This window comes from Citrus clementina, unplaced genomic scaffold (assembly GCF_000493195.1).
Source record: "Citrus clementina cultivar Clemenules unplaced genomic scaffold, Citrus_clementina_v1.0 scaffold_5, whole genome shotgun sequence".
Taxonomy (NCBI): Eukaryota; Viridiplantae; Streptophyta; class Magnoliopsida; order Sapindales; family Rutaceae; genus Citrus; species Citrus x clementina.
Genome location: NW_006262201.1, coordinates 21,551,680 through 21,623,768, shown reverse-complemented (window position 1 = coordinate 21,623,768; position 72,089 = coordinate 21,551,680). Strand labels below are relative to the sequence as shown.

General features: G+C 31.8%; 2 protein-coding genes across 2 annotated transcripts; one reads left to right on the top strand and one right to left on the bottom strand.

Annotated features, from left to right (window-relative positions):
- Positions 1-40,286: 40,286 nt before the first annotated feature.
- Positions 40,287-42,995, bottom strand: LOC18042013 (NADPH:quinone oxidoreductase). The gene is made up of 3 exons (XM_006432380.2): positions 42,744-42,995; positions 42,468-42,659; positions 40,287-40,830 (listed from the first exon to the last, which is right to left on the bottom strand). The coding sequence occupies exons 1-3, from the start codon at positions 42,838-42,840 to the stop codon at positions 40,526-40,528; spliced, it is 594 nt and encodes a 197-aa protein (XP_006432443.1). The 5' UTR covers positions 42,841-42,995; the 3' UTR covers positions 40,287-40,525.
- Positions 42,996-63,207: 20,212 nt separating this feature from the next.
- On the top strand, positions 63,208-69,846 carry LOC18042814. Its single transcript, XM_006432379.2, has 2 exons — positions 63,208-63,430; positions 69,218-69,846. Exons 1-2 carry the CDS (start codon positions 63,208-63,210, stop codon positions 69,844-69,846), a joined length of 852 nt encoding a protein of 283 aa, XP_006432442.2.
- Positions 69,847-72,089: the final 2,243 nt, after the last annotated feature.

Sequence of the window (72,089 nt, the reverse complement as noted above, 5' to 3'; positions counted from 1 at the left end):
ACCCGATCCGAATACCCGATCGGGTTTCCAAAAAAAAAAAAAAAACCCTAAGCTAACACTGCAAACAGCACACAGCCACACACACATACGCTACTGCACACACAGTCACACAAACACAACACAAATCACAGATTCATTCACAGCACAAACACACAAACACAAGGCTGCTGTTGCGCACAAAACACATCCACGGACCGCACCCAATGGCCAACAGCAAGTCGTCAACGGAGTCCACACCTCAAGAAGCGTCCGCCTGTGTGCTCACTGCTGCTCGGTGTTGCTGCGAGTTTGCTGGTCCGCGATTGCTGCTGCCTGCTGCGCACCCAATCGATTCCCGATCTGCTGCTGCGCGAGTGTGCGTCATCCCGTCTGCTGCTGCACGTCCGTGGCCACTGTCCACTGATTTGCATCCAAGTGCCAAGTGCCACCGCCCGAATCTGAATTTTATTGCTCCAAGACCCGAATCCGATCTGCATTTTGCTGCTCCAAGACCCGATCTGCATTTTACTGCTGCTCCAAGACCCGATCTGCATTTTGCTGCTCCAAGACCCGATCTGCATTTTGCTGCTGCTCCAAAACCCGATCTGTATTTTGCTACTCCAAAATTCGACCCAAGCTGCATTCTACTGTTCTAAGACCCGAACTCAACCCGATTTTTTGAACCGATCCGAACATATATCGGATCGAGTCGGGTCGGGTTGGGTTGTAAGTTAGGGTTGTATTCGGATCAATATTTGCCCAACCCGAACAACCCGAAACCCGATCGGGTTGACCCGAACCCGATTTTGCCCACCCCTATTACTTTTAACCGCTTAAATTGATTTTACCTTATTTAAAGAAAAATCAACATGTCTCCTATTTTAAATTCTTTTATGAATTATGAACATTGCTAAATGATTGCCAATATATATATATATATATATTTATTGTTCTTTAAATTAAAAAAATTAATCTCATGAGGTATAAAATTATTTTCGAATTGAATTAGGCAGCATATATTTACTTTGTTGTCTAATCTCAATATTGACTATACACAATAGATTCTGAAGCAAATATCACATAGAGTATTATCAATACAATTAAGCAAGAGTGGATTGCACACTTATTCACAATGCCCACTCTTGTATAGCCAAGCACTATTTTCCTGATCTGCAATTACATTCTTAAGTAACTTATATAAGTTGTTACGTATTAAAATTTGTGGCAATATTAAACCTTAGTTTTGTTTTAATTACATTGTATTCAATATTTACAACTAAAAGTCTACCAAAACTTCTTCTACTTTTAAAAAATAAAAAATGAAAATTGATCTTTAAAAAAAGGATTTAAACTTTTAACTTCACTAGATATGAACTCAAACTTGCATAACTGACAGGTCGTTACAAGATTAAGAGTTCGTATGACGTGTCATTAGCAGAAGCTTTAAAACTAGACCGACATGTTCAAGGGTGTTGACTAAAGCTTTTAGTGAGTCACATGCCAAACACATGATGACAAATTCATTATTATTGCCAAAATGATATGCTCTACATGCCCCTTTGGACTCACTTATAAAGGCATGTGATTTGCATATTGTGACACTGTTCAATTAGTTATTTTTGGCAGGAAGACAACTGTTGATAACAAACCAATAAACTAATTATATGAGGTTGTTTCTGTGCATACTACTTGAATCTAATTGAGACAAAAGAGAGCTTCACTAAGTAAGAAAGTTGAGAGCTTTTATTCTTTGTAAACACCTTAAGATCTTTGTAATAGTTTGTACTTATAATAGTGAAGTCTTGAAGCTTGTTTCCTGAGTGGATATAGGCATTATAATCAGGTGTTTTTTTTTCTTCAGAGTTTTTTTTTTCAATATTTATTATTAACATATTAATAAGAATTTATTAAATTGTATTTATTAATAAGAGTGGATCTATAATCTTAACTAATTTAATTTCATAATTTTTCTCAGATTAAATTGCATATATTTAAATGTACTTTCATTTTTCAGACAAACTTAAATAAATAAATTAACTCATTTCTTTATGGATCGACCTCAGACTTAAAGAGATAAATTAAACACTTTTAAGTCGTGTCAAGTTTTTAGCGCCATTACTGGGAAAATATATTTATTTTGTTTTATTTTTTCATTTTCATTTTTTACTTTTGTGTAAATTTTCATTTACCCTTTTTTTCTTTTCTTAAATTCTGTTATATACACAAAATCTTTCTGAATCTCACTTTCAGCCCAAAGATTCTCGTTTCTGGCCATTCTTCTCATAATTGCAGTATGACCACAAAATAATAAAAAAATTTCGAATAGGTCCCTTGCCAAAATTTCCCATAATACTCAATTTTGGACCTACAACTTGAACTTCTTTGGACCATATATGCACTTCTTTGGACTTTATTTAGACTCTATAAACTGAATATTTACTTTAAGAGTTGCAACAAAGGCTCAAAATTTGAATTAATCACTTAATTGGCTGGTAATTTTTAAAATTTTAAAAAAAAGAAAAAGATTTTACAATTGAGATAATTATTTCTTTTCTTTCTTTCTTTTTTTAATTTATGCAATTTAATTATCGCATTTATTTATTTTTATTTTTATTTCAGTTAGTTAATTTTCAGTTTATTTATTTTTATTTTGTATTTTTTTGTACATTTATCTTGTTTATTTAATTTTCATTTTATTTTTAATTTGTGTAATTTTCATGTTATTCATTTGTTTGTGTATCATCTTTACAATATAATTTCACACACACACATCATCATCATCATTCTCGAACTTCAAATGGCAGGTTAATTCGTAGATCTCAATTACTAGCACCAATCATAGATGAGATCCAAAACGAAAACATTTTTGGCCAACTTATTCCTCTAATTGATCAAGGAGACAACCAATCTCAACATGATCAAAATCAACCAAGAACTTTGAGAGACTACATGAATCTAATTAGAACTGGAGCACCGTCGTGTATAATATTTCCTCCAGAAGTGTCTCGATTCAACCTCAAACCAGGTACCTTCATATGCCAAATTTTTAAAGGACTTATGCACTATCAAGAGGAAATTGAAGGTAAGAAAGAGTGCTTTCATGGCTGAACAGGTAAGTACTATTCTGTCTACTAATAATAAGTTGAAATATAAAGATCCTGGTTGTCCTACTATTTCTTGTATCATTGGACTACAAAATTGAGCATGCTTTGCTAGACCTTGGTGCTAGTGTTAATTTACTTCCATATTCAATTTATCTTCAACTTAATCTAGGTGAGTTAAAATCAACTTTAACTACACTTTTGCTTACCGATAGATTAGTTGAAGTACCAAAAGGAACAATGAAATATATTTTAGTACAAGTTGATAAATTCATATGCCTTGTGGATTTTATTATCTTAGAAACTGAACGTATTGTGAATAATTATAAACCAATTTATGTAATTTTGGGTGGACCATTTTTACCAACTGTTAATGCTTTGATAAATTTTGGAATGATTTAATGAATTTGTCGTTCGAAAATATGACTTTGGAATTGAATGTTTTTAACATGTGTAGGCAACCTAATGAAGAAAATGAGAATGAAGATGAGATTGATAAACAAAAGGAATTGCTTGAATCTTGTATAGAAGAGAATACTCAAAAAGGGAATTTTTCTGAACTTAGTAATATTTGTTTGGTTAATTCAATTTAATCAAATAAGCAACTTGAACATGATATTTCTAATATAAATTTGTTGCTTGATTCTGCTCAGACTTTACAAAATGATAATGAGAAACCAAAATTTGACGAGCTTGGAATCATTGAAAAGATCGAACAATAAGAAGCAGCTAAATTGGAATTGAAATCTTTGCCGGAGGGATTGAAGTATACTTATCATGGAGAAGAACAAACTTATCCTGTTGTGGTTTCTTTCACTCTAACAAGCGACCAAGAAAGTAAGTTACTATATGTTCTTAAAAAGCATAAAAATACAGTTGGATGGACTTTAAATGATATTAAAGGTATTAGTCCTTTAATTTGCACACAAAGAATCAATTTGGAAGAAAATGCTAAAACATGTCAACAACCTTAAAGATGATTAAACACACATGAAAGAAGTAGTAAAAACAAAAGTTCTTAAATTACTTGATGCAGGAATTATCTACCCTATCTCTGATAGTAAGCGGGTAAGATTACACAAGTAGTGCTTAAAAAATCTGGAATCACTGTTGTTAAAAATGAAAAAGGTGAATTAATTACAACACAAATTACATCTAGTCAGCACATGTGCATTGATTATAGAAAGTTAAATGAAGCCACAAGAAAATATCATTTTCTATTACCATTTCTTGATCAAATCTTAGAAAGAGTAACTGGACATCTCTACCATTGCTTTTTAGATGGACATTTAAGTTATTATCAAATTCGTATAGCACTTGAAGACTAAGAAAAGACCACATTTACATATCCCTTTGGAACATTTGCATTTAAAAAAAATGCCATTTGATTTTGTAATGTTCCTGCAACATTTCAAAGATGCATACTAAGTATTTTTAGTGATATGGTTAAATATTGTTTAGAGGTCTTTATGGATGATTTGACTGTGTTTGGGAATTCTTTTAACGATTGCCTAGATAATTTGGAAAATATTTTAAAAGGATGTGTTGAAAAAGAACTCATGTTGAATTGGGAAAAAATGCCATTACATGGTTACTTCTAAAATTGTTTTGGGTCATGTTGTATCTGTTGAAGGAATTGAAGTTGACAAAGTAAAAATTGAAGTCATATCTAAATTGCCACAATAAAAAAACTTTAGTTCTATATCTAAACCATTTTGTAACCTCTTATTAAAAGATGTATCATTTGAATGGACTGATGATTGTTAAAAATCTTTTGAGAAAATAATTTTTCTTTTGACATCTGCACCCATTATGCAATCTCTTGATTGGTCTTTGCCTTTTGTATTAATGTGTGATGCAAGTGATTTTGTTGTTGGTGCTGTTTTAGGATAAAGAAGAAACGATAAATCGTTTTTAATTTATTATGAGAGTAAGACTTTGGATAGTACTCAAATGAATTATTTGACAACTGAAAAAAAAATTACTTGTTGTGGTGTTTGTATTAAACAAATTTTGTTCATATTTGCTTGGTTCTAAAATTGTTGTTTTTACTGACCATTTTGCTGTGAGATATTTGATGACTAATCAGGATGTCAAACCAAGACTAATTCATTGGATTTTTTACTTTAAGAATTTGACCTCACCATCAAAGATAAAAAAGGGTCTCGGAAATGTTGTTGGTGATCATTTATCAAAACTCACATCTGAATTCTGCACGGACATAACACTCATCAATGACTCCTTCCCAGATGAATTTTTATTTTCTGTTACTTCAATGCCATGGTATGCTAACATTGTTAATTTCCTTATTATAAGTAAAATGCCTTTGAAATTGAATACTCAAGAGAGGAAGAATTTCTTGGTTGAAGTAAAGAAATTTTACTGAGATTATCTTTACTTGTTCAAATATTGCGCGGATCAAATTGTTCGATGCATTCCTGATAATGAGATAAGTAGTGTCATTAATTTTTGTTATTTTAAAGCATGCAATGGAATCTTTTCTTCAAGAAATGTTGCAGCTAAAATTTTACAATGTGGATTTTATTGGCCTACCATATTTAAAGCCACATATTAATTTTGCAAAACTTGTAGAAACTGTCAAAAATTAAGATCAATTACTAAAAGAAACATGATGCCCTTAAATCCCATGCTTGAAATTGAAATATTTGATTGTTGGGGAATTAATTTCATGGGTCTGTTTCCACCATCTTTTGGATTTGTGTACATATTAATTGCAGTTGATTATGTTTTAAAATGGATTGAAGCAATTTCTTGTCGAAATAATGATAGCAAAACTGTGGTTAAATTTTTAAGAGAAAACATTTTAACTCGATTTGGAATCCCTCGAGCTTTGTAATAAGTCATTTGAGTTTTTAATGAAAAAATATGGAATTACACATAAAATTGTTGCCCCTTATCATCCTCAAACAAATGATTAAGTTGAATTGGCAAATAGAGAGATAAAATTTTTTTTAGAAAAGACAGTTAACCCAAATTGTAAAGATTGATTTCTTTGACTGACTAATGCACTCTGGGCCTACGGTATTGTATTTAAGATGTCTTTAGGAATGTCACCCTATCAGCTAGTTTATGGTAAACCTTGCCACTTACCTATTGAACTCGAGTATAAATCATTTTGGGCTATTAAAGCTTTAATTTAAATTTGGATGATGCTGGTAATATGTGAAAATTACAATTGAATGAACTTGACGAATTAAAGAATGATGCATTATGAAAATTCAAGAATTATTAAGGCAAGAACAAAATCTTTTCATGATAAAAGAATTTTCCGGAAAACATTTAAGATTGGTAAAAAAATGTTGCTTTATAAGTCTCATCTTCATTTGTTTCCAAGAAAGTTAAAGACAAAGTGGAGTGGCGCATTTGTTGTAAAAAATGTATATTCATATGGGGCCGTATAGTGTCACATTTAAAGTTAATGGACAAAGATTAAAACTATATATGGAATACCAATCACGTGAAGAAAGCACAAAAAAAATTTGAGTGACCCACCAAATTTGATTAAGTTTTTAATGAGTGATTTAACTTTTCATTGTTATTTTACTGCTTGAATTGTTTGACTGTCTTGAATAATACGTGTTATGATATTTCTTGTTTAAATGTGTTTGATAATTTGTGTTTTTTTTTCGTCATTATACATCATGAGCACCTTAATAAGAAACACACATTTTAAAAATATTTTGCGAGTGAAATTTCACTTGAGGGGCCTAATACGAAGCTGCAAATCACATCCAATTTAGGATATGCAACCACCAACATTGGTGTCCTACGTTGAGGATCTAGAAAGACAACTCAGAGAAATAGAGGGTGGTATATATGACTTCCAATTGGAGCTTGAGGTTAACTCAATAAGAGGACGAATTTGAGTCCATTTTCCTTTTTACATTGTGTGCTTTCTTTTTTTTGCTCGCTTTCACGTTTGATTTGATTTTGCAGATTTAATTCTCTCTATTTTAGTGTGTTTTGATTTATTTTCTAGTATAAATGGTGGATAATGGTATTCCGTGACTTCTTAAGTCAGTATCCTCAGTTTCCCATAATAACTGAGACCCCAAAATCAATCATGGAAGAAATACAATATAAATTGCATAAGCACTTTCCTTCTTTCCCTCAAAATGCCCTTAAGAAAATTTACAAATCTCATTGTGAATGACTGCGTTTGTTAATGATCAATGAAATTCATGCTGATATTTATTGGTTAATTGAAGCAAAGGTCTAATTAGTTGATAAGTTTCTTGATCCACTTATTTTTACATGCCTAGTTTTGGTAAAAGCACATTTGCTAAAAAATGGAGAGATAAAAGACTTAGTCTTGGGAATCTAACTTAAAAAGATCATATTTGTCAATTTATAAGAAAATTGGATGGGAAGCCTATTCTCAACCCATAGAGGGCATTCAAGTTGTTATTGGACGTAAAACCAGAGGAAGATGTGAACCACAATCACAACTACCAGTAAATATCCTTTTATTTTGTTATTCTTTTATCATTTGTATTATTGCATTTAGTGGTGAGATTTTGTATTTAATCATTTATATTTTCTTTTATTGTTTGCTTTTTCTAATCATTGTTTGCTTTTTCTTTTTACGGTTTGCTTTTGAATTATTGAGTCAAGAGCTTTACGCATTATTTGACAAATACGCGAACCCATTCACAGTCGTTTCTCATTTTGTCTGTCACTAAGATATTTAAATATAAGCTCTTTTTCCAACCACTCACAACTTGTTTTTGAAGATTATTCCAATGACAACATCTTTGAGTGGACAATTTTAAAATATTTGTGTGCTCTCTAGATTTCATTATGGGAAATACAAGGAATTCGTTTAAGTAGCTATAGATCTTGATCATGTCATAGCTAAAAGGAAACTACACCTTGTATATGGAAGAGGTGACCGAGGGTTATTAAACCTTGTCTCAGAAGCTATTTTAATTAGAGGAAACCAGGTGCTAGGTATCATTTCACAAGTCTTAAAACCTCTAGGATGCATGTCCGACTTACCAATTGGAGAAGAGTTAGTTCTGTCAAGTATACAAGAGCGAATATCTGAGATGTTAAATTATATTGATGCTTTCATTTTCTTGTCAGGAGATCTTACAACTTTAGGGGCACTGGTTATATTTGTATCTTGGGTCCATTGAACATCCATAAAAAAACCCATCAGTTTGCTAAATGTTAATAACTTTTATAATGGCTTACTCATTTTATTCCAATCTCCGTGAAAAAACTCTTTATTTGTACTTCTATTGCTAATGAGTTACTTGATTTTTTATAAGTTTACAAACCAAAGCCAGATCCTAGGACCTTGGCATTGGAATGGTTGACTAATAATGGTACCCTAGCCCTAGTAATAAGTACAAGTTAAATTTAACTCTTTGGTTGTAATTATCTTGTTAGAGCAATTAGGTAATGTCTTCTAATCTCTACTTCTTTCCTTTAAGACATTGAGGACAATATCTTGTTTTGGTTGAGGGGAAGGAATAATTGCAGTTGTGCAATATCTCAAATCCTAGTAATGTTTATGTCGAAGATGGCAGAATATAAGATGTAGCGACTCTAGAAACGTATCTTCTACGGCTTATTCAGGTGTGATCTTTCCTATTTCTTCTTTTATCATTTATGTTTTCTTTATCTTTTTCATCTTTTTGCATACATATCTTTAAATCATGAATAATATTTAGACTAGTTTGGGGGAGGGGATAGTTGACGTAAATTGTAAATAGGTGTGCTTATTTATTTATTTTTTTTATAAAAAAACCCAAAAAACCAAAAACAACAAAATTTTTCTTGGCTAGGATTGCTGGGTAAAGAATCACGACTTTTAAGACACATCGTAATAGTCATGTTGTATTATACTTTGATTTTAAAATTCATAGTAGTTGTTTTTGTTCCTTTTTTTTTGAATTAGTCCAATTTATGAACTCTCCATTTGGTTATTAAGTCATTTTGTTGTTTACTCATTTAACATGTATTATTGAATCATTCTTCACACACACACTATGACACATACGAGTGCGTTGTAAGTTAAACTTTTTACGGAATTTAGTTTTTTTTTTATTGGGGATAATATCTAAGGTAGTATAAGTGTGTATTGCAAAAAAAATAAAAAATTGAATGTGTTTAATTTTTTATATCTAGAACTCGAGTAATTAAGTCCATAGGGGTGTTGCCCTAAGGCCAACTAGTTTATGAGTCATTTGCCCAAAACTCGCTACATGAGTTATAGATATATTGTTTGCTTATTTATTGAAGACTCTTAGTAATTAAGTCTGTAAGGGTGTCTCAACACCTAGCGCCCTAAGGCCAACTGGTCTGGGAGTCACTGACCTAAAGCTCGCTACATGGGTTAAAAATATAATATTTAAAAAAAAAGTGTGGATAATCTATTGCCTGAAGATATAATTTATAATGACTTTTAGAACAAACAAGTTGTTTTCTTTTAATGAAGGCCCATAAGTATTGTGTTAATTACTTGAGCACAAAAAAAGGTTTATGATATTATGGATAATGAGTGAACGACAAAGAGATAGAAAAATTTGAAAGAGTTTATTTATTTAGTAGTTTAGAGGATAGATGAACAACTATTAAGTTGCATGTGAATTTTGTAAATTTTAATTTAATATAACTCTTTAATTGTTAGAGGCTAGCAATAAACTGGTTGGGGAGTGTGATTAGTGTTAAAAATTTTATGTTTATTAAGGAGTAAAAATATTATTTTGTGCTTATAATATAATTTGTAATTATGTAACATATTATGATTTTCTAATTATTTTTCTAAATATTTCATTTTGTGTATTTTTGTGTGTTTACTAGGTAAAAATAATAATTTCACTCAATTTGAAGCTCCAAACAAATGTACGAATGTCAAATTTAGATTCTGGAAGTCCGAGAAATTAGATCATTATCGAGGAGGATCCGCGACTTTTGTTGTAAATTTATAAGTTTTTACCACGGTAAATGTGGTAATTATGAAATTATAAGTTTTTACTATGTTAGGTGTGGTAATTGTTAGTGGAATGTGTTGGATGTGCTTGAGTGGATTAAGTTAGATTTATATTTTGTTAGTGGGACACATTTATGCCTAAGATGTAATTAGCTTTATTTATTTGCGTACTGTGGATTAATCATGTATTAGTATAAATAGAGAGGGGGAACACACCTGTCCACACATTTTCTTCTCTTCTTTCCCCTCAAATTCTTCTTCTCATCTCTTTTTGTTATATTTTTTAATAAATAAAATTAGTTTTATTTTCAATTTTCAAATACTTTTTTAATTTTAATAATTCCCTTTATTTCAAATATGTTTAGCTAAATATTAATAGTTAGGGGAAGGTGAAACTCTTAGTAAAAAAATATGATTTAATCAAATTCTATTTTTAATTATATAAACTAAATTATTTTCTATTTAATTTTATCCAAATTTTATATTTTGAAATTTTGATTTATTTTGGACAAGTTAAGTTTTGGCACATTAAGTACTTAATCCATAATAAAATTAATGGGAAAATAATTGTAATTTAAATAATTAATCATTTGGGTAATAGAATAAAAATAAAAAGAATTAGTAAATTATATTTATTAATAAGAGTGGATCCATAACCCTAACTAATTTAATTTTATAGTCTTTCACAAATTAAATTGCATATAGTTAAATTTTATTTTCATTTTTTAGATAAACAGATTGAATCATTTCTTTGTGGATCAACTTCGGACTCACTGAGATATAATATAATTAGGTACTCTTATACTTGAGAATAAATTAAACACTTTTAAGTCGTGTCAGCTTGGAATAAAGAAATTGAAAGATAAAGAAGAGAATTCAGAAAGTGAATCTATTGAGGGCTTAACTAGCAAGAAGCATATCTGAGAAGACAGATAACGAATGAAAGAAAGCAAGAATGTCAAAGTCAAAATACAGGCATTTAAATTGTTTTTAGTGCTTTAAGGGGGGCACTTCAAGAAAGATTGCCTTGAGAAGAAGTCGAAGAGCAAAGATTCAAAGAATGAAATTAGTGATGCAGCCATAGCAGTAGTAGAAGTTAGTTTTGTGACTGTTAAAGTACTCATAGTCTCAAAAGAAGAACTTCAAGGTCAGTGGGTTTATTAACTTAGGTTGTACTTTTCATATGTGTTCACATATAAACTATTTTACTTCAGATTAGTCATGTGATAGTGGTATACTGTTGATGGGAAACAATTCAATATGTAAAATAGTTGGTATTAGATAATAAGCCTTAAAATGTTTGATAGTATGATTAGAGATTTAAATTAGGTTAGGCATGTTCTTGAGTTAAAAAGGAATTTGATCCCTTTTGGGATGCTGGATCAAATAGGTTGTATTGTTAGGCTAAACAGGGGAATTTAAAGGTTAAATGTTCAATGGTGATAATGAAAGGTAGCGAGGTTAATGGCTTGTATGTCTTAAACGGAAAAACAGTTGTTGGAAAGGCAAGTGTAAGTGATAGTAGTTGAGATAGATTTGAGCTGTGACATTTGAGGTTAGGACACATGAGAGGTTTGAAAAAGCTTCAAAAGCAGCGAGTCTTTGGAAATGATAAGTTAAGTTCTTTAGGATTTTGTGAAGATTGTATACTAGAAAAGTCTTCCAAGTTAAAGTTTGAAACTATAGTTCATACTCCCAAAGACAAACTAAGGTACATACATTCTGAATTGTGAGGGCCTGAATAGGTAACATCTTTAGATGGTTGTAGGTACTTTCTATTATTTATTGATGATTTCTCTAAGATAGTTTGAGTTTATGCACTTAAAAGCAAAGACGAGGTATTTGAAAAGTTTAAAAGGTAGAAAACTTTGGTTGAAGCACAAACAAATTTGAAGGTGAAAGTCCTACGAATGAAATACAGGCTATGCAACCTAAGAAGGGTATGAATTGGGTTTTAAAGACTTAAGCAAATAAAATCAAGCAACAATTCAAAAATAATTCCTTAATAAAATTAATAACAATAATTTTAACAATAAAAAAAATTAAAGAGATAAGGGAAGAGAGAGCAAACATGATATTTTTATGTGGTTCGGCAAACTTTGCTTACGTCCACGCCTCTAAACTCACCAAGCTTTCATATTTCACTATCCAAGCCTTTACAATCCAAAGACTTAAAAAATCTTTGCAATTGACTTCCAAGGGTCAATTGACATTCACAATCTTAAGATGAAACTCTCACCTCCTACCCAAGTGTTTTCCATACTTACAATTAGTCAATCTTTGATTTTGAATTGAAGTATACAAAGAAATACACACTCTCAACTAAATATAATCAAATGACAGCCTAAATATGTGTATGTATACAAGATGTAAGCTTTAGAGTAGTTTTGAATAAAAATAAATATTGCCAAGATCGTTCAACATCAGTTGCAATGGTGTCCTCTTCGGCTATTTATAGAAAGAGTCACAAAATTAGCCATTATTGACTTTTTTGTCATAACTGGCTTGTCATTTAGCCTAATTGAACTACCGCTTGAGTTGACCGTTGTAGCCGAAATTAGAATTTTTGAATAACCAATTTTTTGTTTATTGGTAACCGGTTTTCCGTTTGATTCCAGAAGGCTATGCTTATGAATCTGGTTTGCCGCTTATCTTAAGCAAGATGCCGTTTATCAACAAAATATAGTTGTCTAGAAAAACGTTTTACAAAAACTTGCTTTTACTAAGAATATGAAATCTTATCCTCATGTTAGAATTTTCCTTTAAAAATATAAAGAAAATGTTTTAAGAACTTTGAGAAAAACATCATTCTTTTTCTTGTGTTAAAAACATAATATGTAAATCTAGTATTATCCATTAGGCCATGGTTCGTTATCATCAAAATCAAAATGGTATATGACCATATAGGCTAACAATCTCCCTTTTTTTTATGATGACAAAACACGCTATGTTTTTTAACTAGTTATAAAATACTCCCCTTAATGTACGCATATGTAAAAAAAAATAGAAAATTTAAAAGAAATTTAAAAGAAAATGTAAAGCAATTTTAAAAGCTCCCTCTACACATATGAATATTTCTAGAAAAAATTTCAATACAAACGCAAATACTTCAAAATACATATCTTATACTCCCCCTTCATCATAAAAAAGACTCTACATATGCTCCCCTTATCAACCATCAAAAGCTTAAGACATGCATGAATAAACATAATATCCAATTAAGCATACATAACAAAATACAAAATATCCATAAAATGAAATAGATAACTAACATCCAACATTCAAAACATAAGCATAAGGTAAATGACATAAAATGACATGAAAATAAAATGTTGGTGTGTCAATTAAAAAGCTATTGAGGTGCTGGTGATAATGGTAGAAACGGATAGGGAATGCTGAAATGCTCAAAGAAACGTCGTTGCCCATCAAGGAACTGCTACTGTTGTTGGAAAAGACATCGATGCTCCTCGAGAATGTGTTGTTGAACACCTGTCTACTGCACAGAGAGCAGCCTAATCTAATCCATCAGCTACTGAAAAGTAACCCCATCAAAAGTAGCAGGCTCAGGAGGAGGAATATAAGAAGAAAAAAAAACCAGGCACAAATGTCTGTGTCCTTGGAGGTTTACACTGACCCAGCAAAGTAAAGAGAAGTTAGACAACTGATCGGCGGGTATCACGTCATTAAATGGACGATCATCACTAGGGGCAAGCAGAGCAATCTTAGCCTTCTTAACCCATTCCCCTATTTCGTCATTCAAAACCTAAGCCATATATGAGTTCATCTCCTATAGGCTTGGTAGGATCAAAAGTGGGTTCATCTATAGGCACTTGAAAGAACTTAAATATCTTAATAATAAAGTAACCGAAAGGAAAAGAACGGTTAACCATACCCGGATTACTAAGCATGTGGTGAATAATGTTATACCCAAAATTTACATAACGGCCTTTAAGAATACAATTTAAAAAGCTACAACCATATAAGATATTTCATCTACATGCCTTGACCTATAACAACAGCTTGAAAAATGCAAAGTTAAACTTGAGATTGTAGACATAAGCATTGAATATAGAGATGAATAGTGCATACCTGATCAGATAAATCCATACGTCTGCAAATATTTCTAAGTGTTTCAAAATGAGAATAATCATGAAAACAAAGGGCTTTCCTAGCAGAAAAACTCTTTACACTGTTATCAGGATTTCCTAAGATTTTATTTAGGATTCCTACACCAAATTCTATAATTATTCCACCAATATGGGTAATGACACGATTTCGTTTCTCCTTAAAAGTATCCATGTTAGAATAAAACACTTTAACTAAATTTAGATACACATTCTCCTCAATCACAACACTATTCACCCAACCAACTCTTTGTAATAATTTTACCAAATTTCTATTACTATTTAGAACAATATGAATGCAATCTAATTCAACAAAGAAAGAAGAAACTATCAAACGAGGCATGAACTTGAGGAAGAACTGTTTGGTTAGCTGCTTGTTTGGAAAATGCTTTAAGTTAAAATCAGGCTGGTCTACATTTCCTTTACCAGTTCATGGTTGTTTAGGTTGAAAAACCAGTACCTTCTTCTTGCCCTTGAACTTGACATAACAATAATATTTACAAGAAAAGTAAAATTTGAAGGAAAATGAAATAATTAAATCAAAAGGAATAAGGCTTGATAAAAGAATTACTAAAACATGACCAAATCGAAGTGAGAACTTTTGAGAGAAAAACTAGGTTTAGATCTGGGATTTTTGAAGTTTGATGAGAAAAGTGAATTTGAATGATGATTTTGTGATCTAGGAGTGAAGAAAAATGATTTTCTAAGCTTGATTTGTTCTCGAAATTAAAGAGAATAAAGGAATTGAGAGAGAGTGACGGTTTTTATATAGAGAAAGAGAAAGCGACTTACCAAATGAGGAAGAAGAAAGGCAACAATGGTTTAAATTGATAAACCCGATAAATTGTTTGTCTTAAAGGGTATATTGTTTAGGCCCAGAATGTGAAGTATAAGAAATGAATTGCCGGTTATTCATAAAGGGTATACCTTTTTTTTTTGTAGAATGTTTGTATCTAACCGGTAAATTGGTTACCTTATGAGGTTATCCGGTTGCTTTGTATTTTAAAAAACAATGTTTTTTAGCTTGAAGTTGATTAATTTTGAACTATTTTGTGATTCAAAATTTTTCAATAAGCCATTAAAACATGAAATATAAATGCACATATCATATGAAGCTCACAACCAACAAATTAATCACACATCCATATATGCAAATCACATAATATATAGTTTAATAGGCTCAATATTATTTAAGGATATGCTAATGAGAGAAATTCATCATCCCAAGTTCATGTCGAATTTTAACAAACTAATCTTCACTAAGAGGTTTTGTAAAGATATCGGCAAGTTATTTTTCGGTTGATACATAATCTAATATATTGTCCACTTTTTTAACATGATCTCTCAAGAACTGATGTCCAATCTCTATATGCTTGGTCTTAGAATATTGAATAAGATTCTTTCACAAGTTTATAGCATTAGTATTGTCATACATTAATATCATAGTCTCTAAGGGTTTGTTTTATCCAAAGAGCTTGTGCACAACTATCAGTGGCAATATATTCAGCGTTAGTGGTTGAGAGTGCAACTAAATTTTGCTTCTTACTAAACCAAAAGACAAGTGAGTAACTAAATATGTGACATGTTTCACTAGTACTTTTCTTATCAACCTTGTAACCAGTAAATTCGACATCCAAATAACATGTTAAATCTATATGAGTTCCTCTAGAATACCATAGGCCAAGATCTATGGTTCCACTCAAATAACAAAAAATTCTTTTGACAGCAATCAAATAAGATTCTTTGGGACATGATTGAAATCTCGCATGCAAGCAGACACTAAATATGATATCAGGTCTACTAGTAGTTAAATAGTGTAAGGATCTAATTATACCTCGAAATATTTTGACATCAGCTTCTTTACCTTTTTCATCTTTGTCAAGCTTGATTGTTAAGCTCATTAGACTACTTTTAACTTTCCATCTTCTAGTCCAAATCTTTTGAGTAAATCTCTCAAATATTTGGCTTGATTGATGAAGATTCTTTCTTCATTTGTTTTATTTGTAGTCTAAGAAAGTACTTCAACTCTCTCATCATAATCATTGTAAATTCTTTACTCTTTACACAAGAACTCATTAGTAGAACAAAAAATAACATCATCAACATTAATTTGGACAATGTGTATATCTTCAAATTTATGCTTAATGAAAAGTGTAGTATCTGCTTTTCTCATTGAAAAACCATTTTCCAAAAGAAATATCTTAAGTCTATCATACTATGCTCTAGGTGCTTGCTTTCTATATAATGCTTTAGACAACTTGTAAACATGATTTGGAAACTTTTCATTTTCAAAACCAGGGGGTTATTTTGCATAAACTTTCTCTATAAAGTAACAATTTAAAAATGCACGTTTGACATCCATTTGATATAAGATGAAATTCTTATGACATGCAAATGCTAAGAGCATCCTAATATATTCTAATCTAGCTACAGGTGCAAATGTTTTATCAAAATCAATTCATTCTTCTTGGTTGTATCCTTGAACTACTAACCTAACTTAGTTTCTTATAACCACACCAGAATCATTCATCTTATTCCTAAATACTCATTTAGTTCCTATGACAAATTGATGTTCTGGTTTAGGAACTAGTTCACATACATTGTTTCTCTCAAATTGATTTAACTACTCTTGCATTGTCATAATAAAAAATTCATTATTTTTTGCATCCGAAAAGGATTTTGATTCAATTTGAGATATTAATGCAGCATGCTCACAACTATTGCTAAATGATGATCTAGTGGCTGCACCTCATGAAAGATTACCTAACATTAGTTCTTTGGGGTGAGAACAAACATAATTAACAACAACTTCCTCCATAGAGGAAGGGTTAAACTCTTCAAACTTAATATACATGGATTCTTCAACAACCAAGATTCTTTTATTATATACTCTATAAGCTTTACTTGAGTTTGAATATCCAAGAAAGATACCAACTTCAGATTTTGTATTAAATTTACAAAGATTTTCTTTTGTATTTAATATAAAACATTTGCATCCAAAAACTTTGAAAAAATCAATGTTGGGTTTTCTATATTTCAAAAGCTTATAGGGAGTTTTATTTAGATAAGGTGTAATCAAAACACGATTCAAGACATAACATGCGTTATTAACGGCTTCGACCTAAAAATATTTTTGTAATGCATTTTCATTCAAAATGATCTTAGCCATTTTTTGAATAATCATTTTCTTTCTTTCAACTGCATTATTTTGTTGTGGATGCATAATTCCAAAGTTATTGCAAAAACTTTCAAATGGATGATTTTCAAACTCACTTCCATGATCACTTCTAATATAAGCATAACCTCTTTCATTTTGAACTTTTTACAAAAACATTTAAAAGCATCAGAGGCATCACCCTTATTGACTAAGAACAATACCCATGTATATCTAGAATAATCATCTACAATTACAAACGCATAATATTTACCACTTACACTTGCATATCTGGAAAGTCCAAATAAATCCAAGTGAAGAAGTTGAAGTGGTTTTAAAGTAGAAACATAATTTTAGTTTTTGAAAGAACTTTTGATTTGTTTTCTAAATTGACAAGCTTCACAAATTCTATATTTTTCAAAACTAATTTTTGGAAGACTGATGCAGCAGAAGTTTAAAGTTTAAAATATTTTATTAATTCTAGAGAATACCGGAACAAAAAACAAGTTAAATTCACGTTGATTCAAGAGAATACCACAAATTTAAAGGTTAAGACTCGTTGATTCCGCAGAATACTGAGAATTAACTAAACTCAAATACTCACAAAGAGATTCAAAAATTGAAAATATTATTAAAATAGAATCTGCCTTCAAAGGCTACAAGACGGAGCTATTTATATTAGTAGTAATTATCCTAAATCGTGAAGTAAAAGGAAAACAAAACTCTAAATTGGAAAGGAAACAAAATTCTAAATTGGAAAGGAAATTAAAAGTCCTAAATCTTAGTTACTAAGGAAAAATATCCTAGTATAATATGGATTCCTACTCTACATCAAAGTCCTTTAACTAAATTATTTTTTAAAATATTTTAAATCAAATTCATGCTTGCATGTCCCTAGTCCTCTATACCATAACCAACTATCATCATGCAATGTGGAAAAACACTAATCATAATTACATACACAATCTATATCAATGATGTATACATTAATACATCTATTTCTAACAAACAAAACTTTGTCATCACACGCATTCTCAATAACACATTTTGTTTTATCAAAGACAACTTTATAGCCTGTATCACACAATTGACTAATACTAAGCAAATTATGTTTTAAATTTTCAACTAAGCATACATTTTCAATAAAGGTAGAAGACCAAGAATAATTGCCTGTCATATGTTTCGAGCATCTGCTGTCTAAGTAGATTTTCATGATCAAATGCAATTTTCTCTTGGAAAGACATCATCTCATCATGCAACTTTTTATTTTCCAATTCTAGATAGTTAAGCTTTGCATATAGAGATTTATTCTCGTTTGAAAGCTCTGTATTTTTCTTCCTAAGAAAGACATTTTTCATTCCAGTCTTCTTTAAACATATTTCATTCTCATTCAACATATTCTTAGCCATTTCCTGAATAGACATCTCTCGATAACTCTATTTTTTTTGTCGAGTCTTTAGAAATGAAAATTGATGTTCAATGCCAAAATTATTGCAAAGGCTTTTAGTGGCGTGATTTTTAAATTCCCTATCATGATCATTTCTAATGCAATAAATAACATGGCATTTTTCATTTTCAAACCTTTTACAAAAGATTTTTGGGAAATTCTCTTTCAACCACTTTCATTTTGTCATATGTACATATAACCACTACAAAATTTTGACATATTTTTTGTACCACCTTTATTTTTAAATTTGTATCAATCAAACACTTTGAGGCTAAAAATGCTCATTTTGCCCCTAAATGAATTCAAAGACCATTCTATTCTAAAAATTTTTAAAAATTAAAAAAAAATTGGACATGCATACACACTTTAGCCTTTTGAAAACCAATTTTCAAAAAACCTTTAACTAAATCATGTTTGAAAATCTTTAGAATCAAGTCCATGCTCGCATAACCTAGTATTATGTGCCACAACCAACTATCATCATGCAATGTCGAAACGTATTTATCATGGGATGAAGCACAATCAATGTCAATGGTATACACATTTATGCATCTTTTTCGAACAAAGAGAGTTTTGCCACTAATTCTCAATAACACATTTTGATTTATCAAAGATAACTTTATGACATTTATCACATAATTGACAAATACTAAGCAAGCTATTCTTCAAATTATTAACTGAACATTCTCAATGATGATAAAGGAATCTTTACCAACATTTCCTACTCTGATGATCTTTTCTTTTGAGTTATCTCCAAAAGATACATCTCTACCATTTTCAGCTTTGGTAAAGCTTGAAAGCCAAGAATAGACACCAGTCATATGTCTTGAGCATCTATTGTCTAAATACCATTTGCTCCTTTTCTTCTTTGATCCCCACCAAATAGGACTCAAAACACGGCATAAGGGATTGAGAAAAAAGGTACGAATAGTCATATCAAGCATATAGATATAAATGAGATGACTAGCGTGCCCCTTCACTTCATGCTTATCTATGGTGGACATGTCTCTTCCCCGAATAACATTCCTGCCTTGGGTTGCCCCTTTATAGTGTTTCTACCGTTGGACTATTAAGATACCAGTGAACCAGGCATAGTGTGAAATGTGATAATACAAATAGGGGCGTGCCACATTCTTGGTTTAAGTATACTAGAACATATTCCATTTTGTTGACGGTAAACGCCTGTCGAGCCACTCTTTCTTGCCTTTTCTCATTCAATTATAGTCTCCTGTATGCAAAGCTTGGACATATAGATCCGAGTCAATTGCGGGGTGATTTGCTCTTTGGTTTCAAGATAGAAAGCGAAAGCGCTAGGCTACCTTCCATTTGAAAAGTGTTTCCTTCACATAAAAGATGCATTCCACCCCCTCAACTAAAATGACAGAAGGCGCTTCTCCACATACTCCAACATAGGCTAAAGCTCCAGTCATTTCCCAATAAGGTAGCGTCTCCACGATTTCCTTGTGCTAAAACTGGGGTAATCAATCAAACCTTATTCTTCTTTTCCATGACTGCATCTACAGCTGAATCCTAACACCAATGCTCCAACGATATGGAGAAGGAAATGAACTAAAGAAAGAGACGATGGATTCCATCATAAACCATTTTGCCTCGGTTGTATGTAAACCCCACCCTTCACCACCACTCCCTAATTAAAGAGGTAAAGAAGGGCTCTTTGGGGTCTAATTTCCTTTCTATCTGACAGGACAAACAAATAGGAAGTGAGGGTTTTAGGTCCCGCATGTTAGTGATGGTTCCTTTCGGAACCTAAACCTTTTTAACACCAAGATAAGTATTTTTCCTAAATTAACATGCATAACTCATATGACCATTTCCATTACAATAATTACAAATGTTTTAATGCTCATTAATTGGGGTAGCCCTAACAAAGTAGTTCTCATAATATTTTTATTTCAAGTTAGGCTTATACCCAATACCTCAATTATCAAAAATATTTTTTTAAGAGCCAAGCAATCTTTCTAAATTCTTTTACCCATTTGTGAATATTAAAGTAATGTCATTTAGCTCATTGTTCTTTTACTTAAGAGCTTCATTTCCCTTAGTTAAATCATCAGCTAGCAAACTTTTTTGCTCAAATGAAACATTTGACTTTTCTTTAAAAGAGGTAATTTTATTTTACAAAATATTGTTTTTTTTATTTCTAGGCACTTAACCTTTCGTTTAAAAAATCATTTTCATTTGAAAAATCTAAAACTTTCTTTTTAAGAGATGTATTTTTCAATCGAATTCTCTTTAAATCACTATGGAATTCTTGAAAAGCTTTAAATAATTCATCATAAGAGGAAAGATCATTTGCCTCCTCAACCCCATCGAATGATTCATCTCCTACCCCGTAAGTGCCAAGTTTGACATCTTATGCACTTTTTCTTTATCAGTGGACTCTTCATCTTTATTATCGCATATTGCCACTATAGATTTCTTTTTTTATTTAGGTTTATCAAGAAGAGGACATTCCGATTTTATGTGACTTGACTTCTTGCATTCAAAGTAAATAATTGCCTCCTTCTTTCCTTTTTTATTTTTGGAGTCTTTGAGCCTTCCTCTCGTGCTTGGTTTCTTGAAAAATCTTCTAAATTTTCTACTAATCATTGCAAAATCTTCATCTTCACATTCATTTTCTTTATCACTTTCAAATCTAGAAGCTTTCAAGGCAATGTTCTTATTCTTCTTCATCTTCTTTTTCAATAGCTAAATCTTTTTTATAAGAAATAAGTGAACCAATCAAATCTTCCAGAGATAAAATATTAAGATCCTTACCCTTTTATATGGTCATTCTTTTATTTTCCACTCTTTTGGTAATAATCTAATGATTTTCTTCACCTTTTCACTATTCTTTTGGATCTCTACTTTATGAAATTCCTTTTTATCTAAGGCACAAAATAGAGCATTCATGGCTTTAGAATTAAGAAAAGGTTTTCTCTTTTTTAACTCATCCCATTCACGTGAAGGTTTTGGAATTTCTCCCCTTCTTCTTTTGTAGCCATAGGCATGAACGGACCATCACAAATAATTCTCAATATTTCATAATCTAGAGTTTGTAAGAAAATTCTCAATCTAGTTTTCCAATAAGAGTAGTTATTGCCATCAAAAAATGGAGGTCTAATGGTGGATTGACCTTTCTTAAAGGTTGAGTCATTTTCGATTGCCATAAATCATTTACACTAGATAATTAAGTTTTAATAAGAGAACCTCACTCCGATACCCCATGAAAGTCTAGTTGAACAACCCAAGAAGGGGTGAATTGGGTTTTTAAGAAATATTAAACAACAAAATCACAATCCAATACCAATTCGTAATTCAACTAATTAATAACAATAAATAGAAGTAAATTCAAAGAGGTAAGAAAAAGGAAAGGAAACACAAGATTTTTACGTGATTTAACAAAACCCGCCTACGTCCACGCCTCCAAGCCAGTCATACTTGAGGATTTCACTACCCAAGCTTTACAGCCCAAGACTTCAAGATGTTTAGAATTGACTACTATGGTGTCATTGAACCTTTACAATGAGAAAAATCACACACTTCTTTCTAAAATGTTTCCCTCACTTACAAGCACTCAATTTTTTAAATGAAATTGAATTTTACAAAGATTGCACCTCTCACAAGAGTATATCTTCAAGTTATAGCTTAATGATAAATCAATGTAAATGAATAAGCAAATAAAAGCTCAAGGTGATTTGTTTGAACAATATTAAGCTTCATAAAGATTGAAAAAGGTAATGAATATGACAAGCAAGCTATTTTGAAATGAGTTTGACTTGGCTTTTTAGAGAGTGAGAAAGAAAACTAGTTGTTATTCTAATTTTGGGAGTTATCGGATTGTCATTAATTTGAAATGACTGCCTTTAGTTAAATGGCAAGTTACTATTTTTAAAAAAATTTAAAAATTTTACGAATTTAGATTACCAACTAAAAGTTATCAGTTAGCCATTGTAATCTAGAGACTCTCCTAAAAGTGGTCATTTAGCTGCATGAAGTAAGTAGCTCACTGTTTGTGTCCAGAACTTCTTCCAAAGATATTAGTTAGCCATTTGCCATAAATAGTTTATCGTTTGCATCTAGAACCTCTTCCAAGATTATCGATTAGCCATTTGCCATAAAAGGTTTATCGCTAATTGATCCAAAATCATAATTTTCCCCCAAAAAAGTTATAAAGTTTCAAATAGATCCATTTTCAAGATTTTAAAGTTCACAAAAACGTTCATCGATTTAGTCCATAAACTTTGAAAACTACTCATTTCATAAAGTCATTTTTCCTTTCAAAGAATAGAACCTTTATCTTATGAGAATAATTTTCTTTAAAATGTCATGAAAATAATTTGAGCTTTTAAGTGCTTAGACATGTGTTCAATTAATCATACTAGCTTTACAAGAATTGTAACAAGAGAAATCACCTAAGCTAGTACCATTGATGCTCGTCCTCGATTTGATGAGCTTTGAGCCTTTATCTATTTGAATGCTTTGAACTTGTTCTCACGTAGATGATTTTTGTCTTTTAATCCTTCAAGGAATAGAGAGATTTGAAACATATATTTACTAATAAACCCTTGACACATGGCTTTTTATCATTAAAATCAAAGTCGTATAATTATCTAGGTCAATATAATCATCATGAATAACATGTCTATCAAACTACCATGGTAGCTCCAAAGCAATATGCCTTAGATGCATTAGCATCACGTCCACACTGAAATACTAACTAGGCAAACCCAAGAGGAGGGGTGAATTGGAATATTAAAAATTATTTAATTCTAAAGCAAAACTCAATGCAAATCCAACACAAATTTAAAGCATTAACAGATAAATCAATCACAATATAAAAAGATAAGGGAAGAGAGAGCAAACATAATGATTTTTACGTGGTTCGGCAATCCCCGCCTACGTCCACGCCTCCAAGCTCACCGGGCTTGAGGATTTCACTAAGCTAGCCACCCAAAGCTTCAAACGCTTACAATTGACTTCCAAGGTGTCAATGGACCTTTACAACAAGAGATTATCCCCAATCTCTTAACCCAAGTGTATCCCAACACTTACAATCACTCAAAGTAAAAGATTACAAATTGCTTTTCTCTCACACAATATTTAAGATTACAAATCAATGCCCAATGTGTGAGTAGATGAAGAGAGAATGTGTTTAAAGCTCTATGAAGATTGTATTCTCGGATATAAGCTTAGTGGTAGTGTTGTGATCAACCTTCTTTGGATTTGAATGAGCTTATTTATATCTGGAGCTGAAAATCTAGCCGTTACAAACTATCGAACAGAAAACGGTTCACTGTTAACCCTAAACGGTTAACCGTTTCGGTTGGTCAAATTTACCGTTGGGCCAGATTTCAAATAAACGGTTTTCTGTTTAAGATTAACCTTTCACCGTTAAATTCCAGAGACTTGCAAGATGAACATTAGTTATCCGTTTACACTAAATGGTTAAGGATTTGCATGAAGTGACTTCTCTGGATATTATCAGTTAACCGTTTATAACAAACGGTTCACCGTTTGTCTCCAGTAACCTGCAAAATGAACATCAGTTATCCGTTTACATTAAGCGGTTAAGGACTTGCGTGAAGTGGCTTCTCTGGATATTATCGATTAACCGTTTGTAATAAATAGTTAGCCGTTTGGCTCTAGTAACCTGCAAAATAATTTAGCCTTATCGGGTTTTGTTAAACAGTGCCAAAGGATGACAATCTTCAATTCTGGACGTTATAGGTTAACCGTTTAAATAAACGGTTCACCGTTAAGTTCCAGTAGCCATCCCATCTTTTGTGTTTTTCATTTTTCATAAACGGTTAAAGCTTTAGGCAATATGTTGCTCTCTGGATGTTATCGGTTAACCGTTTAAATAAACGGTTCACCCTTTATAACCAGAATTGCATTTTAAACCAGTTTTTGCAGAGAATCATTTTCTAATTTGAAAGTCCATTTTTTATGAAGAAAGAATGGAATGATTATTAAGGCTTTTGTTTATTAAGAAATAGCTCCAATATTTTTATCAAAAACCATTTAAAATTTGTTATCATCAAAATCAATATTATTAATATATTCATGTTAACAATCTCCCCCTTTTTAATGATGACAAATTTCGATCAATGTTTAGCTCCCCCTTAATATGTGCTCCCCCTAAATGTATGGCCAAATTGAGAAATGTTCAATAACAGGATTTTTGCTCAAGAAAATATTTTTAAATTCATTCTTAATCTCCCCATTTTAAATACCATAATTATCTCCCCCTTCATCATCAAAAAGAAAAGAGAGAATAGGAAAAATGCAAATTCGTTAAAGAAGTTACCCGGTTTTGGCGAGCGAAAATTTTGGCAAAGTTTCCCCTTAAAAATGATCAAAACCACTAATACAAAATGAGATTAAAACCATTCCAAAATAGATTAACACCAACTTCATCTTTCAACAAGACAACAACTCCATGAACAAACAAACAAACCAACGCTTCAATATCCACAAAATAAACCAATACTTCAATAGCCAACAATCAGCAATCACCAATTGTTGTGCAAATTTTAATGTACTCGCAAGCACACGAATCTATTGTAGTATAGATCTATGGTGACGAGTGTCGATCCCACGAGGAGGTGGATTTTAATTGTGTAGAATTAATTTTGTAAATGGGTGATTGGATTTATGGTGGAAATGATTTGGAATATGCTAAAACTTAAATTAAAATGGCGAGAATAAATTCTAAAATTGGTATTGAAATGGCGAGAATAAATTCTAAAATTGGTATTGAAATGGCGAGAATAAATTGACGAGAATTATATTGAAATGACGTACTTGGGTATCTGGATCCGTATCAACATGCATCATGGGCTAAATAATCCGTATTAATGCCAATTAAATCATGAGGGGGGAATCCACACCTCATGAACCACGCTCTAATCAATATGGTGCTAAGGGCTTATCGTGCCAAATAATAATAACCTTATACTAGAGAGCCGGTGTAACCAAGGCGGTATCTAGACAAGACTATTATTATTTGTCGACGAGAAGTCAAAACATCCACAAAAATTAGAGGGGAAGAGAAAATAAATTTACCAAATTAAGCCCATGACACATGTTGAGACTTCACCTTCAACCCAAACTTGAAAGAAAATTAGCCACTCATAGTTGAACTAGGGGCAAAATGGGAATTTATTAAAATATGAAGAAAATACAAGATGGAGAGGGAATTACAGAAAATGGATCCCAAAAATGGATTCAGAGATATCAAATTAGGGGGGAGAGGCCCCCTTTTTATAGATACATAGAGTAAATCATGGCCATCGGATTAAAAATAGTTTGGACGCTCAGGATTGCGCCACGTCATCAGTCAACAGTCCACGGTTTGACCACGCGGATGAACAGTAACACGGTTTGACCTGGATGAACACTAACGCGGTTTGGTTGAAAATAATCCTGTGTGATGCATGCACCGTACGCGAGATTTTTCGTCCACTGATATACTGCCACGTCACCATCAACAGTACATAAGAATTTTAGTCCAACAGGATCGTGACACCTCATCAGTCAATGCCACATCATCGGTCAATGCCACGTCATCATCCGTCTATGTGAACAGTGTCGTGAACAGTAACGTATACAGTACCGTACACGTGAATAGTACCGTACATGTGAATAGTGCCATTTTTCCTTTTATGCTCCTCCTAAGGTTTTTGACCGTCCTGAGTTCAAAAGTGATGTCCGTTTTACCGTCTGATTTCTCCTTTATTGTGAAATGACTATAATGCCCCTAAAATACATAAAATACTTAATTAAAATAAAACACATGTAATTAAATCACAAGAAGGTTAAATACATAAAAGTAAGGGTTGTTAGTAAGACTTGAAATGTAAAATGACGGTTTTCTCCTTTATAAATATGCATTTTCTAACACTCAACATCAATCATCAATCATCCGATCATCAAGAACATCACAAACATGTCATCAAAATCCATAAAAAATATAAATGCAAACAACCAAAATATGAAATGTATGTGCAAAAACAGAACTCAGAAACTACGGAGGCGGAGAAGATGTGCTCCCTGGATCATAGCCAAAATAGCGGAGAAGAGTCCGCTGTCCAGCGATAAGCTCAAGCTGCTGATCAATGCTCTGCTGCTGGAAAGTCTGAAAGTCAGAGCGGAGCTGCTGGTGGTCACGAGAAATAGTGTCCAACCGATCAAGAATCAGTTGCTGGTGCTCAGAAATCCGGTGAACATCAGCAACCAACTGCTGCACAACATCTGAAGCAGGGGGCTGAACTGGAGCAGAAGGCGACATAGAGGTAGATGGCTGCTCAGGAACAACAGATGGCTCAGGAGCAGGAGGCAGCTCGGAAAAGGAGGGAATATCAGCATCCATCGCACGCTCCTCAGAGTCTGAGTCAGCTGGAGGCCGAGGGACAAAATGGCGACGCGGAGGATGAGGATGAGCTCCTAATCTAAGGTCAGAAAGCTGATCGAGAGAATAGACATCATTGTGCATCCGATCGTCCTCTGGAGCAATCAAGGTATCCCGGTTTTTAGAGTTGCTTGTCTTTATCCACTCTCCATTCTTCCTGGAGAAACCGATACTAGTCATGGCCTCGGGACCAATCCGTCTAGTCTCCATTCCAGTATCAAGAAGAGGCACCTCAAAGCGTCGCAATATCTTAGTAATGATACTGCCATAAGGAAGCAAGCGGTGATTAACTGCGGGAGTACTCAACATGTGTCGCACAATAATATACCCGAGGTTAATGGGACGGTCTGTAAGTAAGCTATCTAGTAGGGCAACATCCAACCTCGTAACCTCATCTGAGTGACCCTTTTTAGGTGTCACTATGTGCTGTAAAATAGTGTGAAAAATGCGGATTTGGAGGGGTAAAAGTTCAGACCGAAAAGGAAGCAAACAAATCTCATCGGACAAGTCTTGACGACGACAAATATTGCGGACACCATCAGTATGACGAAAAGTGTCAAATGAAAGGGCTTTCCTAGAGGTGTAAATATCAAGCCCCTCACAAAAGATACCAAGAAAGTCAGCTAAGTCCACATCATCAAATTCTATTGGCACATGGCCGACTTGAGTAACTATTCTACTTGGGCGAGTATCTGAGATTTCCATGTTGGAGTAAAAGACTCACATTAAATTTAGATAAACCCGGTCATCAAGGTCAATGGCAGCCTCCCAAGGCTGAAGCATATCCCGAATGCTTCTACCACAAACAACTAAATTGCAGAAATCATCAATGTCAACAAAGAAAGAGTCAAGTACCTTTCGACCATTGAAGCGTTCTTCGAACCGCTTGGCCAAGGAAGGTGTGGGGAAGTGAATCCTTGCAAATTCAAAGACTTCCCGAGGAGGTATAGGATTCCTTGGAGGCACAGATTTACGCCTGGGATTTCTCCGAGAGGGTTCAGCCATGGAAAATGCAGGAGAGAAGAAAATGAATTGATGATTAGCTTATGGATGAATAGGGGATGTGAGTTGGGTGCTCAATTTGGTTGAAGAAGGGGAAGAATCGGATTAAAAACGAAGAAATCCGACCCACGACAGTTAGGGTTTCGATTTGGGATTTTTGAATTTTGGGCTTGATTTGACGTTTTGAATCGGTGAAATAGTTCTAAAGGTAATAAGAAATGATGTTGAAGGTTTGATTTTGCAAGAAAAGCAAGAAAAATGAGGGTTTGAGGGTAGAGAGACCTTCGGCTGCGCAACAATGGCTGAAACGGTGAAGGGATAACTGGAGAAGGAGAAGAAAACCTTTGAACAGTTTTTATACTCACGAAAATGGTTAACCGTTTATTTAAACAGTTAAAGGGTAACTTCCAGAGGCTAAAGAAAGGGCAACGGTGAAAGCCTAAGCGCTTAACGGCTAAGGAGTAACTGTTAGAGGACTCTCTGTTGTAAAACGGTTTACCGATTGTAGCAAACGGTGAAAGAGTAAATGGACAGACATATAATCTCGTTTCTGGAATTAAACGGTGATCCATTTATTGGAAACGGCTAACCGTTTATTTTATCTGTAATTTCGTACATTTGATATAATTTTTTGCCAGCAAATAATATATTCCAAGATCATTGAATTGATTTGAAAATATTTTATGAACCATTTTGATGCATGATTCATGAACATGTTTTCAACCAATTAATTCATATAATCAAGAATTATCAAGGCAAATTCATCATTTGACTATCAAGCTCAAGCATTTCATAAATATTTGATCACAACTAAGTCAATCAATTCAGTACACTCAATAGCATGAATAGAGACGTTAATGCAAAAATTTCATCATCCCAAGTTCATGCCGAATTTTTGAAAATTGTTCTTCGCAAAGCGGTTTTGTGAAAATATCGACAAGTTATTTTTCCATAGAAATAAACTCTAATGCAATATCTCCCTTTTGAACATGATCTCTCAAGAAATGATGTCTTATTTCTATATGCTTGGTTCGAGAGTGTTGAATGGGATTCTTTGAAAGATTTATAGCACTAGTATTATCACACTTTATAGGAATTTGTTCAAGATTAATGCCATAATCTCTAAGCGTTTGTTTCATCCAGAGTGCTTGTGCACAACAACTTCCGGCAGCTATATATTCAGCCTCAGTAGTTGAAAGTGCGACAGAATTTTGTTTCTTGCTAAACCATGAAACAAGAGAGTGTCCTAAAATATAGCAAGTACCACTAGTGCTCTTCCTATCCACTTTATAACCGGCAAAGTCCGCATCCGAATAACATGTTAAATCTATATGAGTTCCCCTAGGATACCAAAGGCCAATATCTATGGTTCCACTCAAATAACCGAAAATTCTTTTAACAGCAAGCAAATGGGATTCCTTGGGACGTTACTGAAATCTTACAGACAAACATACACTAAACATGATATCAGGTCTACTTGCAGTCAAATAAAGTAGGGATCCGATCATACCTCGATACATTTTGATATCCACTTATTTGCCTTTTTCATCTTTGTCCAGCTTGGTTGTTGTGCTCATTGGTGTATTCTTGGTCTTTGAGTCATCGATGCCGAATCGTTTGAGTAGATCCTTTACGTACTTGGCTTGATTTATGAAAATTCCTTCCTCGTTTTGTTTGATTTGAAGTCCAAGGAAGTATTTCAACTCTCCCATCATACTCATCTCAAATTCTTTGCTCATACACAATGAAAATTCTTTACACAATAACTCATTAGTAGAACCAAAGATAATATCATCAACATAAATTTGAACAATAAGTATGTCTTGGTTCTTATGCTTAACAAATAGAGTAGTATCCGCTTTACCCATAGAAAAATCATTTTCTAGCAAGAAATTTTTAAGTCTATCATACCATGCTCTAGGTGCTTGTTTTAATCCATACAAGGCTTTAATCAACTTATAAACATGATTTGGAAATTTTTCATTTTCAAAACCAGGAGGTTGTTTCACATAAACTTCCTCCAAAATATATCCATTTAAGAAAGCACTCTTGACATCCATTTGATATAAAATAAAATCTTTATGACATGCATATGCTAACAACATCCTAATGGATTCTAACCTTGCTATAGGTGCAAAGGTTTCATCAAAATCAATTCCTTCTTCTTGGTTGTAACCTTGAGCCACTAATCTAGCTTTATTTCTTACAACCACACCGGATTCATCCATCTTATTTCTAAACACCCATTTAGTACCTATTATAGATTCATGTTCTGATTTAGGAACTAATTCTCACACATTGTTTCTTTCAAATTGATTTAACTCCTCTTGCATTGTCATAATCTAAGATTCATCATTTTCCGCATCCGCAAAGGATTTGGGTTCAATTTGAGAGATAAACGCATTATGCTCACAAGTATTCTTAAGAGATGATCTAGTTGTAACACCTCTTGAAGGATCTCCTAAAATTACATATATAGGATGTGAAGAGATATACCTCCACTCCTTGGGGAGTGTTTGAGAAATACCTTCTTGTTGTTCCAACTCCGTATTTGTTTGCTGTTCTTGTCTATCCTCTTGATTTTCTTGTGATGCATTCTCTTAAGTCTCTTTTGATGATTCTTCTCGTAAATCTCCATCTGCATCATCATTAGCAACTCCTTTCTCCGCAGAAGAAGGGTTAGACTCATCAAACGTAACATGCATGGATTCTTCCACAACTAAAGTTCTTTTATTATACACTCTATAAGCTTTGCTTGTGTTTGAATACCCAAGAAAGATGCCAACATCATATTTTGGATCAAATTTACCAAAATTATCTTTTGTGTTTAAAATAAAACATTTGCATCCAAAAACTTTGAAATAACCAATGTTGGGTTTTCTATCTTTCCAAAGCTCATAGGGAGTTTTGTTGAGATGAGATCTAATCAACACCCGATTTAAAACATAGCAAGTGGTGTTGACGGCTTCGGCCCAAAAATATTTAGGTAAAGCATTTTCATTTAACATGGTCCTAGCCATTTCTTGAATAGACCTATTCTTTCTCTCAACAACTCCATTTTGTTGTGGAGTCCTAGGTGATGAAAATTGATGCCCAATGCCAAGGTTATTGCAAAAGTTCTCAAATGCATGATTTTTAAATTCTCCTCCATGATCACTCCTAATGCATATAATATCATACCCTTTTTCATTTTGTAATTTCTTATAAAGCACTTTAAAAGCATCAAGTGCATCATCCTTATTGGCTAAGAATAATACCTATGTATATCTAGAAAAATCATCCACTATCACAAATGCATAATACTTGCCATTTAGACTAGCATATCTAGATGGCCCAAAAAGATTTAAGTGAAGGAGTTCAAGTGGTTTTGAAGAAGAGATATGGTTTTTATTTTTGAAAGAGGTTTTGATTTGTTTTCCAAATTGACAAGCTTCACAAATCTTATCCTTTTGAAAACCAATTTTCGGAAGACCTTTAACTAAATCATTTTTTGAAATTTTTGAAATTAAATCCATACTTTCATGACCTAATCTTTTATGCCATAGCCAACTATCATCATGCAATGCGGAAAAATATTTATCAAGAGTAGATGCACATTCTATGTCAATGATATAAACATTACCACATCTATTACCAACAAACAAGATTTTGCCATCACATGAGTTCTCAATAACACAACTAAATTTGTCAAAGATAACTTTATAACCTTTGTCACATAATTGACTAATGCTAATTAAGTTGTGTTTCAAGTTCTCAACCAAACATACATTCTCAATTAGAGTTAAGGAGACTTTACCAACATTTCCCATTCCAAGAATTTTTCCTTTTGAGTTGTCTCCAAAAGATACATCTCCACCATTTTCAATTTTGGTGAAGCTTGAGAACCATGATAGTTTCCGGTCATATGCCTTGAGCAACCGCTATCCAAGTACCATTTATTTTTCTTCTTCTTCAAGCCCTACAAGGAAAAATCTCAAGTTTTAGGTACCCAAAGCTTTTTGAGTCCTTGAGAGTTAGCAACGGTTCCTTTTGGAACCCAAATACATTTGACACCATAATATGCATTCCTTTTCATGGGACATCTATATTTCATGTGACCATTTTGATTACAATAATGACATACAATCTTATGATCATTTGTGGAGGTAGCTTTAACAAAATAATTCTTATAATACTTTTGCTTCAAGTTAGGCTTATATCCAAGTCCTCCTTTATCAAAAACACATTTTTGTGAGTTAAGCATATTATCCAACATCTTTTGCCCATTTGTAAATTTCAAAACAATTTCATTCAATTCATTACTCTTTTTCTTGAGCATTTCGCTCTCATTTTTCAACTCATCTATATGTGATTCTAGATGCTCATGTAAAATGCTAGGTTTCTTATTTGATAATGCAATTTCATCATACAATGTTTTGTTCTCTATTTCTAGGCATACAATTCTTGCATTTAGAGATTCATTTTCATTTTAAGCTTTGTCATTTCATTTTTAAGACATAAATTCTTTTTACCAATCTTCATCAACTCATTATGCAAATCTTTAAAAGCATCATACAATTCATCATAGGTGGGATCACTTACCTCATTGAGATCATCATCCCCTCTTATTGCGATGAGTGCTAGGTTTGATACTTCTTGCGATCCTTCTTCATCACTTGATTCTTCCTCACTATCATCCCAAGTTGCAACCATTGCTTTCTTCTTGAGTTTGTTGATAAGTGGGCACTCTGATCTTATATGTCCAGGTTTCTACATTTATAGCATGTGATTGCTTCCTTCTTCTCCCTATGGTTCTTAAAGTTTCTGAAATTTTTCCACTCTCCGATTTTCTTGAAGAATTTTTTTAACCTCCTTGCTAGCATGGCTAGCTCTTCATCTTCCGGTTCACTCTCCCCATCACTCTCATGTTTTGAAGCTTTAAGAGCAATGCTTTTCTTCTTCTCTTTATGTCCTTTTTCTGCAGCTAAATCCTCTTCATATGAAATGAGAGAACCAATTAAATTATCAAGAGGTAAAGTATTTAAATCTTTAGCCTCTTCAATGGCAGTTCTTTTAGGTCTCCATTCTTTTGGAAGTGACCTAATGATTTTCTTAACTTTCTCGCTATTTGAGAAGGTCTTCCCCAAGGCACCTAGAGTGTTCACTATGTCCGTGAATCTAGTATACATAGAATACACATTCTCATTTTGTTCCATTTGGAACAGCTCATATTGATGAGTGTATCTACTGATTTTAGACTCTTTAACTTGATTTGTCCCTTCATAGACAACTTCAAGTTTGTTCCATATTTTTTGTGCACTTTCACAACTAGATACTCTATGGAATTCTTTCTTATCAAGGGCACAAAATAAAACATTCATAGCCGTGGAGTTTAGAGACATCTTTCTTTTTTCTAACTCACTCCATTGACTCGACGGTTTAGGAATATCATCTCCTACTTCATCTTTAAATGTAGGCATGAACGGACCATCACAAACAACTTCCCAAATTTCATAATCTAAGGCTTACAAATAGATTCTCATTCTAGTTTTCCAATAAGCATAGTCATTACCATCAAAAAATGGTAGTCTAGTTGTAGATTGCCCTTCTCTAAAGGTTGAATCAGGGTTGCCATGGATCTTTTACTCTTAGACGATTAAGTCTTAATAAGAGAACAAGGCTCTGATACCAATTGAAATACTAACTAGGCAAACCCAAGAGGGGGTGAATTGGGATATTAAAAATTATTTAATTCTAAAGAAAAACTCAATGCAAATCCAACACAAATTTAAAGCATTAACAGATAAATAAATCACAATATAAAAAGATAAGGGAAGAGAGAGCAAACACAATGATACGTGGTTCGGCAATCCCCGCCTACGTCCACGCCTCCAAGCTCACCGGGCTTGAGGATTTCACTAAGCTAGCCACCCAAGCCTTCAAACGCTTACAATTGACTTCCAAGGTGTCAATGGACCTTTACAACAAGAGATTATCCCCAATCTCTTAACTCAAGTGTATCCCAACACTTACAATCACTCAAAGTAAAGATTGCAAATTGTTTTTCTCTCACACAATATTTAAGATTACAAATCAATGCCTAATGTGTGAGTAAATGAAGAGAATGTGTTTAAAGCTCTATGCAGATTGTATTCTCGGATATAAGCTCAGTGGTAGTGTTGTGATCAACCTTCTTTGGATTTGAATGAGCTTATTTATATCTGGAGCTGAAAATCTAGCCGTTATAAATTGTCGGACTGAAAACGGTTCGCCGTTAACCCTAAACGGTTAACCATTTCGGTTGGTCAAAGTTACCGTTGGGCCAGATTTCAAATAAACGGTTTGTCGTTTAGGATTAACCTTTCACCGTTAAATTCCAAAGACCTGCAAGATGAACATTAGTTATTTATTTACACTAAACGGTTAAGGATTTGCATGAAGTGACTTCTCTGGATATTATCGGTTAACCGTTTATAACAAACAGTTTGCCGTTTATCTCCAATAACCTGCAAAATGAACATCAGTTATCCGTTTACATTAAGCGGTTAAGGACTTGCATGAAGTGGCTTCTCTGGATATTATCGGTTAACCGTTTGTAATAAATGGTTAGCCGTTTGGCTCCAGTAACCTGCAAAATAATTTAGCCTTATCAGGTTTTGTTAATCAGTGCCAGAGGATGACAATCTTCAATTCTGGACGTTATCGGTTAACCGTTTAAATAAACGGTTCACTGTTAAGTTCTAGTAGCCATCCCATCTTTTGTGTTTTCCATTTTTCATAAACGGTTAGAGCTTTAGGCAATATGTTGCTCTCTAGATGTTATCGGTTAACCGTTTAAATAAACGGTTCACCGTTTATAACCAGAATTGCATTTTAAATCAGTTTTTGCAGAGAATCTTTTTCTAATTTGAAAGTCCATTTTTTATGAAGAAAGAATGGAATGATTATTAAGGCTTTCGTTTATTAAGAAATAGCTCCAATATTTTTATCAAAAACCATTTAAAATTTGTTATCATCAAAATCAATATTATTAACATATTCATGTTAACACACACAACCTTATCTTTATGCTTCCCAATTGATAATGAAACAAGCACTCACACTCGCTTTTACTTAAATATGGCTTTTACCCTCATATAAGCTTAGACTCTTTGATTTTTCTCTTTCAGTTCTTTATCGAACTTAACTAAACTAAATCAAAATGCACTTACAATAATGCAAATTCAATAAATCAAAACTTAAACAAAGAAAGATAGATAAGAATATGAATCTTGATGCAGTTAGAATTTAGAATGCTCTTCTTCTTTTTTAAGTTGAATTGTAGAAAAAATGAACAAGAAAAACTTGAATAGCAAGGTACACTTTAGATTCAATTGATTTTTAGAATTTTCTTAATTTCATTTTTTTCAATTTTGAATGAGAATGAAGAGAACTTGAAGGATTAGAGAAAAGTTGGGGAAAAGAAGAATTAAGAAAGATAGGTTTGTGGATTTAATAAAAAATTAAGAAACAAAAAATGAAAGTATGCAGAATTAGAGAAACTAAATAAATTCAGAATAGATCAAACATGATTTAGAACCTAAGCTCTAATAACAATTGATGTTAACCTCACAAAGATTAATGAGATTCTACATTCAATGAGGTTCTTTTGCCAAGGATCATTCTAATTTAGATTCAAATAACAATAAAATAAACATCTTAATCCTTTATTTATAGATAAGAACCAATGATAGAAGAGAAAGATTGTGAGTGATAACTAAAAAACAAATGCCAATGAAATCTTGAAAAGTTCTAAAAGTTCTTTAAAGAACTAAAGATAAAATTGATTATCACAAAAAAGTGTAAATTTAATAAAGATTAAGTTATCATTGTTCACTTACAGTGTTGATAACACTAACAATTCATTACATTTATAAATCTCTAACCTATTTGATGAATTATTAATCTTTATTTATTTTTAATTATGATTTTTTGTGTTTTGTAGTAGTTCCATAAAATCACCATGCTTGGATTGGAAAAATGGATAAGAAACTTGGATTCTAGAAACTCATGAGCCATTGGAGATTTTCTATCCCTTTAATATGGCATTATTGCTAAATGGTTGTACTAGATTTTGCACATCAAATTGGGTAGATCAAATACCTTGAAAAACTAACTCAACCACATTGACAAAAGAGCAAAAAAAGGGTCCCACTTTGACTTCAATCATTGCCATTGATTATGTTAAATCCAACGATCCTAATGGTTGCAAATTTTAGACCTTGGATGGTACTACTAAGTCTAATCTAAATGGTTGTGATTGTAAGCTCACCAAAATATTATGTAAAGACCCACACTTGATCACATAAAATTTGCCTATAAAAAGGCAAGAGCTCTATGTGCTAAGTTTTGAAAGAAATAACAAAAGGAGAGAGAATTGTCTGTTGGACTTTTAAGGATGAGCACTCTAAGTGTAAATCTAGAGTGAATTTTACAGGAAAAAATATGTTTCCTTTCCCTTTGTTTTCAATTTTCTTATATTGTACTTCACAAAGTTTACTAAGTAAATTGAGTGTTTTCCTTTTAAACATTAGTGGCTAAATTTTATAAGATAAGGTGAAAAGTCAAGTTTAAGGATTCAAATCAATCATTGCCATTGATTATGTTAAATCCAACGATCCTAATGGTTGCAAATTTTAGACCTTGGATGGTACTACTAAGTCTAATCTAAATGGTTGTGATTGTAAGCTCACCAAAATATTATGTAAAGACCCACACTTGATCACATAAAATTTGCCTATAAAAAGGCAAGAGCTCTATGTGCTAAGTTTTGAAAGAAATAACAAAAGGAGAGAGAATTGTCTGTTGGACTTTTAGGGATGAGCACTCTAAGTGTAAATCTAGAGTGAATTTTACAGGAAAAAATATGTTTCCTTTCCCTTTGTTTTCAATTTTCTTATATTGTACTTCACAAAGTTTACTAAGTAAATTGAGTGTTTTCCTTTTAAACATTAGTGGCTAAATTTTATAAGATAAGGTGAAAAGTCAAGTTTAAGGATTCAAATCATAGAATTAATTACTCTCTCAGTTGAGTTTTAAATTTATTTTAATTGTTATAGTTTATAATTTGTATTTTTTTTCCTTTACTGGTTACTTTTATATTATGTTAATTTATAAATCTAAATCTTCTTGGATCTATATGGAATTTTTTATATAATGTCGACATTCCAACATAGTTGTGGCACATTAAGTACTTGGTCCTATTTATTCATACAAATGGTTTATTAAGAATTACATGGCATAATAATTAATTGGGAGAAGAAATGTAAAATATAAATATAAGAGTATTATGACCATAATTTAAAAACCGAGAGTGGTTCCCGTAACCTTAGCATTTTTCAAGATTGGTCTTTATTAATTTCTTTTTCTACAGTTAATTTTTGTTTAACAATTGATTTCTAGACTTATAGATTTACTGTGGTTCAATCTTGGACTTACCCGTTTATATTATAACTAGACACTCTTATACTTAAGAGTAATTAATAATTTTGAGTCGTCTTAGAAAGCTCTCACTATCATAAACTCATATCTAAAGTTCCTAATAAGGTTACATGAAGTTGAATTTAACTAAAATAAGATTTTCCTCATTGCTAAATATAACCTAAAGTAAAAAGAAAATAAAAGATCTTAAAATACAAAGGAAACAAAAGATCTTGTTTCCATAATAGATTAGAAAACAAAAATTGTGCCTGATTTTTCTTCCTAATTTGACAAATGCCTTGTTTGTTCTTCAAGTAAGTCACTCCAAATCAGATTTAGAAGATTGAATAACATTGAAAAAGTATTGACTATCTTGAATACTCAATTTAGACAGATTAGTTTCTTGAATAAGGCATGATTGCTTAATGAATCTTGCAAAATTTTAGCAACCTAGTTCTCATCGTAAGCTAATCTAAAAACGGGTCAGGCTATGGTGTCCTCATGGCATCATTTTCCCATTTTGTCTTTTGTGAGTTCGCCACTAACAAATTGCAATTAGCTCCTTACTTTTTTTATTTTTATCTACATTCATCACTTCAATATAATAACTAACTTACTTGTTTGAACCCAATGAAATAATTATAAAGAGTGCAGAAGACACATTCTATTTTGTTTATTTTCATAAATTAGGGAAATTTGCTATAAGATGCTGCTGAGATGTTTTTAAGTAGAGATAGGCAATGCCAACTCATGGGCATGGAGCGAAATAGCTCGTGTTCATACTGTGTGATGGCACGGCACAACAAATTGATGGGCAATGACAGGCGAAGCTTTTTAGTTGATGGGCCATGTCGTACTAGGAATGAAATGGACTGTCCCTGGGCATGGCATGGGCATGAACCCATTAAGGGGTCACCGGTGTTGGTCCATGGCAATTTTGAATTTTTTTTATTTCTTATTTTATTCTGTAATAGAAAAATAAAATACAAATTTAAAGTTCAAACTTAAAAATTAAATTTTAAAATTTGTACTATATTTCTAATTTCACATTTATCCTTTAAAACTAGTGACATTCTCATGTAGTCACATTGATAAATGTATTAAGTGAGGTTATTTAAATTTAATTGAATGATTTGGATAATATTAATAATTTAAACTTAAGAACAAATAAAAATATTACTCAATTAAATTGAAAATAGCATTATCTGAGAGATAAATAAAATAAAATTTATTTTTATGTAATGAAAAACTACAAATTACTACAAATTAAAAATAAAATAAAATATGATGTAGTTTACATTACTATAGTTTACATCACGTCCCAACTAGATTGGCACCCACTAAACTATATATTGTTTACATATTATAGCCATTTTAAAACAATAAAACATTCTTGAAAATTTTAATATTCGTTGTCATTGTCATTATCATCGTCGTCATTATTATCAACTTCAACGTGAATATCATCATTGTCAACATCATCAAGATTTGTATCACCATCATCGCTTGTAATAGTTTCTATATTCAAAGTTACCAATTCTAATGTATGGTACAAGACACTTAAATCATCATTTTTTCCATTGTCTATCCGGATTTGAATATATTAACATGTTTTATCAGATGAGAAAAAGTGTGCGCGCACTTTACTAAATGTTTTGGAAAGTAATGCATTTACTTGCTTGTATTTTAAGCTTAAGTTGTTAGATGTAGGCACGTAATCACATCGGTGATGGGTTCAAGTCTCATGTAGTGTGCGTGCATGTTTAATTAATAAGAGTTGAAAAAATATTGTAATTTATAAGCTGTTGCTTGTTGTTTATCATTTATCAAATATCAATTTTTACTATTATTGTTGAATTATTTAAATTCTAATTAAATTTAGTAACTGTAAATCTAATAAGAATCTGTCAAATTACAATTAAAATTGAATTTGTTTTTAATTTGTTATATTAAAAGCACTATAGTTTAGTTAGCCTGTATATATCATCATTATGCTTTCTTGATAATAAAATTTATTTAATATGAACAAATTACTTGGCACGGCACAGCCCACAAAATTAATGGACAGTGCCGTGCCGGGCCGACCCGTTAGCAATTTCTATTTTTGACATAGCATTTTATTATAACATCATCCAGATTCAAATAGATGCATTTTTCGCAAAAGATTCCACCCATCCCAGAGCAATAATCTTACTTTTCAATAGGTTAGTAAATGGGCTGGGCCGGACATTATTGACTCAAGCCCAGGTTCAGCCCTAATGAATTTTTAAATTTTTTGAAAAATTAAATTTGAAAACAAAAAATAAATGAGATGTTTTATAATCTTTTGGATTAGGCTTTAAAACTTTAGTTATAAATTTTTGGTCAAAATTTACAAAAGAATGAGTGTATTTAGAAAATATAAATTAAAATTTAAGATTGATAATCGACTCGGGCTAGGGCTTATATTTGCAAGCCAGAATTCGGGCCTCAAACTCCCACTGCTATGCAGGGCTAAAGCCAGCCCGGGATTTCTCATCATCCGTACTTTCTTTTTCTTTTTTGGTGGCTCATACAAAGCACAAACACGCCGAATCAACAAAAATTTTGAAGGATTGCAGAATATTATTCCGAGTGAAGTTAAATAGCATCAAAAATAATTTTTATGACAAGTTAATAATGCAAATGGAAAATAAACACAGTTTGCGATAAGGAATATCGCTTCCCACATATTTTTATTGACTATGAATGACAAGCATACATAATAAACCCTGTTGTCCTTTGTAAGCAAGCAGGCAGAAGTATTTGGGAGAAATTGGACATCATATTTGTGAGTCCAAAAGAATATGAAGGTCCGTGTGAAGCAATATCATCCCATTAATCAAAGGTCGAACTACAAAATGAATCAAACATTAATATACCTTAATTTAGCAAATACCTTGGAGTCGCAAGGTAAATGCCCTTAAGGCAAGAAGAACTGCTTTTAACTTCTCCTTGGATTCTTCGTCAATCAAATTGCCATCGCTATCAAACTTAGCAGGAGGTTGGAATGCGTTTAAGAAATACTCCGGTTTATTGACGAAATGAAGATCAAGATAAACTCCAATTTGGCGAAGGTGATATTGTGCTCGTGCCCCGCCAGAACCTCCAGCAGCACTTACGATGGCAGCAGCTTTGTCAGCCCAAACATTTGGTGGTCTAGATGCCCAGTCAATTGCATTCTTCAAAGGCCCTTGCACAAAGGAGGAAAAAAGGTCGGTAAGCAGATGGAAGCAGATAAATTCAAGAAACGTGTTATATGTCAATAACCACATATTAATTTAGTTTTCTGCTCAAAAAAAGGGGGAAAAAATTAGTTTTGAGAAAAAAGAGAAAAATATGAAGACATTAGATTATCCAGTTATTTCAGTTTCTAATAATTTCAACCACAATTAAAGTATTGAAAATGCAAAACTTTTAGATACAACCAAGCCTCATATGACAAAGAAAGTCCTGTAGACAAGCTCTACACTTGAGCAAATTGTACTTGAGCATTGTAAGTTAGCAACTAGTGATATCAGTTGGTTTTTGAATGGTCTGCCACTTGATGTGCCTCTTATCAATACTAACTACACCATAAACAGGCAACACAAATTATTTCCTTTGCATGTTGCAGAGGCTTCTAAGCCTAAAGGCAACTCCTCTTCACAGGAAGAGGTGTCAGGGGTCCAATTTGGGTGCAAGCAGCAGAAGAAGATAATTGCATACTCTCTTTCTATAGCGCAACTTAAAGCTCTCTCGCCAAATTACATTTCTCAATACATTTTCCACCTCTCAGCAAAGGACTCAACCCCAATAGAAGAACTTTAACAGAACTGGGCTTTAAATTTTACACACTCGTAACTTGTTGTCCTTGTCATTAATCATCAGTTAACAAACACTGTTAAAATACATTTGCTCCCACTGTCAAAGCATACCATCAACTTCAAATCTTTGACACAAGTTATACAAAAAAAATTCAAGTACACATCTAACGTTGAGATATTTTATACGTCCACCTCGACAAATTATGAATTCTTGACTGTGGCACAAAGATATAAGATTCAGGTAGGCCGATGAATTTATTACTAAAATTAAACTAACAGACCTCCAAAATACAGAGCTAAGTTCTTTTTTTCTTTTGTCGAGATGGCTCTTCTTATTGATATCTAATTACAACAGTCCATCAAACTAACATTTGAGTTTCTTCAAAAGAATACATTAAAGCAATAGTTATGGATTACATTTCATCCCTAAAGACATCAAATAACACAAAAATTTCTGGTAGATAACCAAAAACAAAAGAAGCCTCTTCTACATTTTGGGATACCCCTAATCTGAAGCATTTTTTTTTTAAATAGTTACTATCTACATATACATCACAATCTGAAATCAACTGGGAGTCTAGATTACAACTGCCATGAATTAACTCAGAAATCGACTCCCTCAACCATTCAGGGAGATGATAATGATTTAGTCTTCAAAAATAAATACTAAATAAATCCCAAAAAAATATAAACAAGAAGAAGCCTCCTCTATATTTTGGGATTTGCTCTAACATAAACCATTTTTTTGGCATTCTTAAAACCTGAAATCTATTAGAAATCTAGGTTACAACCCCACCGTCTAATGATCTACTCCCTCAAATATGCGGAGAGATATCTATCCCTACTAAACTTTGGGGAAAAAAGTCCCTTGCGGCCTTGAACCCACGTCCTAAAAATACGTTCTGAAGCACTTACTAAACAGATTAAGGTGAATATAAAGAGCATCGAGTATAATGATGCAAAAACTCTAGCATCTCAATAGAATATAAATAAATGAATAAGGCGAAAATGATTAAGAGGGTACCCGTAACAGAGTAATTATACTCAGGGCAAGCGAAGAGGTAGGAATCAGCTTGAAGAATCTTCTGACGGAAAGCTTCAACGACGGGGGGATAAGTGCCGTCGACCTCGAGATCGGTGTTGAGCATTGGCAATGGCGATATGTCTATGTACTCTATTTCCATGCCCTTAACTGACTCTTTTGTTAATTCAATCGCTGCAATTAAATTACCTTAAATCAGAAACAACCTAGCGGGGAGAAAAAAAAAATACTCAAGAGTAGAGGAGAAGAGAAGAGTACCAGAGCGAATGAGGCCACGATTGAAGGAGGCCTTACGAAGGGAGCCACAAATAGCTGCAATTTTAATCACTGGTTGCGATGCTACCATGGCCTCCATTATGCTCTAGCGCTGCGTTAAATTTGCAACTTGTCTCGTCTTCGGTGCTTAGGATTTAGACTATAGAGGAGATGCTAATACTACGGTCACTAAAAAGTTTTGGGAAAAATTAAGGGAAAAAATTGCATAGTTTAGTTGGAGCAAAAATATACTTCCTCACATTTTCGAGATGGCCAACTGATTACCAGAACCCTTTATTCAGATTGCGCGGCACGGCCAGGCTATCATTTGATTAGAACATATTAATTTAACTACCCCTACTCTTAATTAGACTGCACGCTTAGAAATATACTACAGAACAGTATTTAAAAATGCATTTCATTTTTTTTGAAAATAAACTTTAAATTTTATAATTTTATAAATAACTTAAAATTTAATCTTCTAATATATTTTATTATTTCAAACTTTTAAATTCATTTAATTTTTAATTTCAAAAAAATATTCTAATTATTTTATATTTATAATTTATTAAATGAATAGATGATATTATGATTTTAATAAATAAAATTATAAATATTATGATTTTATAAAATATATGAATTAATGTTATTATAAATTATGATATATGACTTTATGTAAGTTTAAAGAAACAATTAAATTGATCCTTATAAAAAATATTTTTTTGTTATTGTTAAGTATAAAAAAGAATTCTAATACTGTAAGATCTAACTTAATAGTTGGTATTGCATTTTTTTACTATTATTAGTTTATTCTCTCACTATTATTAGTTTATTATTATTGAATATGTTCTTAACTTTTCAACTTTTAATTCTATTGAATTTGACTAAAGGCACAAGGATCTAAAAGAAAATATACAGACTTGATATTTCTCTCTTAAAAATAAAAAAAATTTATTAGGCTTTTTTCTTAAGCACCTTATAGCACAGCCGACGGCATGGCATACGTGGGCACAATATGTGTGTGTCAAGTCGGGCCTAAGCAAAAAGAAAAGACAGCACCGTACCACATAGCATGAAGCACATGATGAGCACAGCATGACATAAGTTCGAGCCTGCATGAGCATTCCTTTAATGCCGACAAAGGTTGTTGGCCATCTCTATCCAAGAGATTAAGACTGGTGTGATAACGGAGTTACCGTTCCAATTGAATTGGTCATAAACCATGGCCAATATAATCATTCAACTTACTTTTAAAAAAGTTTTTATGTTGATGATGCTTAATTGTGCGCCTCATGAAGTTAATGTTCTGGGTTACAAAATGCTTCACTATTTGGACCATGACCTTAGGACTATAATTTCCTTTTCGGAAGACTTGCAGAAAATATCTTTCAGTTTGCCATAACAAAAGAATTTAAAGGAAAGATAGTTTAATCAAGTTGATATAGATAGATTAACTTAATCAGTACTCTCATACACACTGATTCTATTTATTAATATTAATTTTTGGGAAGAGAAAGTATAAATAAATGAAGGAAATCTTCAGATCTCATGAGATCTTGGTAACTAAACTAAGTCAAATCAGTAGTTACATGATAGACATAATCAACATTCTTATGTACAGTGATTTTATTTATTAATTTTATTCTTTAGGAAGACAAAGTACAAATAAATAAATAAATAATCTTTAGATCTCAAGAGATCTTGGTATTTGAAGTGAAACAATACTTATATGATAGACATGTAATAATAATTTTTATCCTTTTATTTAAGGGTTTAACTATATTAGAGCATCTCTAATGTAAAACAGTCACTAAAATCGTTGAATGCATATTATTACAATTGTTTTTGGATTCTTTTCACATATATCCAACGGCCCATTTTAATTACTTTAGATTGGAGATGCTCCAACATATATGATGCCTTTATTTAATTGTGAGCATGACTTTTTCTATATTAAGAGACTGTAAAAAAATTAAAATTATCATTGGTAGTATTATTATCAGGAATAAGAAAACTCTCTAACCAATCTTTTTTACTTGAAAAGTTCATAATAGAAAATTATTCACATTTGTCCATATTAAAAATTTAAAAAAAAATTCTGATGCAGTAGGCCTAATAAAAAACCTGCGCAATGAATTTCCATACTCTTCAAGTATCCAATTTATAGATCAAATAGCCGAGAGTGCCAACGTGGTGATTCTGACGAAGCAAATAAATAATTGTGATAGGGAAAGTCAAACAAATAAATAATAAATAAATGGCTGCACGCCACTGACACGTAATTTGAATTGTGGTTTCTGCTTAAACTTTTGCACACAAGAAAATATAAAAAAAAGGGTTATTTTTCGCCACCCCCCTAAGAATCGATAAATATTACCGTGCACCCTAATTTTTCAACAACTATCACCGTACACCTATTCCATTAGAAATCACCATTCACTTTAACGGTTTTGACAGATATTTACTGAAATCACCACATTGTCCCTTGTACAAATTGAATTGACTGTAATTATTAAATGACCCATATATTTATAAAGAAATTACAGGAATATATTATTTGGCAGTTGCCCATTTATTTTCTTGAAAAGATAATTATAAAACGTAAAACAAAAATGATGAAATACATACCGAAAATAATTACAATAAATTAAGCTTTTTTTTAATAAAATTAAACTAAAACTAAAATTAATTGGAATATATTATTTACTTTGAAAGCACCACAAACAACATAAACTTTGAATTTCTACGCACAATCAAAATAATTTATATATCAAACAAATATAAAATACCTAAACTTAAAAATCAGTAAACAATAACATGGAAACCCTAAAATTTTAGGGTTGTGATTTTGCAGTTGCTAGTCACCATTGACGATGCCGCGTCAGTCAGCAGCAGGCCGTGACTCTGCGAATTGCCAGAAGCCTCCCGATCTCGCGTCACGCTCCCGTCGCTTATTTCCACCCAAAAATGAGCATTTGTTATGGCAGTGCAGTTGGTTATGTAACCCTTGTGACGTCGATGGAAGGGAAAAGCGAACAGCCCTTGCTGGGGAGCGTAAATGGAAAAGGGAAGAAATAAGCGCTTGTTGTGGAATGTGAATAGAGGAGAGACGAAGATGGAGTGTGAATGGAGTTATGGTGAAGGAAGGAAAAAAATAAAATTTTTTCTTTCTTTTTCCTTTATTCATCCCTATAACTTTACTATTCTATCCTTGTAGTAGTTAAGTTAACGGTGATTTCTAACGGAATAGGTGTGTAGTAATAGTTGTTGAAACATTAGGGTGCGCGGTAATATTTATCGATTCTTATGAGGGGTGGCGAAAAATAACCCAAAAAAAATCATTTTATATTTGAAAGCAATCTGAAATTGGGACCGTTGGATTGAATCAACGGTCCAAATTGAACATCAGGAAAAAATCAACTAACTCAAGTCAACGTGCTCTGTAAGTTACGGGGCCTACATGACGGATTAAAAAATTAAAAAAGAGTGAGACTATAAAATCTTGCTTGCTTTGAATACTTCTTATTCTACACAATCATTCATTTAATTTAAAACATATATTTTACACCAAAACAACCCTTCAATTAGACTATGCCATTAACTTATTTTCTTTATAAATCCATAAAATTTCGCCGTTGGTTCGTTGTATCATTTTTGTTTACCAAAGTCCTAAGTACATTCTGATTTAGTTGAAGTCACGATTGAAAGGAAGCTCTAATCACAAAAACAACTTTTGCTTTGGTATTTTTCTACATGAGCGGTGCCTGCACAAATTTATCAATTTCGTTTCCTTCCTTTCTTCAATTTTTAAATATACATGTTTGTCTTGAATTCAATTCAAATCAATTGATTGTGGGGTGCGACGATGAAGAAGAAGAAGTCTTAAGATGAATTAGTACTTGTATGGCGTTAAGGAGTCGTACATATGATATCATTGATGCTAAATTACTTCAGCATTAGTTTAGTAATACAAATTAGAAAACAAATAGCCCCACCTATTAATAAATAATTTTAATTTTGGGACAACTTCACAATTTTCATGTCTTTTAGTCACATGTTGAAGACAATTATCAATTCTCAGGGTTTTATAAAACTAGTCTTACAGTCTTCTGGCTATTATAACAATACTGCCATCATACTTCGAAAATATTCTGTAGCACACATTAGGCGAATTCATATGTTTAAAATATTATGAATAACAGAAAAGTTATTATCCTTAACCAGAGAATTGTGTCCAATCAACTTAGGGTGTATTTATTTTTTGGAGTGGGAGTGAGGAGTGTGGATTCCTCCCACTCCAGTGTTTACTTCACTTATTTAGTGAAGGAGTGGGAATCCCATTCCGTGGGCCCCATCCATTTTTGGAGTGGGGAGCGGGAGTGGGAGTGGGACTCCCATTGGGGGAAGTGGGAGTGGGAATCCATTCCCACTCCCACCTCTTCCTTTTCTATCTTTTTTTTTATTTTTAATTCAATTTAATATTTTATAATTAATAAAATAAAATAAATAATATTATATTTATTTGAATAATATTATTATATTTAACTAAATAATTTGTATTGATTCTAAGTTAAAATTATTTTAAAAGAATATTATTATATTAATAGAGAATTAATAAATATAATATTATTGTATTTATTTTAAAAATAATAGTACTATATTTATTTAATATTAATAATAATAAATATTTTATTCTAAGAAAATATTAATTTTGTACTAAATAATATTATATTATTATTTTATATAATAATAAATTTAATATAATTAAATAAAATAAAATAATGTTTCATTTTATATTAGAATTAAAATTGATAAAAAATGTGATGTTCATAATTAAGAATATTAATAATTATTATAAATTTACAAATATAATAAAATAAATATTTATTCATTAAATATATTTTTTATTAGCTTTGTAATTAAAAACTATAATTCTTTAAATAAGGATAAAATTGTAATTTGAAACTATTTACTCCCAATCCAAGACAAAGTAAACACATAAATTGGATTCTGATTTTCATTCCATACTTCCATTCCAGTGTAAGTAAACAACATACTCTCACTCCCACTCCACACTCCCAATCCTAGGATTCCCACTCCTCAGGATTCCCACTCCAATCCAAAAAGTAAACGCTACCTTAAAAGTGTTGGAATGCAGTCACGCCCGATAAATTATCTTCCACTTATTTTTAAACTCGGAAAAAAACATACGTTATACACACATGATATTTAGTTTTTCTTTTTATTGAATATATATATATATAAGTGTTCAATAAAAATGATATTGATATTTATACTATTGCTAATTTCGGAGGAATGTCTTATTTGGTATTTTTTTTTTAATTTTTCCTTTTTTAACATAGTTAATAATATTTCTCCCCTTATTAATATTAGAGAAATACATATTTCTCCCACACAAATAAGGAAAATATCTACCTCCAAACATATAATCTAAGAAAGAAAATTATAGAGTCCCCATAACGAGACAAATCACTATCCTTAACAGCTCACTACTCCGTCAGAGCTTGATTGGCCCAAGAAAAACTTGTGTGAAACTGTCCCACCACCTCAACATATTAAGGGGGTGATTGTTGGTTTAAAAATAGTTTTCAGCGGAAATATTTGAATTGCAATTCTCATACAATATATAAAATTACCATAATTTAGAAATCGCACCTTTACCTTTTTTTTTTTTCGTAGAAGTAATTTAGGCTCCCAAATCACAATCTGTCATCAATAATCTTGTTAGACCATGATTCGTCTCCAATGATCTTTCAGGTTATGACTCAAGTTTGATCTACACTTGAGTGTGAGGGCCTTTATCACTACTAAAAGCAACTAGTAAGAGAAAATTTTCCTCTCAACATTAGAGAAAAAAAAAACTCTTTTTTCTCTGATCTATATATTATGACTCATGTATCACTTCTTTGTGGAGAAAACAAAGAATTTTTATATCTCTATTTGGTAAAAACCCTAGAATCCTTATTTATTTCCCTTTTCTTTAATTCTATTAAATCAAAATATTTGATTTAAATTAAAAGATATGAGAGAAATCAAAAGTGGCGTTGCACTTGTTCTTATTATAGGGGCCCACCTTATAAAATAACACACCCTTACACATAAGCATATTAAATGAAGCCTCCCACCAAATAAAATATTTAGGCTTTTAACCTAAATAACTAGTTATCTTGCTTATTAAATGAAGCCTCCTACTAAATAAAATATTTTGACTTTTAACCCAAATAACTAGTTATCTTGCTTATTAATCCAGTAATGGTGCAGTCAATTAAATGAGCTAACCCAGGGATCATATGGGTACATACAATAGTGGCTACAATAATAAGGCATGTAATTAAACTAGTCTAGCCCAATTATTTAATTTCAAATGTACTCCACTAAAAGATTGGAACTTACCACCACAATTGTATACTATTTAGGATAGTGTTTTCGATTAATAATTGGACCTATGCCACATTGATTTCTTTACTGAACAATCTTTTGTACCACATCGCTAATTAAATCGATATATCAACTGTCCAATCAATTTAATTACGTCTTATTCTTTGACACTTACTGGTTTCTCTAATGATCATTTTCAACATATTAATTATGTTGACACATTCTGCCTAGAGAATTTTATGATCAAATATCGAAAACCTGTCAAGAGATGTGTTGTACAAATTCTATATTGTTAATCTATAATCTTACTGCTCATAATTGCTTCCACCAAGATATTGGGTAATCTTAACAACAAACATATGTCGCGTCCATTTGTAACTCAAATGAAATGACAATCACAAACATGAAACTATAATTAACTCAAGATTGAGATTACAATAAAAATCAATGTCTATGAGATTTAATAAGTTTGACAGTTATTTTAAAGTTAATTAAATCTCATATGTGATTAAGTTCAATGTAGTCAAACTACATCAGTAAATTCATACATGATTAAGACAAATTATTCAATAAATTTATTACAGTCTAAATATAAATAAAGCGTCTAACTCTATTTATCTACTATGAACTTTATTTATTTTATTATAAGATAACTTGTATTTATATCATCTGTGAATCTATATGATAATCATATAAAATATCTATAATATGATTAAATCGACTTTATTTAATCAAAATATTTAAGCAATTAAGATATCTGAAAATATCTCAAATATTTTGTTAATAAGAAAATAAATAAATCAATATGCTTTAAAGGGCACATAATCCCAACAATGAGATGGCTCAGCCTATTAGGACTCTACCACATGGCAAAACAGTGAGTCTTATATTAGGACCCAATGGAGTAGCAGCTCCAAACAGAGAGGGGTCCTTCCCAACATCCCCTTTTATGATTAGTTGTGGTTACTAGAATAGCTTGGTCGTAGATCCACCCTTAGGATAAAATGACTTTTTCAAAATAAAATTTAACGGAACCTACTAATAATTCTACAATAGAACTTTTGACTTTGTTGTATGACAAAGTCATAATGAACTGTCCCATTTAAATTTTTATTCATGGAACATTTGGCGTTTAATTTGATCGATAAAATGTCATGCACTAAACTACAATTAACTACAATATTCGTTTATTTATTTATCTTCAGAAAACTACAGTATTCTTTAAAAGGATGGCTAACTATAAAGTTTCATCTATTACTGAATTTTCTTCATGACATGGAGTAATTTCAACTCATGCATTACTTTTTTCGTTAGGTGGACATATACAATAATACTGAATCGGCAATGACACATGGCCATTTATTTTATCTAACAACTGCGCCCTTGATGACAAAAGATTAAAATTTATTTTAAATAATAATGCTCTAATGTGAATTGTAGCAATGTTATCTCTAGTACATTATCTTACCCTAGAGCCCTGATCTCTTAATTAAATTGTCAATAATAATGCTACAGTTGCAAGTTGCGATTTTAAGTTTTTCTATATAGCCTGAGGCAGCTAGTTCATAATTCAAATATATAGGAACTAAAATTATTGAAGACAATTGGTGTAGGATGTTTTTAAGGAGATTTCATAAATTTAATTATTTAAAGTTTTTTTTTCTTTTAAACTCTTGTTTTATTAGACATATGTTTACATCTTTTATTTTTAGTTTAATTTAGTTTCCTATTTAAGCATTTAAATTAACTTAGAAAAGTATGTTTACCCAATTATAAATAGGGACATCTAGTTATTATTTTCATAAGTTATTTTGATTAATAGAATTCCCTCTTTTATAGTACTCTTTAAGATTATCTATTAAAATCTCTTTAGTAGAGTCATTTGGATTAGATCTGCTAGAAAAATAGCATGTTGAGTTGCTATTTTAAAGCATAATTTTGAGTGGATCTACTTTGTGTAAGTAGGTCATAAGTGATTCAAATAATCCTCTAAGAATTTATTAAAATAAGTATTTTTATATTCAAAATAATGCTGGAGCGAATGTTAAATTAACGTTCAAAGTATACATGTGGACCGCATTGAATAAAAGCAAGAGTTACATAGATAGTAACAACTAGTTAAATACAAAACTAACTATGTAATCAATTCTAGAATTTATTATTTTTAACTGCTAATTAAATTTAGAATTTATTTGAGATTGCAATGGTCAATTAAATTTGAATTTTAATATAATATTTAACATGTGATTAATGAGGTTGTGGTTACACATTTAATTTAAATCAAGAATTAATCCAAAGATTTAATAGGCAAACTTTTAATTATATATTAAAAGCAGCAGTTACAAGTGCATTTAATAAGATATTAAAGGCCAAATCCATTGAACTAGAGAAGGATGAATGATGTGCTATAAAGTTAAGTAAAAGGGCTTGATGAATGTGCCACCTACATTGGATGGACGACCCTTGTCCAATTGAGTTCTTAGCCATCCCACAAGATTTCAGTTATAAAATTTAAAACAGTCACATTTGTGACCAAAATATCCATACAGAATTCTATAAATTGGCATATTGTTTTACATCATTCGAAGAGATACGAGGCAGCATATGTGGTGGAAAATGATGGGAATAGAATTAGATAATCTTCAAATTCCTCCTTTGTTGTGCATCTATTTTGATAGAATTTACACATAGTGGAAGTTCACTGTGGAATAACCTAGTGATGCACTAGAGCTATTTATCACATTGTATCCTAGAAAACAGACACCATTCGAATCCTAAAGACCCTTAAAATAGGAGGCAAATTTATTTTAAGGAAACTCTGGTATCACACAGGCCTCATTTTACATTCTATTACGTTCTATTCTTTTGTCTTATTTTATGTTATTTTTTATTGTAACAATTATTATTTCAGCTATTTTTTAATGTCTCAATTTGAAATTTATAATTTCAGAATTTGTTCCTTTAACTTTTGTATATAATGGAATTTCCTTAAAACTTAAAACAGAATCAGATTCTAAAATCACAAACTAAAATTAGGATGAGTAAAGCCAATGTTGTAATATTAGAGGATTAATTGGCTAAATGCAGATGATGAGTTCATCTAGCCATCGGCAAGTTTCATAAAACTTTGCCAAGAAGTCCATGAACTTAGAGAAGCCATGTTTTGAGTGTTAGAAAATGTATATTTATGAAGGAGAAAATCATCATTTTACACTTCAAGTCTCACTAACATCCCTACTTTTATATATTTAAGTCCCTTGTGATTTAATTATGTGTGTTTTATTTGAATTAAATATTTTATGTATTTTAGGGGCATCATGGTCATTTCACAATCAACGAAAGATTAGAGACCAAAACGGACAGCAATTTTGGACTTAGGACAGTCGAAACCTTAGAATGAGCATAAAAGGGTAAACAATATTGTTCACATGTACAATATTATTCATATGTACGGTACTGGACATGGTAATGTTCACGACACTGTTCATATATACAATCCGATGACATGGCATTGACCGATGACGTGACACTAACCAATGATGTAGCAGCATTCGATTGGACCAATGATGTAGCAGCATTCGATTGGACGAATGATGTGGCATTGACTGCTTATGTGGCATTGACTAATGAGTTAGCGTTGACCAATGATGTGTCATGATCCTATTGGACTAAAATATTAATGTGGTGTTGACCGATGACGTGGCAGTATGTTAGTGGACCAAAAATGTGCGTACGGTACATGCATATACACGGAATAGCAACCCTGATGTTGTGTTCTATCCAATCAGAACTTGCCACGTGGTGTAATCCTGAGCGTCCAAATTGTTTTAATTTGATAGCCATGATTTACTCATTGTATTTATAAAAAGGGAGTTCTCCCCCCTTAATTCGACACCCCTGAATTAAATTTTTAGCTCTATTTTCTGTAATTCCTTCTCAATCTTGTATTTTCTACGTATTTTAATAAATTCTCATTTTACCCCTAGTTCAATTATGAGTAGCTAATTTTCTTTCAAACTTGGGTTGAATGTGAAGTTTCAACATGTTCCATGGGCTTTATTTGGTAAATTTACTTTCTCTTCCCCTCTGATTTTTGTGGATATTTTGACTTTTCATCGACAGATAGTAATAATCTTATATAGATACCACATTGGTATAACCGGCTCCCTAGTACAAGGTTTTTACTATTTGGCACGATAAGCTCTTAACACCATATTGATTAGAGTGTGGTTTATGAGAGGAAACCCCCTTCATGATTTAATTGGCACTAATAAGGAATATTAAGCTCATGATGCATGTTGATGTAGATCCAGATACCCAAGCACTTCATTTAAATAGATTTCACTTCAATTTATTCCCGCCATTTTAATTTAAATTTTAGGATAATCTAAATCACTTCTACTATAAATCCAATCACCCACTTAGAAAATTAACTCTACACATAATTAAAATTCACCTCCTCACTTATCACAATTAATATATTCTACAATAGATTTGTGCACATGTGAGTTCAATAAAATTTTCACAACATTACGGCAAAGGTTGAAGCTATTCAAGCCAAAAGAAATTTTGGTAAGGTGAAGTGCACAATGTGTTGTGTGTCAAGGAAAATAAGAAGGTAATGGATGTCTATACCTAGGAAGGTTGCGAGACTTGTACAAAATATACAAGGAACATTTTGCACAAGAAAATGTTGGTTAAGGACTAAATGCGAGCAATGAAGAATGCTTTATATGCCAAAGGGTGCATTGTGCACTATAGTGTCTAGTGAGGACCTTCAAAAGTGGGTAGCAATGGAACTCTAAAGACATATTAAACAAGAAAGTGTCACAAGATAATGGTATCGAACTCTAGATAAAATAGTATGAAATATAATTTTGTCAATAAAATAGAAGAGCTAAATATTTGTTTAAGCTCGAATTATTGAATGTCAAACTAAATATCAATAAAGTTTAATTTTATTGGTTTGAACATTGTGAGTTAACATATTATTTATGTTAATTAGACAAAATTACTATTTGAAACATGAATAATTTAAACCTGGAAGATTCATGGAGGATTATACAAATCCAATTGTGTTGATACAGTTAATATATGAGAAAATCCAAAAAATTCAATAGAAACAATTTCAAAGGTGGGGTAAACATGTTGTATTATCTAACAAGATGCTTCTATGTGTAAAAAAAAGAAAGTTCTATCACAAAGGCTATACACTGCCTAAGGAGTTCAAGTTTTAAGTACGACCATTTGTGACACATCCATTCTTTCTTAGGAACCTAACCAGTGTGTTTTTGCATATAACTTGGCTGTCTTTGGAATTTATTCATCTGTTGCCCTTAAAATCATGGTGGCAAGATAATGAGAGGAACAACCTAAGTCATGTCACAATTGGTGTGCCAATGTAATGCTCGAGTTGATGGCGGCAATTTGACAAAAGTCACTATTTCTACTAATAACAAAGTGTACAACAAATGCCACCGATAAACTAGCAAAGGTGTTTTCCTTTAGATTTTTCTGGCAAGCTTTCAATATGGCAACAACGATTTGGATATTGAAAATTATGACAGCATAATTTGACCAATTTTTGTACAATGTGAATAGTATAAAAAAATATAAAAACAAGGATGTTGGCACTAAGAAATTTATCATAAGCCACTTCTTAGCTTATGGAATATTGAAGTCTCAAACTATGATAGGTAAAGTTTGAGAATTATAATTACTTGTCATATATTCATGCCAAGAAGATGAATTTGAGTGGAACTTTCCAATTGGTTGTTGAGAAGCTACCACTTAGATGGAAAGATTTCAAAAATTACCTTAAACACAAGCAATAGGAAGAAAATAATGAAAATCTAATTGCTTGACTTCAACTTGAAGAAGGAAACAAAATGATCATATCAATGGAAAAGGTAAATGTTAAACATGGTCAAAGCTATAAAGTTATTCGCCCAAAAGAAAGCAGCAACTACCCAATATGAATTGTAGAAAAAATGGAACTTTTCTAACATGTTCTTATGAATGTAGGGAGATATTATGCTAAAGTTTTCATAAACTCACTGAAAAAGGTGGATAGGACTAAAACTATTGATTATATCAAAGCCTAAGTAGCAAATTTGTATGCAAGCTTTGTAATATAATAATAAGTTAGATATATATGTCATAGATATAGCAAATTCTCTACTAAAGTTATTTCTATTGACAAGTAAAGTCAAAGGATAACATTATGGATCCACTAACTGAAAGGTTTAATAGAGAGTTAGTAGAGAAGCCATCAAAGGAGAATCGGACAAAAAACCTATAAAAATAAAACATTTTTGGGAAAGAAAACCCAACCTAGTTGAAAATTTGGTTTTTTCTCTTATGGTTGTTTGATTGAAGATTATTCATTGGGAATGAATTCTTTATGTTTGAGATTCTCATATACTAGTTCAATGTTTCTAATCATCACAACGTTGTTGTATATGACCTTGATTGCAAAGTTCATTAGCTTGTTTGCCAACTCCATTATTGCAATCAAAATCAATTTGTGGGATTTTGATGTTTAGGCTTTAAAAAAGATTAAAAGGTTTAGTTATTGAAGCGCAACGACAATGAAGGGGCTATTGCATGTCAAGAGTTGTTTGTTTCTATGGTTGTTCGTGAGTTGGGTTGAATTTGGTTGGTCCATTATTTGTAAGATGTGTTGAAAATTTCTTATTTGTGTCAATAAAGTGCTTTTATGCTCTTAGTCTTTAGGAAGTTTGTGAGTAATCTTACTTGTTAGATTTTGTTTACCTATTCTGTATACTATAGTTATTCAAGAGTAATTGTAGTATTTGCTGGATAATGGCTCCTATTTTTTTGTTAAGTTTGTTTATCTTTACTTTGAGTGTTCTATTTCTTATTCACTTATAACAATTGTATCAGAGCTTATAGGAAAAGTGCGATTGAGAAACTTAGTATTAGTAATTTACTTACTTCTATTCACTTATGTTATGATATCAGAAATTCAGGTCCTCTAAGAATTATGTTCAACTTACAATTCATTGCTTTGATGGTCACTACAACCATTAAAGCGTGTTATTGAAGAATTTCTTAAAGTAAAAGCAATATTTGTAGTTATCTTTCTACTAAACTTACAGAAATACTAGTAAGTGTTATTTTGACTAATGCTTATAAAATAGAGTATGAACGGTAGTAATTAAAGGATCTCAAAGCCAAGAATTACTTGTTCTAAAGTATCTATCATTCAATCTTAGAAACAAATCTTAACAAAGACTCTTCCAAATAAATAGATTCAGGATTCCTTGAAGACGAGGTATCAAGGGATAGCAACGGTGAAAAGGATACACCTCCAAGCACTTCAAACTAAATCTGAATCTCTACGAATTGAAACAGAAAGTCAGTCTTAGCATACTTTGCAAAGATAATGGCAATCACAAACAATAGACAAATTCATGGCGAATAGCTCCAAGACTTCATCGTAATTAAGAAGATACTTTGATCTCTAACGGTAAAATTTAACTATATTGATTGTTTAATTAAGGAATCAAAAGACATCAACACTTTTAATTGATGAATTGAAGAGCACTTTATTGGTCTATGACTAGAAAATAATCCAGCAGGATAAGAAAGAACAAACATTACAAGCAACAACAAATCTCAAAATAGTTGGAGAGGTAAAGTAGGTTAGAAAGACAAGAATAGGCAGAACAAATCAAATGAATAGGTTGATGATTCTCGAAGAAAAGAAAAGGATCATGATAATCAGAATTGATGGGACAAAAATAAAAGTATAAAGACAAATCAAATGTTAAATGTTTCCACTATTAGAAGTATTTTCATTCTCACTCTGTGTGCTGGATGAATTTAAACAAGAATCGTGGTGAGATCTAGCTTTACGAAAAAAGGGAAAGATGGAATTTCCTTCCTTATATTATGTCATGTAAATGAGGAAAGTCACCAGAATGTATGGTATTTAAATTCCAGTTGTGGTAATCATGTGTGCAGGGGTAAATCTATTCTTTTTAATTTGGATAAGACTTTTTAAAATACTATAAATTTGGTGATGACTCTATAGTTTTTGTCATGGGGAAAGGAAAGGTTGTTATCCAATCTAAGGGAAGTTCTCATTCTATCTCGAATGTTCTGTTTGTTCTTAATTTAAAAACTAACCTTCTCAGTGTTGGCTAGTTAATTAGGTGTAAGTGCTTAAGTGAAAATGATGGCAAACAAAATGTTTCTATTGTATCTTTACCACACTACTCACTTTATATTTTGTAACAAACTTAGAATAATACAACATGGCTATGGCACTTTCGTTATGAGCATCTAAGTTTTGGTGGATTGAAAACCTTGCAATTAAAAAATATGATGGTAGGCCTTCTATAATTTGAGCAACCTTCATAACTTTGTGAAAAATAAAGTTGTCAGTAAGCACCATTGAAATAGTTGTCCGAAAGGAAAATCCAAGAAGGCAAAGAAGGTGTTGAAGCTAGTGCATTCGACTTATATAAATTGATCAAGCCAATGTTAAATGAAGATAAACACAATTTTATCTCATTTATTGACGATTTTATTTAGGTTTAAAATCAAAAGCTTCCATAGCATGTCAAATGTTTAAAGCACTCATTGAAAGAGAAGTCGACACTTAAATGAAAATATCGTGCACAGACTATGGTGGAGAGTTCAACTCACAAGAATTATACAATTGTCAATATTTTGCTAAGCCTTCTACAAAGGTGTAAAGTGCATTTTCCTTGGCGTTAGTAATCATTTAAACACTTTAAAATTATATAATCCTATCACTGAGAAAATTGTCATTAATCGCAATGTCATTTTTTTATGAAGAAAAGACATGGATGTAGAGATGTTGAGTAATAAATTCCAATAGATTTTGATTGAAAATTTGAAGAAAAGTCACATAGCTTCCGGCTCTGATAATTCCTACCCCTTATAAGCCTTTAAATGGAATTTCAATATAATCTCCACTAACAGCACATGAACTTGATGAACAAGTTAAAGCTACAACAAATTTGCATTTTCAATGTGTTAGAAAAAAGCCTACACTAGATGTTAGATTATGAGTCAACAGAAGCTAATGATCTTGAAAACGCACTAATACACTTTGCCTACACTTTGCCTTATTTATAAAATGTGATCCTACGACTTTTGAAGCTATTGTCAAAGAAAAATATTGGCTAAATGGACAAAGAATTGCATCCATTGAAAAAAAATATTACTTAGAAGTTGATAGAACTTTCGATGGGGCAAAAAACAATTGGATTCAAGTGGGTTCACAAGAAGAAATTAAAGGAAAATGGTGTGAAGTTGATAAATATAAGGCAACCCCAGTCGCCAAAGGCTACAAGCAACAGTTCAATGTGGATTATAAGGAAGCGTTGGCTCTAGTTGCAAGACTTGACACAATTAAATTAATTATTGATAAATAGAAGGCAATCCTAGTCACCAAAGGCTACAAGAAACAGTTTGGTGCGAAATATAAGGAAGTGTTTTCTCTAGTTGCAAGACATGACACAATTAAATTGATTGTTGCTCTTATAGCACAAAATTCATGGCCTATTTTCTAGTTTGACCTGAAATCAGCATTCTTGAATAGGGACTTACAAGAAAGGTTTTTATCAATCGATCTCTTGGATATGTGAAATTAGACAACGAGCATAAAGTGTATAAACTAAGAAAAGCTTTATATGGACTTAAACAATCACCCTGAGCTTGGTATAGCCATATAGATACTTATTTCTTAAAGGAAGGTTTTCGAAAATGCCCATATGAGTATACTCTATATACAAAAATTGGAGATGCTGGGAAAATGTTTATAGTATGCTAAATGTAGATGATTTGATTTATATAGGAAGAGTTGTGTTTGAAAAATTCAAAGAATCTATGATCCTTGAATTTGATATATCTGATCTTGGTTTGCTATATTACTTTTTTAACTTAGAAGTCATACAATATGATGTTGGAACTTTTATTTGCCAAAAGAAATATGTTGAAGAGATCTTAAAAGGATTCCAAATGAAGAACTACAACTCGATCGCTACGTTAAAAAGACATTAAAGCTTGTTAATGATCCTGCAAGAAGAACAAGTGATTGTACCTCTATAAGTAGTTTGTCAAAAGGTTGATGTACTTAATGTGAACTTGATCTGACATGTTACATGCAATTAGTTCCACTAACAAATATATGGAGTTTCTAACCTTTTAGCTGCAAAGATGATTCTTTCATACTTACAAGATACTAATGATTTTGGCTCTTCTGCAAAATGGGTGAAAAATCATATTTGTATAGCTTTAGAGACAATGATTATGTCACAGATTTGGATGATAGAAGAAGCACATCTGAATATGCATTTATATTAGTTCAACAGCTATTTCATGGTCATTTAAGAAGCAAACAATAGTTACTTTGTCAATAACTGAGGCTATGGTTTTTGCAGTATGTTGTGCAAATTTTATTGAACTCGCAAGTGCACGAATCTATTGTAGAATAGATCAATGGTGACGAGTGTCGATCCCACGAGGAGGTGGATTTTAATTGTGTGTAGAATTAATTTTCTATGAAGATGGTTAGATTTGTGGTGAAAGTGACTTAGATTATTCTAAAATTGGAATTGAAATGATGAGAATAAATTGAAGATAAATCTATTGAAATGACGTACTTGGGTATCTGAATCCGCATCAACATGCACCATGGGCTAAATATTCCTTATTAATGTTAATTAAATCATGAGGGGGGTTTCCACGCCTCATGAACCAAGTTCTAATCAATATGGTGCTAAGGACTTATCGTGCCAAATAATAATAACCTTGTACTAGGGAGCCGGTGAAACCAGAGCGGTATCCAGACAAGATTATTATTATTTGTTGACTAGAAGTCAAAACATCCCCAAAAACTAGAGGGGAAGAGAAAATAAATTTATCAAATAAAGCCCATGACACATGTTGAGACTTCACCTTCAACCCAAGCTTGAAAGAAAATTAGCTACTCAAATTGAACTATGGGCAAAATGAAAATTTATTAAAATACATAGAAAATACAAGATGGAGAAGGAATTACAAAAAACAGAGCCCAAAAATAGATTTAGAGATGCCAAATTAGGGGGAAGACCCTTTTTATAGATACATTGAGTAAATTATGGCCATCGGATTAAAAATAGTTTGGATGCTCAGGATTGCGCCACGTCATCAGTCAACAGTACGCAGTTTGACCACGCAGTTTGAACAGTGACACGGTTTGACCCGGCTTGAACAATAACGCGGTTTGGTTGAAAATAATCCTGTGTATATGCATGTACCGTACGCGTAATTTTTGGTCTATTAACATGCTGCCACGTCACCAATCAACAGTGCATAAGAATTTTAATCCAATAGGATCGTGACACCTCATCAGTCAATGCCACATCATCGATCAATGCCACGTCATCGGTCAATGCCACGTCATCGATCCGTCTATGTGAACAGTGTTGTGAACAGTAACGTTGACAGTACCGTACATGTGAACATTGCCATTTTTCCTTTTATGCTCCTCCTAAGGTTTTCGACCGTCCTGAGTTCAAAAGTGATGTCCGTTTTGCCGTCTGATCTCTCGTTCATTGTGAAATGACTATGATGCCCTAAAATACATAAAATACTTAATTATAATACAACACATAATTAAATGACAAGGAGCTTAAATACATAAAAGTAAGGGTGTTAGTAAAACTTGAACTGTAAAATGACGATTTTCTCTTTTATAAATATACATTTTCTAACACTCAACACAATAGTTTCTTGTGCATGTCAAGTACTTTGGCTGAGAAAATTTCTTAATAAACTTCAATTCAAGTGATTAGAGTCAACACAAATCTTCTGTGATAATTGTTTAATAAATAAGTTTTCCAAGAATCTAATTCTACTGAAAGATACAAGCATATAGATGTGAGATAACATTTCATGCGAGATCTGACAAAAGATAAAGTCATTGATCTTATTTATTATAGGAATGAAGACCAATTTGCTAATATCTTTAATAAACCCCTCAAATTGGCTCTTCTTTTTTTTTTTATTAGAGTTTGTAAATTGGAGGATTCAATTTGAGGAAGGAATAGGATTCTGCATAAATTTAATATTGAACGTTTATGACATTTAGTTTAAGGAAGGGATTGTTGGAAATTCCTTAATTGTGTCAATAAAGTGCCTTTGTAGTCCTAGTGTTTAGGAAGTTTTATTAGTATTATTATTTGCAAGATTTTGTTTGCTTGGTCTTTAGTCTGTAGTCATTGGAGAGTGGTTACAGTATTTGCTAGATAACGGCTCCTATTATTTTGTTAAGTTTCTTCATGTAACACCTATATCAAGCAACCTCATTGCCAATAAAGTACTCAATACTTTCATCTATATATCTTTGCTTTAGGTATTCCATTTCTAATTTAATTATAACAAAAGAATTTCATTTTTTTTCTTGTTGGATGAAAGAAATTGAGAATGACTATCTTTCTATTGGTTTCTTGTTATTAATATTTTATTAAAAATAAATTTTTAATTTTACTTATTTTGTTTTAATAACAATTTCTTTTATTTAAAGTCATTTTAGTAAATATTTATCTTCCCTATCATGAAGTTAAGAGGTAAAATAGTAAATCAATTAATAATCAATAGTTTGTAAATTTCTAATTTTACACATCGGATGAATTAAAAAAAATTAACTAATTCAAAATAAAATTAAAAATTAGCATTATCAACTTATAATTTCCTCAGTTCTCTCTACTATACTCCACTGCTACTTCTTCAACCACTACTCTTTTTTCATTTTTTTCTCACCAAGGTATACCACCACCACTATACTCACCGTATTTAGAACTATACCTATTTATAGGTCACTGCCATTGAAGTTCACCACCACTACTGCTGCTGCAACCGCCTCCAATCCGTAGTCACCGAACCACAAACCCAACAACTTAATGCCGCCAACGAAATAAGGGTGTTTTTCCGATTGAAGAGGAAGAATCCTTTTCCAATTGGTGTCTTTCGTTTGGTGTTTTTCTTTTTCTTTTTATTTTATTTTATTGCATTTTTACTTACAACCTCTTGTTTATTTTTATGTTTTAGCTATTGTTTTTTTAAAATTTTTTTCTAATTTTCTCCATTTCCTTTTCCATTTACATTGTTTTTATATATGTTGATTGTTTTTCTTATTGGTTGTTGGGCATTAGGGGTGTTCAGAATCCAATCCAATCCGCTCAATCTGTCTGATCCGTGAAAATCTGATCCGTGGATCCGCGGATTGGATATGGATTGAAAATTTAAAAATCCGCATTTGATAGATTGGATATGGATTTACTTCTGTAAATCCATAAAAATACTGAATCCGCAAAAAAAAAATATATATATATATATAGTTCTATTCTTGCTGTCTTAAGAGATGGGCAATTCATCTCTTTTGATGATTCTTTACTAAGTAGTATAGAATCAAGTCTTTGTAAAGGTCCCATCTCATTTAGTTTTTATAACATAATCATTCTTTAAAAAATCAAGCTTTTTTGTTTTGTAAATCATTTCTTTAGAGATCTTTGGTAATTCCCAATTATCAATTGCTTTATTAAAGTCTTCAATTACAAATTCTTCCGAATTCACAACATTTTTAAAATCACTAGTCTTCCCGGAAGAAGAACTAGAAAAGGATGATACTCTACAGAGTAGAGAATCCTTGGATAAAAACCTATATTACACTAGCCTTCAGGACTAAAACTAAAATATAGTTCTAAACCTATATTCTAGTTTTAGTCTTGAAGAACACAAAGTCTCTATCCTATATTACACTAGCCTCCCCTTGGCTCTGATACCAGTAGGAAATATATATATATATATTACATTTTCCTCTGTCACTGAAAATGTAATAAATGTTCTTGAAAAAGATTTTGAATTAAATAAAACTCTTCTTCATAACGACTTTTATTCTGATTGCAATAAAGAAAAAAGACTTTGGTTTTTTTAAAATTTTCTAAACCAAAGAAAAGAAATTCAAGAAACTTATTATGAGTTTGTAAATTTGCATAAAGTCCATATATTGTTCTTTGATTGGTTTAAGATGTATGCTTCGGATAACAAAATCACTTATCCTTTTAAAGAATCAAATCCCATTACTGTTAGGAAGAAAATCACTGAATGGAATCTTTCTGATAGTGATAGGATCATAGAATCTGAGCATCCTCCACTTAGGAGTCTGACCATTGACCATGGTGAACCTCCTGTTGAGATTAAAGCCTCACCCTATAAAATTCGTAAACCAAATGATCCAGAGATGAATTTAGGTAGCATTATTCAACAGAATAATTTCTGTAATGCTAACCTAAACACATTAGGAAAATAGTTGACTATGATAGAAAACTAATTTCAGAAGTCAGCCATAGCTGTTTCTCATGTTACATCAAAATTGGATTCTAACAAAAAGCTTAAAGAGTCTATTTTCAAACCTTAATTTTCAAGTTTCGAAAACTAGTCAAAAGCTTGTTCAAGAGTCAAAATCAAATTTTGCTAAAGCTATAAGAGAACAACTAGATAGAATAGAAGGTTCTTCTTCTTCGTCTAGTAAAATCCAAATAGCCCCTGATAGTGCCCAATCCAATAAAATTGGTGTACTAGAACAAGACGACATATCTATAGCCTATTCTGATATAGAAGCCTTTAAAGAAGAACATATTCCTAAAACCAACAAAATTCATTGGGAATTAGCCCTACTGGTCTCAAAAGCAGATTAAGTTCTGCATCGATCTGGAAACTTTTAATATATATATATATATATATATATATATATATATATATATATATATATATATATATATATTATTATAAATTTAATTAAAGAATATTATAAATGTGACATTGCATAGTTACATAAAACACTATGACATATCATAACCATTACCCAATAATAATATTAAATAAAAATAATAATTAAATAATCAAATATACAAATATAACTTGTAAAAATTGTAAAACAAAATAAAAGCAAAGTCATATGCACTAGCAAAAGCAAAGTAACATAACGCCAAGTTACCAACAATTTGCAAAGTCACCTAAAAGCAAAGTAACATAACGGCAAGTCACCAAAAATTTACAAACAAAAAACCCTAAGCTTCCTCGCCGTCACACGCACTAGCAACACCCAATATTGATTCGATACACTCTCGACACCGATTTGAAGGACGTCATCCGCGTGATTCCAGCGAGAGCAAGTCATTTTCTTTCCCAAGTCCATCGAGCCACTTCACAATCACTGGTTCTAGCCAAACAATTACACTATCACAACCTTTAAGATCGCCACTCGTACTTCTCCTGGTTCCCATCATTGACGGCTCCGTAATCACCACTTTTCGACAAGTGCAATAGCCCTGGTGAAGGATCATACTATGTTTGGTTTCAGAAACTTCACCATTTCAATTAATTGTGGCTTTATTTGTACAATTAATCAAGTTAATTTGACTTTATTTTATAAAACTTGGAACTACAATTGCATCATATATATATATATTAAGTGTGGGAAAGTTAAATCAGTGTTTTTATACCTAATTTTTAATATTTTCATTCGGCAATTTCAATTTTTTTTAACTTTAAGAGTCATAGTCCCCTCTAATCTTATAAAGACTCCATTAGTAGTGTCACCATCCGAATCATGGAAGTATTTTTGTATAAGAGTTGATGAATGGCTCTAGTAGTAATACATGGAGAATTCGATGGCTTGAGATTAGTTGTTGATGACCTGAGAGCTCATCAAGAGGCTTTCTAGGAATACTCTAAGGAGTAGTTGTTATCATTGTTGAGGTTTTATGGTTATTTTTATCTGTTTGTGGTTTTGTTGTTATTACTGTGTTGTGTATTTTTTTAACATTATTATTTTCCTTTTTTCAATTGGATGAGGGATTTTACTTGCATTAGTTAAGGTTGACAATAGTCTGTAAAATTTCTTCAGATTTTAAGTAGTTTTAACGAAGGAAGTTCTTTTTCTCTTTTTGGTTTGCAAGGGTGTTACTATTTCAACCTATTAAAATACTCTTCAAACCCACTTTTCAATAAAGTTCTTTATTATTAAAATACCTATATTATAAATTATTATTATAGACAAATTATACAATTGAAGAAGAAAATTTTACCCTTTACATTCTTCAAATCTATATATAAAATCATCCAGTGGCTAATGATTTTTCCTTTAAACTCACGAGCTTTATGCATTTTTTACATCAGACATAGCAAGTTTAACCTGCAAAAACATGTGAATCTTTTTAGTTCAGTGAACCAAGCAAGTAAGACAACAGCTACTTAGAGCATCTTCAACATAGAGTAGTCAAATGAACCGTTGGGTGCATGTTAGAAGAATCTGAAACGGTTGTAACAACATGCATCTGATGGTTCTGCCAGCTGCTCTACATTAGAGATGCTCCAATCGTAGCTTGATCTAATTACTAATTATAAAATATAAAAAAAAAAATTGTTGGATTTCAAGACTAATTATTGAAATCTAAATGTAGGATGGGATCATTATTGTAATTTTATTTCTATTGGAATTTCAACTAATTATTTTATCTAGATTCATACAAATAATAACTAAACTCGTAAAAATTGATTTTTTCATATTAAGATTTTAGTTAAGTGAGGGTAGGTTTGGTATTTTATTCCCTTATAAATAAAGCTTTAGCATTTAAGTAGTTTTATAGAGAACGTGGGTTGTGGTTGTGGTTGCAGTTGCAATATGAAGCTAAAGCAACAGTAGTAGTAGCTTGTGGTTGAGATCTGAAGCCATGTGATGGTGGGGTAGCACAACAAACACCATCTACGAAGAAATTGCACCACTGTTCATGAAGCCCTCTGTTGCCACCACTATCAAATTAACCTTCACTACTAAAAAAAGACACTAAATAATGATAGAACTTTTATAACTTCTCTCTTTATGTCATGAATTTATCATGAAAGTATGATAGAATAATGAAATATATACATATGTCATGAATTAATGATATATTTGTGACTCATAACTTAAAGACATAAATAAAAGATAGATGTAAGCCATATTTGTGTTATGTGGATTTATATGGTTTTAAAATGGTGTCGTTTGAATTAGTTGTAATATGTTTTATTAAATTTTTAAATTATTTTAAAAAAATGAATAAACAATGATGTCATTTATACTAAATGACACCAGTTTTATAAAACTTAAAAGATATGAATACAACAAAATTTACAAAGAAGTTTGAACAAATCAACAAATCCATCTTTCTCTCATACGATTCCCTCTCTGTCTAACACTACATAGAAACCTAACCTTGAGCCTCACATCCACAACCGACAAAGCCGAGCAAGTTCGTGGGATGTCAAAATCTTTGATCAACCCTTATTTGAATTTGATTGAGCTTATTTATATTTGGAGCTGAGAACTAGCCGTTATTGACTGGTCCAAGTGATCATTGAGCTAAATTTCAAATAATCAGTTAACTATTTGCCATTATTGATTCACCGTTAATTTTCAGAGACTTGCAAAATAAACTTTGGCTATCCATTCTTGCTAAACGTTCAAGGTTAGCATAAAATTTTACTTTAGAAATTATCGGTTAACCGTTTGATATAAACGGTTCCCCGTTTAATTCCAGAACCCTAAAAAATAAACTAGTCGTCTCCATTTTTGCTAAGCGGTTCAAGATCAAAGATTAATACCTCTCTGGAAATTATCGGTTAACCATTTGGATATTAAAGATTTGCCGTTTAATTCCAGATTCACTATTTTTACAGAATTTCGCAGAGAATGATTTTCCAATTAAAGCTAATGATTATCCAAATTTCATGAACATATCTAGAAATATTATACGACTTTTAAGAAATTGTATTGATACTTTATTTGATCTGAGCAACAGAAAATTGTCAGGGGCGCCGGAATTTTTTCCGACAAAAACCCTCCGACGCTCAAGTCAGCAATCGAGTTCTCTTTGTAAGGAAAATAATTACGTCACTCTTGTGATTTTAAGTATCTTGTATTTTTCACCAGAATTCCTTTTTTTTTTTAGCGGACCAAAGAAAAAATGTCTTTTTTTTCTGGATCTCCGCCAATTCTTATAGACAACTGTGCATGTCGCGCGTTATTGCTTGTTCTTTAATGCATGGTCGTTATCAAATTGAATGTGCCACTTGAATCTAAGAGTTTATATATCTGTTTGTGCAATTATTGAGCTACCATTATAATGCTTGATTGTGCTTTAAACATTATAGGATAACGTGCATATGCGTTACGGATGAGCTTCCAAATGAAGCTCAACAATCTGAGATATAAACCAAAACCATGCGACTTGATTCTGCTCTCCTCACATAACGCTAGTCGAGCTTGCACATGAGACCAAATAACTTTCCCCTCGAACTCAAGTAACTATCTTTTTATGGCCCAAACATTATTTGTCTTGTTTTGATTGAAATTTAAGATAAAATTATTTGGTTTTAATTCTTTTTTATCTAATTAAAAGTGATGAGTTAAGTACTTATTAAATGGGTTGATCGAGAGCAATGGTTTTTATAGCTATAATCAGGCATAAGTTTCCTTTGTTTGGAAATAGAAGATAGTGAAAGCACAGGCACTTTATCTTAATTTTGCTTGTGAAATTTTTTTTAATATTTATTTCATCTGTAGTGATGAAATGAGGCATCATATGTGCTTTGGGAAAATAGCTTATCACTTTACCACTATAGAATGAAAATTGCATTTGAAAGTTGACTAGAGGTAAAAGTTAATCACAAAATAACTTAGTCTTTTGCTTGATTAACAAGTTCGTGGGATTTTATTTGTTACCAGTTTCAAAATTGTATACTTTCTTAATTTGGTTTGAAAGAATGTTGTTGTGTTGATGAGTTGTTTACCTACTGGATTGATTGAGTTTCACGAGGTTTGAGTATATATTTCATGAATGTTTTACTTTTTGTTAATTGCTTTATATACTTTTGTTGAGAAGTTAGTAATGACTCAGTTTCATGAGTTTTAATGAGTGAGAGTTGTTGAAATTTTGATATGATTGAGTTGCAAGAGTTAAGTACTTACCATTTTTTTTAATTTTTTGCAAGTGTTGCTAATCTTTTTTTGAGTTTCTAGGTTCATTTGGTTGTTGGACATGATTTGCTAAGGTTGATTTAGTTGCAGGACATGATTCTAAGTGTTGATATTTTTGATTAATTGGTAGCTAGATTGATTCAAGGAACTATATTAATTGATACTTTTTTTTTTGATTGATTGTTAGGTGAATTAGTTGTGATCAATGATCATAACTATATTATTTTAACTGATAGATTGTATAATAAGATGAATGTATCATTATATTACGTGGATCTTAATGATAATTGTCTACGATTGTTGGGTAATTATAGTTCATTTTATCATATTATATATATTACCTAATAATATAATATAATATAACATAATATGATATTCATTCCCTTTAGAATTAAGAAGAATAATAATAAGCATTGGCGCTAAAAAAATTATTCTATCTAAACTAATAATAATAGGAAAAATATCAACCGTCCACCCGTTATTTCCGATTTTATCAAAAATACACAATTTTTTTTTTGTCTGAAATCCTCCTAAAGTTAGGTTTCGTTTCATTTATTCATTTCCGTTTGCAGTCTGTTACGTAAACTAACGGAAATTTAGTGAAATGATTAGTTTGCCCTCAATACAAAAATTACAATTTTACCTTAAAAAAACCAAACAAGCATAAGAAATATTTTAAAAAAAATTAACCCACTATCCTCATCACTGAAAGCCAGTCACCATCTTCCATAATCCTCAATCACACACACAGTCACAGAGAGATGAAGTTGTCTCTGAAACTCCCAGATGATGCCCAAAACACCCAAAACCCACCAATCCTAAAGGTCAAAATACCCATCACCATTTTCAATCAACCTTTCATTTCTTCTCTCACCACCACTACCTTTCCTTTTCAGTCAACACCTTTCCTTTTCTCTCAGCACCAACTTTCCATCAAGCCCCTCCTTCAAACTCAACTATACAGCTCTCTCTACAACGTGCACAAGCACAACCCCTTTCTCTTTCTCTTCGAAATCAGGCCTTGATTTGTTTGGTTCACCGCAGGACTTTCCTCTTATCTTCTCTGCCCACTTCTCTCTTTCCTACACAAACCCAACCAATTTCACTCTTATGTTTTTGCTCCATTTCAAGCCTCAATTTGGCAACTTTTCTCTTCACAAAACTACGTCGTCTTCAAACCCTAATCCTGCAAATTCTGGGCCCCATTTGCAATCTAGGTCGCCTTCCAATACTGAGTTTGCAAATAGGTCGATTTCGGATGAATCGTTCGGGTGGAAAGATTTGAAATTGGAGCCGCGTAGTGGCAATGGGAATGGTAGTTTCTTTAATGGGGTTGATTCAATTTGTAGTGATGGAATTGGGTTTGTTAGAGATAGAACGTCGTTGTTGAAAGATGATGATAAAAAAGGTGGCTTTTTAGGTGGGATTGCTGTAAAAGCAAGAACAGTGTTGCCGGTGACTAAAAGGGTAATGATGAATTTGAGGTGGGGAGTGAATTTGCCTGTGGATTCTGAGGTTAAAATGCCATGTTTGACCGCGAACGAGATTGGGATTGAGAGGGTTGAGAAAGTGGAGGAAGTGAAAAGGGAGAAGAATATCGAGAGTGATACGGGTGATTTAGAGTTGTTGAAAGGAATGCTCTGCTGAAATGACCGATTTACCCCTACCACATCAGTAATGTTATAACGAACTGCAAACGGAAGTGGAGAAGTGAAACGAAACGTAACTTTAGAGGGATTCTAGATATAAAAAAAAAAAAAAAAAGAATTGTGTATTTTTGATAATGTCGGAAAAAATGAGTGGACGGTGGATATTTCCCCATAATAATATTAATAACTGCTGCCAAAAAACTAAAATTAATATCCATTCTTGGCCATTTTTTTCTTATTTTTAGTTGCCGCCAATTTAACTGTTTTCCATTTTAAATGATTTAATATTTATTTAAATATTAATTTTCAATTGAATATTTAATTTAATATGATAGATTTTATTCATGCGTGGACAATATTATGATAGAATTTTGTCATGTGTGCATGACAAATTCATGGCGGCTAATATATCATAAAACTCATGACACATATAAATTGTCATGTAAAATTTCATGATATAGGCTTCATTGATGGTTAAGCAACCATCATCTAATTGGGTGCTTAATAGTTAAAAAATGTCATTGTTTAGCTTTTTTCTAGCAGTGCTTAGGGATCTTAGGGTTTGAAAATTTTGTTTTAGGGTTTCACTAGTTTTGTTTAGTTTGATGAATTCTTTTAAATTTTTAGATTAGTTTGATTTAAATATGAAGTTACCAATGTGCAGGGGCTATTTCAGAGATAATGATGTGTGCTAATTATGTATTGTAATGTTTCGATTATTATTATTGTACGGTTTATTGTAGTTTTAATGTATTAGTTATACTGGAGTGGTGGTTTGTGGTAGTTATTTTGTAATTGGTCTTGTGTAGTTATCTTATTATCTGTATTTAAATCGATGATAAAAGGAAAAGAGGGCAAAGAAGAATTCTATTATTTGTAGACTATGGTGGCGTTTGTTTTTTAACTTAATGACTTAAAGTGACTTAACTTAATTAATTAAGTTAATTAGAGATGTTTGTTTTTATAACTTAATGAGACTTTTTAGATAATTTTGACTTAATAAAATAAGCTAATTTTGTTGGCTTTTTACTTAATGAAGAAATCTGAATTAAGTCAATTACTTGCTAATGTCAAAAATATCCATGTTTTATAATTTATTTTTCATGTCTATCCCAAAACTCACCCATAGATATTTACCCCACATAAAAATATTCCATTTTTTATTTCTTATATTATATACAATAAAATTTAAAATTTATGGTATTTTATATATTAAAATTCCAAAATAATTATGTATTCACTTGAATATAGTTTTACTTATAAATGTTAAAATATTGTGATATTTAATATATTATTTATTTGATATTTAAATTTAATAAGGATACGAATGTAAAAGTACATATTTTCAGCTTTTTAAGTTGAAAAAAACAAACAACTTAATCCTTATTTTCCAAGATTCATATGAAAAAACAAACATATTATTCAGATTCAGATATTCAGACCTATTCAGAATTCAGACTAATTCAGGTCTATTCATATTTCAGACAAAAAAACATTCCTATTTTATTTTCTAGAGAGTGGTTATCTCATATCAACATTCCTTTTTTAATCTCTCTAGTATCTCTAAAATTTACTTAACAATTGGTATTAAAGCACATTCCCCATGGCTAATGCAATTACGCAAAAAAAAAAAAAACTGATTTTGAAACCTTGTAATTTGAGAATCAAGATGCAATCATGTAAGAGATTCTTAGGAGTCTAAACACCAAACATGACCAAATAAGTTCCATATTCCTAAGCCAGTGCAAGTGTCATATAAAGTCCAATGCCATGCATCTATTAGAAAAACAAATTTATCCTACCATAAATTAAAGTTCTCAAATTTCAATGGTGAAGACCTAAATAGTTGGATTTATAGGGCTGAACAATACTTTAAGTATCAACAAATTATGTGGGAATACCAAGTGCAATAGGTATCTTTCCATCTTAAAGGAACTGCACTATAATGGTTTCATTGGTTAATGAAAACAAAAGGACCAATTTCTTAGGTTGAGTTTTCACGAGCCCTTCTTAAAAGATTTAGATCAACAAAGTTTAATAATGCTTGAGAGGCTTTATCTCAATTAAAGCAAACAAACACCATATTTGGATTACTAGAAGAATTTGAAAGATAGTCTCAAATGGTGGAGGATATACCAAAAGGCTTCTGAGTTGGTAGTTTTGTTGGAGGACTCAAAGATGAGATTCGCTTACAACTAAAGATTTTTAAGCCTTGGTCATTATCAGCATCCATTGGACTTA

Coding starts and splice junctions, on each gene's coding strand:
- LOC18042013 (XM_006432380.2), bottom strand. CDS start 42,840: ATGGAGGCCATGGTAGCATCGCAACCAGTGATTAAAATTGCAGCTATT. Junction 42,660..42,743: donor TCGTGGCCTCATTCGCTCTG/GTACTCTTCTCT, acceptor ATTTAATTGCAG/CGATTGAATTAACAAAAGAG. Junction 40,831..42,467: donor GTATAATTACTCTGTTACGG/GTACCCTCTTAA, acceptor CCTTTGTGCAAG/GGCCTTTGAAGAATGCAATT.
- LOC18042814 (XM_006432379.2), top strand. CDS start 63,208: ATGTATGCTTCGGATAACAAAATCACTTATCCTTTTAAAGAATCAAAT. Junction 63,431..69,217: donor TGATCCAGAGATGAATTTAG/GTAGCATTATTC, acceptor CTTCGAAATCAG/GCCTTGATTTGTTTGGTTCA.